The sequence below is a fragment of the Epinephelus fuscoguttatus genome, linkage group LG6, assembly GCF_011397635.1.
Source record: "Epinephelus fuscoguttatus linkage group LG6, E.fuscoguttatus.final_Chr_v1".
NCBI lineage: Eukaryota > Metazoa > Chordata > Actinopteri > Perciformes > Serranidae > Epinephelus > Epinephelus fuscoguttatus.
Genome location: NC_064757.1, coordinates 12,196,883 through 12,268,971, shown reverse-complemented (window position 1 = coordinate 12,268,971; position 72,089 = coordinate 12,196,883). Strand labels below are relative to the sequence as shown.

General features: G+C 41.6%; 3 protein-coding genes across 7 annotated transcripts in view; 1 reads left to right on the top strand and 2 right to left on the bottom strand.

The window, feature by feature from the left end:
- The first annotated feature begins 15,198 nt into the window (after window positions 1–15,198).
- On the top strand, window positions 15,199–25,690 carry tbx1 (T-box transcription factor 1). Of its 2 annotated transcripts, none has more exons than XM_049578199.1 (8): window positions 15,199–15,784; window positions 17,005–17,344; window positions 19,732–19,833; window positions 20,304–20,475; window positions 21,597–21,752; window positions 22,974–23,041; window positions 23,657–23,757; window positions 24,654–25,690. In XM_049578199.1, exons 1-8 carry the CDS (start codon window positions 15,601–15,603, stop codon window positions 25,034–25,036), a joined length of 1,506 nt encoding a protein of 501 aa, XP_049434156.1. In that variant the 5' UTR covers window positions 15,199–15,600; the 3' UTR covers window positions 25,037–25,690. The 2 variants fall into 2 exon arrangements, with proteins under 2 accessions (XP_049434156.1, XP_049434155.1); XM_049578198.1 differs by having other exon boundaries at window positions 16,954–17,344.
- A 5,610-nt stretch (window positions 25,691–31,300) lies between these two features.
- gnb1l (guanine nucleotide binding protein (G protein), beta polypeptide 1-like) lies at window positions 31,301–65,241 on the bottom strand. Of its 4 annotated transcripts, XM_049578202.1 has the most exons (8): window positions 59,928–59,972; window positions 59,402–59,462; window positions 52,862–53,033; window positions 52,358–52,483; window positions 51,993–52,155; window positions 47,512–47,604; window positions 39,178–39,393; window positions 31,301–32,612 (listed from the first exon to the last, which is right to left on the bottom strand). In XM_049578202.1, exons 3-8 carry the CDS (start codon window positions 52,969–52,971, stop codon window positions 32,334–32,336), a joined length of 987 nt encoding a protein of 328 aa, XP_049434159.1. In that variant the 5' UTR covers window positions 52,972–53,033; window positions 59,402–59,462; window positions 59,928–59,972; the 3' UTR covers window positions 31,301–32,333. The 4 variants fall into 4 exon arrangements, with proteins under 4 accessions (XP_049434159.1, XP_049434162.1, XP_049434160.1 ...); XM_049578205.1 differs by lacking the exons at window positions 59,402–59,462; window positions 59,928–59,972 and adding an exon at window positions 65,209–65,241; XM_049578203.1 differs by lacking the exon at window positions 59,402–59,462 and having other exon boundaries at window positions 59,928–59,998.
- A 6,336-nt stretch (window positions 65,242–71,577) lies between these two features.
- The window catches only part of txnrd2.2 (thioredoxin reductase 2, tandem duplicate 2), a 30,157-nt gene continuing 29,645 nt past the window's right edge, over window positions 71,578–72,089 (bottom strand). Inside the window, exon 17 of the mRNA XM_049578200.1 lies at window positions 71,578–72,089. This exon is cut by the window's right edge and continues 1,868 nt beyond it. The gene's annotated coding sequence lies outside the window, so the exon portion shown is untranslated.

The window sequence follows — 72,089 nt, the reverse complement described above, 5'->3', positions numbered from 1 at the left end:
GTAACAGTGAACATTCAGGAATGTCTGAGAGAGAGGAAGCACATTACATAGCCTGGGTGACCGCACACGCTTATGAGCACGTATACCTACGTATGTAGGTGTGTGTCTGTCTCACCCCCCTGTGCTCACAGGTGTCTTGGTGATAATCACAGAGCTGACAGGGATCAGACATAGATTTATAATAACTGTTGTGATGTGAGTTTAGGTCATTTATGGGAAATGGTGTAAAATTACACAGCTTGAAAAAAGAAACTGGCAGTGGAATCATAAATGAAGACACATCTGCTTGAGTTGCAAGTTTTTCAGCTAGATTTGTACTCACTTAAAAGCATAATCAATGTTTAAAAAAAAAAAAAGCAGGAGTAACATGGAGGGGATGTGAGAAAACATGAGATACAACTTGTTCCTGATAAGTTATATAATGTGTCTTGATGAAGTGCCACTTCTTTACTAGCCACAACAAATATGTGCACTGTCACGTAATAGATCTGCTTTTCATTTAATCTAAACATGTTTAGTGTGCACTCTGTCTGCATCTGTATGTCTGCAACTGTTTTTTTTAACTATTGTTCTTTTCTCTCTCTTTATCTAAAGACATGAAAAGCAGAACTGCTTCCATAAAACGTTGACAGATGTCATTATGGTCAACCTCTATTGATTGGATTTTCCTCTTGCAAACATGGCTGATTTACTGCCACTTAGAGGACAATTTTCTATCACTTCTTGTCACATAAAGCAAGATTTGTAATCTTCAAATCTTTCTTTTTTGTAAAATTTGTAATTATAATCTCCAAGGATTCACCATTATCATTTGTTAGCAGGTAGCATGTATGACCCTTCAGAAACACATCAACGAGAGTATTAAGTTATCAGCTAACCTCTTAACCTCGAGTAACTGCCCATGCTCAGGATTATCAAAATGTTACTGCGCCATTTTATTGTTTGCCAGCTGTCAGGAAACTATTTAAGATGAAAGAACGGGATCAGCTGTTAGTTTTAACTTTTAGTAGGGATAGCGAATTCTCAGAAAAGGATCTGAGTACGTGTGGACAGAGGACATTTTTTCGCATATGTGATTTGATTCGATGTGGGTTCAAAGGGGCAAACACAAGCCTAAGTCTCATATTCTCAAATGTGAGGGATGATTAAAGTGCATATCAAACACATTAAAAGATCCAGACAGCATGCTGGGAGTTTGATCCATGGATGTATTAAGAGTTTCATCGCATGCCAACATGCGATCTGACCCCTCATTATACGTGAAAACAAATGCGATCTGGTGCTACCAAGTAATGTACTCTCCTGTCACCCATGTGATATTTTTCCACATTTAAATTGGAATGAATGATATGGAAAAGCCTTCAGAGGTAACCCAAACCCTGTTTACTCAGCCAGCCCTAATGCAAACAATCCTATACACACACACACACACACACACACACACACACACACACACACACTGCACTAAGTGACTGACACCGCCGGCTGTCACAAGCCACTGGGGGGATGATAGGGGGTGGAAGTAGTAGATGGGGGGGAGCCAGATAATCCCTGTCCACAGTAATGACCTGCCTTCAAAGCAAAGTCTCCTCCACCCACACACACACTCATACGGATGCAGAAACCTCATCCTGGATCCATAACACACAGACGCCTCTGTACATCAGTAACTGTCCCAGAGTTTGACATCAGAAAATTCATCTATCACTCACAATATCCTGCGTGCAGCTGATTACACTTTGACAAAACTTTGGGAATGATGTGCTCCATTTCAGCTGCTTCAATACTACACCAACTGGCCTAAAGAGGGAGCTGCGATATTTGATTAAGTCACACACTGTTGCTTGTACGCCACTGATTGTGTATTCCCAAAATGTGATGGAGTGATGCATCTCATTACTCACTGGTCAAGGGGGGACTGCAAAGTTTGTTTTCTTGCTTTGGATATGTTGACATTTCAACAGATCATCAGTCATCATCTGCTTTTCTACACAACATAGCTGTGAGCACACACACACACACACACACACACACACACACACACACACACACAAACACACACACACATATTACAAAATGGTAGCCGAAAACAGAGTATGTTTCAATAAAACTCCTTTCAGTTTAAATAAAATGATTTTTCTGCACACAAGCAAACACACACACATATTTAACTTACAGCTGTGCGTTTTATTCACACACATGCACAGTGTATGTAGCTGTACATGGCACAGCAGTGTGTTTGGGTCAGTAAGTGGGAAAAGGTGGAGTGTGGCGTTCTCACCATTGAAAGCTGCGGCAGCAGAGATCCCAGCGGACTGACTTCTGTTTACTCTTCTGTTTGCTCGAGCAGACGGCTCTCTGTCACAGTATTACGCTGACTTTCTGTTTCCTGCCTGAAATTGAAAAACAATGTGGAATTGCTTTTTGGCAACCAATCAATAGGCATGCAGCTTATCCCACTGACCACTGACAGCAGCAGTTTGGTTTAAATGTACTACGATAAAAGTATTTGTCCTCCCTCGGTGACATGGCATTCCTTTTTAGATTGAATTAGAGGCATAAAAATAAATTATTCAAGACTGTAAATATACTTTCAATGATTTCTAACAGGGTCTCTACATTACATTGGGTCACCATAAAGCTATTACAACCATCCATTTTCATACTCATAATGTTAGTATACTGTAAGTTATGGAGTTAGATAAGATTAATGGTAGCAATTGATGACTTCTCTGGGGAAATATGGCCGCTTCAGCCACATAATGGTTTAGGATACAAAAGAATCTGTTTACATAAGACACAATAAATATAACTTTTAATGAGCTACCCTGTTTTCGGCTTGGTGACGATGCATTTTTTAGAACATCAAATGGGTTTTGAAACAGTTTATTTATCATAGTAGGCTGAATATTTCCTCAACCCAAAAAGGAACACTTAATACTTCCATTTATAATAATAAAACTTAAATTATCAAATTATGTTCCAGGCCAGGCAGTATGTTTAAAGTCCCTCTGAGGCCAGATGAAGGCCCTTCGACCAGGTGAGTCCAGCTGAAAGCATTCCTTCACTGGGGGTCAGAGGTAGAGAGGGGAATGAATGGAAGAAGATGAGTCAGGGAGCGCTGTTAGCAGGACCCACCACCCACGAAGCTGCCACGCTCTCTGCCCTTCTGAAGGTCCCCTACCTGCTAATTTGCATCGGTAAACAAGCAGCTGACATCTTCAAAGTGTCGACACCAATGAGGCCTGACACAGGAATGGACCTGTGTTTAAGCACATGTGCAGGTATATGTGCGTCTGTATTTATCAACCAGTGTGTGAATTGCTTTTGTTATCATGGGATTACCTTTCTGAGAATATCAGAATATTTAATCAGTACAACACTGGGTGTCTTGGAAACTCAGTCATTTTAGTTTATAGTGGTCAGTCATAGACTCACGTGATGACTTACATGCTACTTTAGAGGATTTCTAACACTTTCTTCAAAATGTTTTCTTTATTTCATATTTTTTGCACATATTTTGGTATGAAGTAAAAAATATTGGTATGAGTAGAATTCATATCAGTTTTCAAAATACAAATAAGTAAAAGCCTTGTGTGTATATCTGTATGGACAAAAAAAATCCATTGATGGGAAAGTGTGTTTACATGTTTCTTTAGATGGGCCACCACCCACAGAGACATGTCAAGTAAATATTTGTGAGGGTAAGGGGGGGTAGTGTCCAGCGTCCAGAGAGGACACATGCCATCAGAAGCTATCCATCCACTCCACGAAGGCATCTGATATGGATGGAGACACCTGATCCTGCATTAGGCTGCCTCTGAAGCTATGCAGTATCACGGCTCACCCCAAACATCAACTTGAACCAAAGGGCCTCTAGCCAAATAATTCTGTGTGTGTGTATATGAGCAAGTATGTTCACTTGCATATGCGTATTCCTGCTTGTGCATGTACGTCACGTTAGCTAAAAAAATCACAGAAACTTGAAAGACAGGGATACTGGAAAACAAGTTGCGTAATTGTTTTCAGCTCTAGTCATTCCTGTGTGGATGTGTATGTATGCAGACGTGTAAGTGTGTGTGTGTATGTGGGTGTGTGTGTGTGTGTAGGTGTGTGTGTTGGAAGAGTTGTTGTCACATGTCAAATGGAGAGACGGGTGATGACAGAGGCTTTGTTGTGTTTTCAACAATAAGAGTGCAGGCTGAGGGTTAAACACAGAGGGGGGGAATGCATCTTATATTTGCATGCTAACTAACTGCAGCAGATGAGATTCTAGAGATTACTCCTCCAGTTTTGTGAAAGCTTTTATCCAGGTACGTCACAGCAGAGTGCATTTTTTAATGTCAGCGCCTCACCACAGGAGTCAAAGTCCTACCTCGTGCTGTGCCGAGGGGAGCTGTGCAGGTTATGTCTTGGTACCCAAATGCCCACCTCTCCCCCTGTGGTGCCAGGTGCTCTTACACCAGCAAACCACACAGGGGAGCTACTGCTTTTTCCAAGGCCTGAAACAGAGACACACACACACAGATACACACACACTCACTCATACTGTCTCCCCAGCCAAACATTCTCCTCAGTCACCCTGCTGCACAGGAGTTCAGCACGGATCAGTGGCTGCGCTCGGAGTAAGAAAGGCAGGGATTTCTCCTTGCAGCCAGCAGAAGAACAATCTTTAATAAATCATCATGTAAGCATTGCATGTGATGATGTCTGTTTTTTTATGATGTCCTCTGATTTAAATAACTTAAGACAAAATAGACAGCTGTCGAAACATCAATGAACACTAATAAAACACTCTTGCTGCTACTGAAATATCAATAATTACTGAAATTATCCTGCTTATTTACATTATATCCTTTTCAGTATGTGAACGCAGGCCAAATGTATCATGTTAATCTTGGTGTGGCTAGATTTTTACCTAACCAATAATTTAATTTTGTTGTATTTTTACAATATTTAGAAGTCTGACTTTATGTTGTTTTTACAAGCAGGTCAGCAACAAAGAATTTACGGTTTAACAGGACTAAAAGGATTTATTTATTATCTCCAGTACAATGTGTAAAAGGTTAACTTGATTTTGAATTTTGATACTTTTTTGCTGTAGTTGTGCTTATGCACATAGCAATTTAATAAAAGTTTGAAATCATGTTGCTTTTATGGGCAGGTCTACAAAAATTAAGAAAAAGGTTTAATGTATTTATTTTTTTAAAGTTCTCTACCAAGGAAGAAAAAACAGAACGTGAGCAGTAGTGATGTTCATCCCTCTTCCTCTTAGTCATACGTAAACACACCTCGGTATCTAGGACAATGATGTCAGATACGGTAAGAAACCTACAGCAAGTGAGGACATGTTCTAATAAATATCATTACATTCAAGCTGGCTGAAAATATGGCAGCCTGCGAGACGCACTGTGTGACTGCAGTCAAGATAAATGAGCTGAGAAATCAGACCCAAACACAAGAGCTATTTTTTTCCACATCCAGGTCACTCCAGTGTTTAGGCCCTCTCAGTGGAAGCCACATGGAGGTTGCTTTAACACGCATGACAAGAAAGATTTCTGCTTGTCAGTGCTGCTTAGTTCATCTGCCAGAGGGTCCACCCACATTTTACAGCCCGGGAGAGGACGATAGGGGCTGTGGAATACCTGTATGAAAGCATGGGTGAGGCAGAGTTATATCAGTGTAAATAAAGGCACGTAAAACTGTAGCAGACACAACTCTGGTGACCGAGAGTGTACTTGGGTGTTTTATTGTGAAACAAGAAGTCTCTCTGGTTAGGGATCATTTATGACATCAGGATTTTGGATTATAAAACATTAGGATGTTGGTCGGTTCAGCATTTTCCATGGTTAATACTCTTTTTTTCTTTGTTTAAAAAAACATATTTATTGTTTGCCATTCAAATTTGTCTTTAGTGCTTACTGCAATTTCTTTTTGCAAATAATTAAAAAAATATATTATTGAGTGATATAGTTAAATGTCATGACTGTAAGGTATATCAGGCTGTCTAATGTATATGTATATGTGAGCCTACTATACATGTTACACACAAGTAATTTGTCACTCCAGTTTTATGTGTTCTAAATGGTTTGCTTTTGAAATAAATAATTATAGTATCCTGGACGATGTGTGATAATATAACTTTATTATGAACCACAAATTAATTCTTTCACATGTTAGGAAACAGTGTTTGTTTACTAATGTGAACTAATTTGTAATTATGTAAAAAAAAAAATGTTATAAAAAATGTTTTTATTTTTATGAGGATATATAATAAACAACTCTGAAAGTATTTTTCATTTTTTGACCATTTTGATCCAAATATATCTAGATTTGAAACAAACATTTGATAACCTTTTAAATTTTAATCATAAAGCCCTCACTAGAAGTTTATGAAAAGCTAAAGCTAAAAATGTAAAGTTGAATCTTACATAAAATTTCAAAATATATATATATTATTGCATCTATTAAATTTTTAAAAGTAGTGTGATTTAACATATTTCAAGAATTGTCATCAAATATAAGTGTGTAAACAGGGTATTTTAAATATAGCCAGAAATGTTAGAAAACAGTGTGTGGTGTCTTGATTGGATTTTATAAATAATAACAATATGATTTAATATTATTCTAATTTTCAGCAATGAAAAAATACTAGTTCATGCAAACAGAAAAGCTTATCAATATTTCCTTAAGTCAATTCTTTGACTGCTTCGGCACAATAGGCGAGGGAACTTTTTCATTATACAAGGGCCCTGTAATCTCTGGGCCCTTTGTTTTCCTTCTGCTCTCAAATGTTCCTCTCCACCTCCAGAGCTGGCTAATGGATGCAGATGGAGGAAGTGTTTGACATTATGGACACAGCACTGCTTGTTTTAGAGGAGCTGGTCATGTGGTCTGCCCTCGCAGGCCACACAGTACCCCTTAATGTGACCCAGACCCCCCAGCCAACTCCAGGGGGTTTGAGGAACTGTCCGCTCTGGGGGAACTGAGTGTCAGTTTAGCCCCCCTGTGAACACAAGTCAACATGCCTTAATCCCCCCATCACCTAAAGTTACACTTTTGGGTCTGCAATTAGCCAGCCGGCCAAATTTCCCCCACGCCCTTCTGAGCTTGCTCTTTCCGAGCCCCGACATGGAGCTCCGAGCTAGGGCTGTGGCCAGCACCCAAAGCCCTGTGCTGGGACCCAGAGGTGTTGCTTGCGCTGCCGGTTTCCATGGCACAGTGCCGGCTCAGCCACATGGTCCCTCATCTTTCACTGTCACCATGCTGGAGAGGAAGAGATCAAAACAAACATGTGGTGGCAGGGAGAGCCTGACATGATGAATCGCTGTAATCAGTATCAGACAGCCCAGTGCTCGCTCTGATTGGTGGAGGCTGTTTTTGACAGATCCTCTGAGTGACTGAGTGACAAGATGCACAGAGCGAGGTCTGTGACCTGAAGCACAGCCTACGACCTGAGATATGGCTGATCCAAACAAAACCACCGCCGAGCAAAGTCTGCAGGTCATTTTACAGCGAGCTACACTGAATGTAAACATTTTTTAAGGTGGGGAAATATTTCCAACATGGAAGCCGGGTGTTTGGTGGGCGCCGTGTCCATTATCGACTGGCCCGGAGCCATGCCAACAGGAATGATGGGGGTGTAAATTCCAGTCCTTGGTATCAGCTCCATTCTGCTCATTGTTTACCTCCTGTGTGACTTCCTACTTCTTCATCTTGGAAGAGGAGCACAGGAAGGCCCGATAGTCCCCCTCAACCCAATACTCCTGTACGCCCAAACAAAAAGCCACATTGTAGCTCATTTTCCTGTCTCCTCCGCCGCACATTTCCAGCCGGGGGTGTGGTATTGGCATTCCTCAAGGTCAAATCTCTGCACGCCTCTGATCCCCTAATTTCACTGTTTGGGGTTGGTGTGGGGGCTTCTCTAATGGACATGTTATCCACTTCCTGCTGTTGGTAAGAGGCCATCCTGATCCTGCTGTCACAGAGTGAATTGCCACGTTAAAACCCCACTAAACACCTTCAGCGTTTCAAATTGGAGGCATACTGGAGGACTCATCATCTTACCTACCCCTGAGGTTGGAGCCGCTCTTCCAGAGGGACGCAGCTGGCGGGAATGCAAAAATGAGGAGGAGGAAGAGTGGAAGAAAAAGGATCAGCTCCTGAAAGGTGCATTTACTGACCGGGGTGACTTGAAAGGAAATATTCACTCAGCTGAGTTTTGGGAAGAAAAGAAGCAGACTCCGGCCACCCCGCTGGCTTGCACATTACCTCCGCTAACACAGTTATTAATTTCAGCTAGAGGGAAAGAAGTTAATGGGATATGCACACATGCACTTAAACACACACACACTCATACGCATTCACAGTGGGCCTGTCTGTAATGGCCTTTGACTAGAGGTCTGTGGTTCAAGTTCACGAAAGCAGAGGCTGCTGAAGAGTGAACAAGCCAGGGTGGCTGAGGAGGGACAGATGGAGCGAGCACTGCAGGGACGGAGGGATGGAAGAAGTTGGGGGGGCTTGAGGGGCATGAGGTGGTGGGGAAGGGGTCTCAGCCTCAAGACCCCGCTGCCAGAAACAACAAGCAGGCCTTCTCATATTCAAATAAATACCAAGCCAGTGGGGAGCATGGAGGGGCGGCAGATAAGGAGGAGGCAAGGGGCGAGAGCCAGACTGGAGGATGGCTTCTCTGCTACACTGAAGCCTCTTTAGGATCACGGGCCGGGCCGAGAAGAGCAAAGCAGGCAGTGACAGATTTATAATGAGCGTAGACCCTGCCCTTCTATTTAATACCGGGCTTAAGATGTATTAGAGAGACAAAGGCCGGGGATCCTGCTCGGAGAGAAGAAAGGCCTTAATTAATTTGGGGAGATCACGGAGGCCCTGAGCCCACATCATCGGTTCTTTGTGGCAGGAATGCCAGCTATTTACCGGCGCTCCAATAGGGCTGCAGGGAGAGGCGAGGTGATGACGACTGGGGCCGCCGTGCAACAGATAGGGAAAGGATACTTTTCAAAAGCTAAAAGCTTCCCAGTTTTAAAACAAAGACAGGAGGGAAAGAGAAGAAGTGATTTTGAAAAGGGATCTGACTCCGAGCAACCCCCCTCCACCCTTCCTATGTCCTACACAGACATTCCAAACTGTTTTGCTCTCTCTCAGTTTCTACATGAGAAATTCTTCTTGATTAATGCCGATACCAACTCAGACAGGAATACTCAGTGGTATAACAGTACTACTCACGATCTAAATGCACACAAACACATGCATGCACTGCCATTGTCCTGTCCCAATTAAATGAAGACAAACACTTTTAGGCATTTTCCTATGCTTCCACAGGTGAGACTGTATCTTACAGTCATCTCCAGGCAGTCGGATGATAACTTAAGGATAACAGCCGTGTTGCTTCAGGTGTGATGGGGCTGAGGGGAGCAGAGTGTCGAGGCCGGCCTGCATCAGCCAGCCTGCATCAGCCAGCCTGCACAGAGCCTGTTGAAGGGCACAGTTGGCAGCTGTCAGCCCCGAGTTCGTTAACTCAGAGAAGACTCGTGGAGAGAGGACCTTCCTTTCCAAAATAAACAAATAGAGGTGGCACACATCTTCCCAGACAACGGCAAAGGGCAGAGGGAGAAAGTGAAAATTGTGCTTGTCTTTCTTTGTTTCTTTTTATTTCTGCATGGCGGCTTGGACAAATAGACCAGGTAGTGAAGTCGTCAAACCTCAGAATCCAAAAAGACCAAGGAAAAAGACTGGGTTGCAAGCACAAAACAGCTATATCACATTTTGGGCTATAATGTATACACCAACTGAAAGAATCAAAAAGTCATATCCAGAGGAACACTTTCAGACATTAGTTGTAATGTATTTTTAAAATGTAATATTCCATTGTGGTGCGGTAGTGTTTGTGCTCCCTCTGAGATTTAACTGAATAATATTAAAAGGTGAAGTCTGCAGCCTGTTTTCCCGTCTTTTAACAATGTGTGTGGGAATATATGTAGGAATTTGCCTGGGACAGACACCAGGGAATCATGATTTTCACCTTTGCTCAGCCATTGTGTTCATTTCCATTGTGTTTTTATGCACATGTCCTTTTTATGATAACCTCCAAAATACAAAGAGAGCAGGGCTGAACAGGAAAACGACATTTATATGCCAACAAGGAAATGTGTTTGGGCTCATTTTTTTCTTTTCTTTTTTTCCCCAGAAATACAGAAATTCCCTGCAATGCAAGATGTTGATGTGGACATACACAGAAATCTTATTATAAAAAAGAATTATAACCACAGTTCCCCTATAGGTCTGACCTATTTGTAAAAATGTACAGGAATAATATTCATGCACACTCCATTACATTAGATTTAAAGTGATTTTATAGTTATTTTATGGTGTCTAGTATCATGTTATATTATTTCTATGATATCCCTTTAAGAGATTGTAGCTTTTCTATTTGTATTATTGCTCTATCCATTGAAATTGACTGTAGGATTACTGTACAATGGTCGCCTCTAGGCGTGACTGACGATGTGGATCTGTAAACATTTGTAACACAATGTAAGCCCAAACTTTCCTCAGTTTGTGCGCACGCGCGTGCACAAATGAACTCAGTCTGCACTGCTATCACCTCTTTTCTATATCCACGTGCATTCTTACACATAATAACCAGCTCATACACCATTACAACGATCATTTTTAGAAATTATTCACGATGGCAACCAACCAGCGCCGAGGGAAAACTCTTCCAAATATCCACCACTCAACGACAGATGATAGAAATGAAATTACAAATGGGGAATAACAAACACTGATAGACATCGGACAAATATTCATCACTGTGGTAAAATGTTTGGACGTTTTTGCTGAGAAAAAAAATCCAATTAGTTTTCGCGATGATGTGGATATTTCATGTCGGGAAAGGAGGTGGAGATTTTTTTTTAACCGGAGGGGTGAATGAAGGCATTCACAAATTTAGCCTACCGACAAAATTAGACCACTGTTGGAGCTTTAAAACAGCACACATGCTTGCACCTGCACGAAAACGGAAAAATTAAATGTATATTTATATACTGAAAACTATTTTTGATATCCTCAACTAGTCATCAGAATAAAGGTAAATCAGAATAAATAGGGCCTATGAGCAAAAGTGCAAGTCCTGGTGCTAATCATGGCGATACTAGAATAATAGTAGTTATTCATAGTGTTATCTAAAAGGCCCATTGAGGCAGAAATAGAATGAGGATTTTTTTATTGACTGCGCTGATGTATAAATAAAAATATAATGGAAATATAAACAAATAACATCTAGATTTTCTTATTAAAAATCTCGATGAGTTTACTCAATTTTACTCATTAGGATCATTCATCAGGTGTAAAATCAGTATACTATATTTTAGGACGGTCCCTTTTTTTTACTTAAATTTTCTTTTGAATATAGAATAATTGTGCGACCACCGGCCGGAGGCCCTATAGATAGTCGAGGCACCTATTTTGAATACTTCCTCCTGCATACCTGCATCTCTCCGAGCATTTCCGAAAGCCCCGCGGAGAGAGGGGACACCCCGGGCCCTCTGCTGTCAGCGGTCAACTGCTCACTTCCTCTCCCTCTTATTCAGGGATTTAGACTAATATTTATCTAGGATAGGATTTTATACGTGGAGTGCGCCGCCTCGGTCCCCACTGCTGCAGTCACGCAACATGAATCTGAAAATCATTGTTTTTATGATGAGTAGACCAACCCGTGATTTATTATCTGTTAAATGATGTGAGCGTGTAATTAATAATTTTATCAGCACGATTGGGACACAGACAGGCTCATTAAATTAAAGAGTGGGGAGATACATATCTCCACAACACACACATAAAAACATCAAAGCAGATTTGATGCGGTTTTATTGTGTATCTGAGGGAAGGAGAGAGGGAGCAGGGAGAAGAAGAAGAGAGCGCGCGCCCACAGGTCCTTATAGATATACCCATGACCTAATCACATCTCTGTTTAATAATAACAGAAATAGCAGCCGCCGAGCCGTGACGTTTATGAGATCTGTGCCATTTAATGAGGCATGGGCGGGAGTTTAGTGGGGGGTTAGTGATTTGTCATGTTACCACAACAGGACACACAGGACCACACAGGCCTGTCCTGCAGAACATGAGCACCAGAAGCCTCCGAGTCTCATGTAAAAGGCAAAAGAGAGAAAACCAACAGCATGACGGATCTGTGTTCGTCACTGTATGATTAAAATGAGTCAAACACGCACAACTGCAACCAGACCGATGTTTTTTGTTTGTTTGTTATATATTTTTAAGCAGTCAAACATGTCTATGCGCTAATTTAAGTGCGTAAAAGCGCGCGCCAAATGGCACCGATGGCCCACAGGTCCATTATTTGTCGGCCTCTGTCATTTTTGTGCAGTAGCCTGTCAGTTAACTTACTGTCTGACTGAGCTGTCCGAGGACAAGGGCACTGGTTCGGGGATACATAGTAATGGAAAGCTAAAATAACACGCGATAAGAGTGCATACTATTTTCTTCTGTGGGATAAAAGTATCCAGTAACATTTTACTCCTAAAAATAATTAAGAGCTATAAAGTTCAGAGTGTACTTTCTGTTTTGCAGTTTTAATTTAGATATTAAGAGGGAAATAATGCCTGAAGCAAACTCCAAAAGCTGCAGTGAAGGCTTTGAACCCGGGAGTGCAAACTCATTTCGCGGAAGCACTAATTAACTACAGGGAAATAACATGTCGCAACTGATAATACTCACACCAGTATGGCCAGCAGGCGCACAGGCACTTCAAGTACGTGTTGCCATTTTCATTAAGAGAGTTCTACTGAAAATGAATTGCCAATTACATTAACTTTGAAAAGTTCAGCGGTAACTTAAGATAAACTTTTTCCTATTCACTAAATCCAAGGCGGTTCCTCTCTATATGAACTAAATGATGGTCTAAAAATTCCAAATAATCTAAACATTTTATTACAGTAATCATGAGCCTCTACGATACGAATAATTATTTTCTAAAAACAAAGAAATATACAGTGATCTGATTTTAAAGTGACAAAGCGCAGCAGCCACAAAGAGAGACGTGACTGTACAGTGTGTTGACGCTGCTTTGCATCCATCAGGCAGTGAATGGAGAAAGGGTGAAGCCGGTGATCAGGCCTGTATCCTTTAATCAGTGAGGGCTGCTCACACACTTTGCTCACTTTGTCTAGTTGTTGTCAGGTCTGGGTCGTACGTGCGGAACTCCTCGAGGTACAGTCTGCAGCACATGGAGTCAGGATATTTCAAATAAAGTCAAAGACGTGCGTAAAAACCACAAATAAAACTATTTTACTAGATTAAAATGCTTTTCCTGTAGCAGCTGCTTGAATGCTATAACGAAAACCACTTTAATACTGTGGTAGAAAAAAGTTATTTATGCGGCTATGTAATTTTCTTGTTGTACTTGATATGTAAATTTATATTTTTCTTACACTTTATGGAAACTTTTGCCTCCTGTGGCACACTAGCAGACTGTAGCTGCAGAGAATTTGTTTCTTTGCGTGATTCATCACGTACTCTCTCACATTTCTATGTGCTGAAATCGCCTGTATTCTTGTGCTTTTGAAGTTTTACAGTGTGTATTTTTCCACAGTGGATCAATTCATATTTTCATTTATTGTGAACTTTCCATTTGCATTCTGCCCTGGCACTTCCTCTACTTCCACAGCACTTGGATTAAATCTGCTGAGATATTTTTCGCGGGGTGAAATGAATCTTAATTGTTGTTAAACAAGTTTATTTTTTCCCGTTTACTATATCACCCAAAACTTAGTCTCTGTGTTCAGATGTGCAGTGTTGAATTCCTGTGCTGAGCTTTGGCCGCTGCTGAGGCCTGCGAGCGAATTCCAACACAGTCTCTTCCCATTTTGATCTGCTCCTGTATTTTGTCTGTTATCACCTGCGTATTTACAAAGGAGGCTTCCGACTTGGCAATGATGAAGTGAGTCGGTATCGATGGCATCATATCTGATAAAAAAAAAAAAGGCCGGCATACACTGGGAGGAATACATCACGTGGGCGACGGCTTACATTGGTTTGACTGCGCCACGCGTGATTTCTTTTATAGAGTAATCAGTGTGCAGAGGCCACATGGGATTCTAAATTTTATCTATCTATCTATCTATCTATCTATCTATCTATTTCCCAAACAACATATGCCAGTGGTTTATTTGTGCTCGCTGCCTCCCATGGAGAAACATCCAAAACAAATAGACTTAATCCTCTAACTGCTTTATCCCATTAGAACCCCGCTGCAGCCTTCACGCTTAATTCAATGACTGCAGTGTAAATTAGAATATCCGGTCGCTATCGCAGCAGCTCCAGCAAAACACATCTTTGGTGGCTGCACATTAAAGCTGAACCTCGATAAGCTGAGAAGCAACGAGGCGATATTGGAGGCGCAAGGCGGAGAGGTCAAGTCCAGCTCCGGCCTGAAGTGCCACGTGTGTTTATTCTTTGTGTTTACTGATGGCACAGAAGGTGCTCTGCCTGGAGAAATTTGTCTTTCTGTGTGTAGTAACGTATAGAAGAAGTAAGGAGCTGCGTAAATCTACAATAAAATGGCGTGAAACTGCGCAATGTGGTAAACTGTTGTTAGGAAAGTACACAATTAAATAAGAGTGCAGGTAGATGGGAGGTGTAAATGAGAAAAACAACTTGTGTTGTGTGGCTGGTGTCACCCAAATGAATTATTCCATACATAAAGTGAAACATCTGCGACTTTTCACTTAAATCCATCTCTTTGATCCATATATATGTTTTGCTTGAATTAAAAGCAATATTCTCATTTCTTTGTTTTACTTGATTTAGAGAACACACACAGATCTGAAACTGCTCTGTGTGAATGTGAATTAACTTCTATTCATGTATGTTTTCCAACATGTTTAAAGCAAACTGTATTTTCGGAGTGAACCCTCGCGTAAAAGCCTCGCACTGCAGCCCCTGGTGTTCCAGGCAGACTCCGGGCAGGAGCAGCTCTATCTGGGCTTGGACAGCTAAAATATGCAAACGCATATATAGGCCCATAATTTACTGGAAAAGTGGCGCACTTTGAAGCCGGACATTGCAATGACGTTGGAGTTGAATTCAAATGACTGACACTCTTATTGAAATAAAACATCCAGTGCAGAGCGCAGACACTTTTTTCCTAGTGGTGCTGGGGAGGCGTGGATCTCGCTCACTTTTGACATTCTCGTAGCAGTAGTCGCTTCTCCTCAAGGCAGAACTCAGATGACACCACCCCGCCACCGACCGGAGGAGAAACGAGGGAAGCTCTCTCTCTTTATTCTCCGCGGATGAACGATGTTTTGACACCAGGACTTGTTTAGGGGTTCATCTACTGAATCTGTGCACCGGGGAGCTTTTCGCGTCTTCGCAGCAGCCGTGGGAATACTTTAAGAACAGTCTACCACAGACTCTTGCACCCACGGAGCGCCGGTGGCGGAATGTGAAAACCCCATTTTGGCGCATGTTCCTCTCTATTGTGCGCAGCCTTCTCCTGCTTTCTGCACGGTTGGAAAGCGGAGGAGGAGGAGGGACGGCTTTCCGCGACTCGTTCCCTTGCCTATGGACGACGGCGGTCCCCTCTCTCCAAAGGCTAATGCTTTCAGTATTGCCTCTCTGATTTCGGCTGCAGAGCAAGCAGGAAACGCCGCGTTTGACAAACAGAGCACCGGCCTGAACAAGCCAGACCTGCACAACCACAGTTCCTTTAAAATGCACTACAGCACTGTCACCCGGGAAATGGAAGGTAAATCAGTTTGTTGATGCCCATAGAGCTGCTGTAGCATGTCCGAATTTACACAACACATTGACATTTTCAAAACGCACAATTGAAAACAAAGCGCAAAACCACATATGGGTGCGTTGTTTTGAATGCATGAATGAAATAACTTTTAAAAGTAATTCTGACACAGTTGGCCCTGTATGGAAAAAATAATGCAAAATCAGCCCTGGTGATCACCATCAGGGGAGACGAGTCTGAATACAAAGCAGTCAGAGTGGAAAAAAAGTTTCCCTTCCAAATCCCCAAAGCGCAGTACAAAGAGTCAGTTTTAATTCGTGGACAGGATCACATACATTGAAAATGAAGCCAAGAGGAGGAGGGTTTACACGGGCACCCTGTGCGTAATGGTAAAAACAGACCATAATAAGCATATCCACTTCGGAGGGAGGGTTATCCATTCCGCAGATCTATTTGTCCAATAACAAACAAGCAACAGTCACCTGCTGCTTGTTTGTTTGTTCATGCAAATCAATGTGTGTTTACCTTGTAAACCGTTTACACTCCACTCTGCCGGCCAGATCCTCTATTGTTTGCTAACGGGGGTGATGTGGGCGATACCCTTATCCAAAAGTTAAATGGGTGCCGGAAAGACCATTAAAAAGGGGCGCACTTCTCTGTCAATCAGTCTCGTCCCAAGGCGAGGAAAAGGCACATTACCTGCAGTTCCTTATCTAAATAGAAATAAGAACCGGTTTTATCGCAAAGGGGAGGCCCTCTGCGTCAGATAAGAGAGGAGACTGGGTTGCAGTGTAACACACTGCAGCAGCGCACAACAGAGGCCGCTCAGAGCGCAATCGATCCGCAGCAAAAACTCAATCACACGCACCCGAAGCTCGTTTTTGGTGAAAAGTTCAGAGATTTTACGCGAGCACCGCCGTTTTTGGAAACATTTCGTCACCATTCGGACGTTCGCTATTTTAGATCAGGCAGACTGTAGCATGCTGGCAGTGGATGCAACCTCAGGGATTACTGAGCAGCCGAGACGGAAACTTTTAAACCAAAAGGGGTGTATTTGTGCGTGACATCTTCATCTGGAGATCACCGAATCCTGCTTCTGTTTTTACTGTCTGTGTTCTAATCGACTTACAGTGCACGGCATATTTAGTAAATCCAGTTTTTTGGGATGATTTCAGCCATATCCAGTCCGTGGCTGACGCAGCTGTCCCATTTTTGCGATGTTGCAGCCTTCACGACGAGCAGCTTGAGCAGCCTCAACACGCCGGGGGGCTACCACCTCTCTCCGTCCCCCGGGGACCCCTACAGCCAACATGAGTCCCACTTCGAGCCCTGCCCGGCCGCCCAGCACAACTACAACTACCCGGGGACTAACCCGGGCCAGGCCCCGCCGAGTGACAGCGGGACTCCCAACTGCTCTTCATCGTCCGCCAACTCCACACCGAACGGCAAAACTATAGTGAAGAAGAACCCCAAAGTGGCCAACATTAACGTCCAGCTGGAGATGAAAGCTTTATGGGACGAATTTAATCAGCTGGGGACGGAGATGATCGTCACCAAGGCTGGCAGGTGAGCACGAATGGGCCAGAGGCTGCAGAGTTTCTGTCCTCCTTACGCACATTTGTGTAGACCGGACAAATAATACACAGTAGATATGCCTTATCCTAACAAATAATTTTATTTAATATCCTGCCTTAAAGGAAGAACCGTGTCATCAAAAGACGTTTTTGTAAAATATAAATATTTTTAACATTTATGCTGAGGACGCAAATAAAATATGTAGGATAGATATTTATATTTATTTTTATTTGACAGCAGATTCCAATGCAAATAGCAACCACCAAATGGGATTTCATGGAAAAAAAAATACAGTATTTATTGTTTTCTTCTGGAGTTCATAATGAACCAGTTTTTGTTGTTTTTTAACTTTTAGTTTTTCAGTTGTATTTTGTTTTCCTTCGACTTTAAATGACACATTTTTGGGTCCAGACTGGTACAAGCGTAAAGCATTGCAACAGTTATCATTAAGCATAATGCATGTTGCATATAAAGCCCTCAAATGTTTATCTATTTGATAAATTAAAGTATGCGCACACAAGACTGTTTAGCTTTATAAAATATATTTCATTAAAAGCTGTGTAGGTGAGCAGGGGTGGAGATGTTTTAAAGACGAGGTCAAACACATGGAGGCTTGTAGGTGGATGTGCGTGTTGTGTTTTGTGTGTGTGTGTATGTGTCAGCTGTAAACACCACGTTGATGGGATCCTGCTGTGTTTTATAGATCCAATAAGGATAACCGTGGCTCTCGGCTGCTTTCCTTCACCGCCAGACTCAATTTTACGCACCGCCGTTTTACGGAACATTATGGTCTTTAATCTATGGGAGTCTTTAAGTGCAGGTGAAGGAAGATCAGCTCCTATGTAGCTGATTATAGTGTTGCAGTCTTGTTTTTGTTCGGGCCTCAACACGTGTTTATTACTTTTCTTATTTCCTCATTACAGAAGTGTCTGTCTGCGTCCCTCCCTTTCCTGTAGTCTCACAAAAATCTGTTGTGGTTACATAAACTGCATGAAGACAAAAATCTGCTTTAGATTTGGCTATTAATTAAAAAAAAAAACAGAATATGTCAAGAAATCTGATTGATCGATTTTGCCCTTTTAATTTGCAGATTTTAAACAAATTTAAAGTGGCCATTTTTTATTCAGAATTTAGACTTTATCCTGTCATCTGCGTGGATCTGTAGACAGGACAATATTCTCACCAGCGCTGACCTCTGACCCCTTTGGAGAGCCAGTAAAACATTACACTAATATTCAGTATGCTATTATTTTCAACTAGTAATTATGGCGCGTAAAAGCGTCTCCAAATGCCGTCCTGGTGTTTTCTGTATTATAGGCCTAATATAAAGAGGCATGATATAATTGATTTAATCCTGAAAGTGAGGCTGGAGTCCCCCCGCTCCGCGCTGTCTGACAGGAGAAAGGAGATCTGCAGCAGAGCACTTTAGAAGCTCCTTCAGCCTCACCTAGCCACAACACTGACGTTAATTGAGCGTTGATTTTAGGATCCCTTTCACTGACTCGGCGGATTACTCAACTTTCAACCCTTTTTCTTGAGGGATATGGATCTGCCCTGCAAAGTAACCTATGAGGTGGAGGAAAAAATAAATGTTTGTGGTCATGGGTGCAGACTCAGCCGCTGCATCTATAGAACCAAAACTAACAGCAAAACTTCCACAAGCGATTCAATCTTGAATTCTGAGGCTCAGAGTAAAAAAGTGTTTGTTAATAAATGAATCCAGGTCACCATTATCTCAGCGTGCACAGACCAGTGCATCTTGTTTCTTTTTTTCCACACAAGTAGGCTGCAGCTTTGGATATTTTTTCCTCCTAGTCCTATTGGTACAAACTTACAAACTAAATTTAAAAGTGAGCTCGATAAGTGCCACACCTCGCCTACCCAAATAACGTCTGCGCGTGTGTAAGTATTTCCACTACACGTGTGTAGGCCTTCGTGTGTCTGGAACTCATCAAAACAGTAGAAGAGAAGTTAAAGCGTCCTGCCAGAAGTTACAAACCCGGAGCTAAAAGGCAACAAACCCAAAGCTCAAATCAGAGGAGGGAGAGTTTTATCTGGTTACGCACGGCCTCAATCACGTCAATTCCAATAGCTCGAAGCTTCTGTCTTCTTGTTGCCTCAAGCACGGGCCAAATTAAGCTCTGTAGGTCTGGAGATGAATATCTCTGCAAACATGCTGGCTTTGTGAAAAATACTTTGGCAATATCATGTGTTGGCTCCTCTAATGAATTCCATATTATTCAAACACTTGATCACCACCGTTCACACCCACAGAGAGCATACACTTTTAGAAAATAGGACTTCAAAACTCACTGTGCAGCAATAGCAACATTTAAAAACCTAGTTTAAACAGTTGCCTCGTGTTTCTTCTTTCACAGGAGAATGTTTCCAACTTTCCAAGTGAAAATATTTGGGATGGATCCCATGGCAGACTACATGCTCCTGATGGACTTCCTGCCTGTAGACGACAAACGTTACAGGTAACTTTTTTGGATGTCTTCAGACAACTGCAATACATATCTGTCACTACAGGGCTGTAAAACATTGTAATAGTCCGCAGGCCTTAACTGAGCTGCACGACACACACTTTGCCGTGTTAAAGCAAAAGAAAAAAACACTAGTGTACATAAATATATGTAAGAATTGTCTTTGTATATATTTATTCTAATCTTTCCACTATTAACTGATTATTCTCGTATTATTTTATTTTATTTTATTCTATTTCAAATTTATTTTATTTTATCTGCGAAATATGTTGTGGTCTACAAGTTGGCATTACAGAGATATAGGCTACTCAGTATCATATTTAATTATTGTAATTTTTAATAACTGCAGTTTGTGTCTTCATGTTAACATGTGCATAAAAAGTTTGCGCGCAGCAGACTTTTATTCAAATTAATAATGTTGGGGGGAGCGTTGTGTCTAATGAACTTTTTTTTCTATGTCTCAGGTATGCTTTCCACAGCTCCTCGTGGCTGGTTGCCGGTAAAGCTGACCCCGCCACACCGGGCAGGGTCCACTACCACCCGGACTCTCCGGCCAAAGGCGCCCAGTGGATGAAGCAGATTGTTTCCTTTGATAAACTCAAACTCACCAACAACCTGCTGGATGACAACGGCCATGTGAGTGCACGGCTGGAAATAAATGCATGCATGCGAAAAAAAAAACAAAAACAAAAAAAACACCAACAGAAACTTAAGTAGGTTACCAAAGTCGTCCCGTACCAACAGCTTCAAAAAAATAAATAAATAAATAAAAAATCACGATGCAAATAATTATAAAATATACAGCAATTTACTTGGGTGTAAGGATAGTACTGATGGGCATTATTTAGCACCAGAGTGTGAGATTAACCGACACATTAAGGGGTCACAGACATCATAAACTGGTGACTACATGAACTGTAAATTCACCATTTAGTCCCAGCAGAGAGGTTCCTACCATGAAGGAGAGATTGAGCAATTTTATTCGCCCTCACACTGATTGATACAAGTGATTTAAGAGTAATAAACCTTGATATTCTGACTAATAGTCAGATGATGCCAAATGCCTATTTTCAATCCACAGAAATGGCATTGCACATCAGGCTTTACTCCAAAAATGACGGCAAGGAAGTGGAATATTTCACCACTGGAAATTATTTCAGCCTTTCCCACATGATCTTCCACTGTGTCTGAGTGTTTCCGTGCATCGAGTTGTGAAATCAGAGAGAAAAAGGGAGATTTTCGATTTCCTGGGGGTGTATTTTAGCAAATAGTGAAAAGAGTGAAGCATGCAGGACTGCTGAATGGGACTGGGGATATTTTTGAAACGATTATTTAACGACTAATGCTCCGTGGCCTTTATTTATTTAGATAAATGTAACAGTTTCACATGACTGTAATCACACGCCTGCACATATATTGCGAGCGTCAGGTTATTTATGCATTTAATGACATTTACCAAACCAGTATATCCACAAATGTGTAACCTGGAAATGTTGGACAAGATTTTAATATTTATTCATTTGATTTTTTATATATACATATTGTATGATTAAATAGGTTTAAGTAACGGAATACTTCGTTTGGTCTTTGAGATATTTTATTGTATATTATTTTATTTTATCCAACCATTATTTATTTATACAGCTTCATAATATGATCGAAAATAGTCTGACGTGTGGAGTTATGCCTTCAATCTTTCAGTGTAATGTTGCATCATAATTCTATATGAGTGCTGATGAATGCTCTGGTTCTTACAGATCATCCTGAACTCCATGCACCGCTACCAGCCCAGGTTTCATGTGGTTTATGTGGACCCCCGCAAGGACAGCGAGAAATATGCCGAGGAGAATTACAAAACCTTTGTTTTTGAGGAAACCCGCTTCACGGCGGTCACAGCCTACCAGAACCACCGGGTAAGAAGCATTCATCACCTTGTGTGTAACCTACATGGTACGATGTGCAGAAACTAACAGCAGCTATGCGGAATGTGACCTGATTGTAAAGGTATAAAAATAGGCTGTAACATAAGATGGACATTATGTTCAGACATTATGCGTGCAGCCGTGATACTTACTAACATATGGTGGGCCTATGGTAAAGCCACGTTCGACTGAAATATTAATCAATTAATGGAGATTATGAACTCGTTTTTATGACTGCTACACTGTGCAAATGCATCAACTAAGTAATCAGTTGTGATCAGTTGTGTATAAGCCTACCACAGTCTCTTGCATTGCGCGCTTTTTGTGCGTAAATGTTGCCTCTGCTCTGCGCCACAACTGTGCTTCTTTTTTTCTGCGTCGCCCCTGCTCTGTTTTCCATCAGGATCGGCGTCTGTTCAGATTTACACATCTGTGCATTCAGTGCTTATTCAGAGCGACTCGTAACAAGTGAAACATTAGAATAAAATTCAGTTCCTATCAGTAATTTAGAAGTGAGTGAGAAGAGTGTGGGAGTCGGTGCATTATTGTTACTGTAATACTACCGTGGCCAAACGGTGATCAGACGGTGGATGAAATCATTTTGTCCTAGTTGATGCTAAATGTGACAGATTTTCTAAAGTTTTAAGTACTTTTACATTTAAGCCCTCATAGCATCACCTATTTGCAGTGGGTAATTTGTGACCTTTATAATGTGACTCATGAAATTGGGACACAATGACCCAAAATAACAATTGAATTTAAAACGTTGTAAAATGATGATAATGATGGTTAGAAACGCTTACAGGTTATGATTATGGATATATTTTTATAAGTGCTGCTGTGCCTGAATGGGAATTTACAAATGAGACCATATGCAGCTGTAAATGTTAGAAGAAAGCTCAAATAAATGTAGTCTACAACAATAAAAGCTCTGTATTAACCTGGCAGTTGTATGAATTTGCTGGCCATAGTCCTGCACAATATGCAACTGTTTACTCATATATTTTATTAAAAACAGCAGTGTTGTTCAAATGGATTTTTTCAAAGACGGGGGATTTTCCATCTAAAATAGCCAGTCCATCATGCTCGTCTATCACTGCTGTGCTTTCTAATAAAAATCAAATGTGATGACTTATAAAAATGGAAATGACACTGTGTATGACTACTTTATGCAGCACTGAGGTTTATTTGATGTTGTGCTCTGGATTTCAGATCACACAGCTGAAGATAGCCAGCAATCCCTTTGCGAAGGGCTTCAGGGATTGTGACCCCGAGGACTGGTGAGTGTTTACACTCAAACAATACAGTCTCATTGGCATGACTCCACATGGTGTAAAATGTGCAACAGAGCCGGCCGGGCCAGAGAGCATTTGCAAAATAGTTTTGTTGTTTGTTTTATGTCACAGGTGCCAGATGGGTGGAGTCTGCCTCATAAAAACACACCTAAGTGAAGTTTAGAAACCACTGGATATTGTTTGAAAGTCAATCTGCTGTGTTTTTGTCACTGACAAATTACCAGACGTTCTCGTAATTATAACAATAAAGTAAACCCCACCCATCTAATATACTCCGGCTCAATGCATATCCCAAATGCTGCTCATCCAGCTCTGCAAATGACTTTCTCCCTTCTCTTAAGAGCATTAACTGAAACATTAACGCTGATGTTTATAGGATATTTGATTATGTTATAGAACAGGACAATCTGAGTCACGTAATGGGTGGCTTCACGTTTCATTCACTGTAAAATTGGGGGCCTGTCAATGTATAAATGCTCATTACATGCAACAGTGTAAACTCTTAAAATGTGCATTCATCATTTTAATATATAATAAAGAAATTGTGCCCTTGACATTCATTAAATGAGTATGTAACTGAATCCATTCTCCCTGCTCCAGGCCCAGGAATCACAGGCCAGGCTCTCTGCCAATAATGAGTGCCTTTGCCAGAACAAGAAACCCAATGTCATCTCCCCCTCAGCAGAACGGCACAGAGAAAGGTCTGCGGCTCGCTCTTTGTTTCATTTCAGAACTCACGCCTGCTATCAAACATGAAACACTGTCACACTAAGTTATCTAGCCTTTAGAAAAAATGTTTTTCTTTCAACTGTTGGCATATTTCACCTTAATTTGGCTTAATTTTGTATCTTTAATTTAAGCACAGTGGTGCATTCACAGCGTCGGGCCAATACTGGCTTTTAATTAAACATCAAATATCAGCCACTCAGTGTCACCCAGTTCCGACATGAAAGAGGTTCTTATGCTGTAACTGAGCCCAGTTTCCTCACACAGTAAAATCTGCAATGAAAACTAGACTTTCTTGACAAGATTATTTTATCCATGAGCTCCATAATAATAATTTCAGTTTCATCTTGGCTTAAAAAAGCTCCTTATATAGCTGAAGAAATTTTTTTAACAATATTTTCTTTTGGGAAGCCCACGTTAAAATGTATTTTCCAACATTTTGAAATGCATAATTATATATGTATGAATATTTTTTAACAGTACCTTATGCTAATATTTACAGTTTTCAGAATTTCAATGCAGACTTTTAGTATCTAGTGATCTTAACACTGCTGTCATGTTGCAAATATTTTAATAAATATGCATATTTTGGGGGTATTACAAATGTGAAATGAGATTTATTATATATCAGTGTACAGTGCAAAATGTTACTGGATCTAACCCAGAAGTACGGGTATTATTATGATTATGCCCATTTACAAACCTGTACTTGTCATAACCTATAGTTTGGACTGCAGAACACACACACACACACACCCACACACACACACCCACACACACACACTTTAGGAAAATATACATAACCTGCTGGTACAAAGTATGCACAACACACTGGCTAGCTCTGACTGTTCTCATGTCTCATCCTGCACAGAGGACAGTAGGCGGGAGTACGAGCGAGACCCTAGCGGCACGCCCATACACGCCGACCCGGCTCACCAACTGATGTCCCGCGTCCTCAGCCCTGCCTTGCCTGTCCCGGGAGGCCTCCACGCCGTCCCACTCACCAGTGGCCGACCCAGCCCTCCCCACGACCTTCGGGCAGACCCCCACGGTCTACCCCCGGACACCCTGCACCACCACCCTTATAAGTACCCCACCACCTATGAACACTACCTGGGAGCTAAGACCAGGCCATCGCCCTATCCTTTACCCAGTATCAGAGGACACACGTACCACCACCACATGAACCCAGCCACAGCTAACATGTACTCAGCCACAAGTGGCCCCTCTAACTATGACTACGGGCCCAGATAATGACTGCTGTTCTCCCAGGCCAACGGCGCTGAGCACTGTGGGAATGGAAACAGGCAGGAAAGGCAACACAGTCCTGTCTATTGATGGCTTACGCAACCTGTGGGGTGCGTTCACGGGCTGAAACTCTGCTGGATAAACCCTGCCGTATTTATTTAAAGGAAATGCATCTCTGCGTTAAGCAGAGGCACCTGCTTGGAGTCCTTGAAGAGGTCAGCTTTGACCTTTGAACCTAAATGGCAATAGCTCCACACCAGGGCACCTCCTACCTGAGCGGTGCAGACATTGAGCCAGCAAACAGAGGAGACAGGTGGGACCTCTCCTTAACATGGACAATACCTTTGATCACAGACTGGAATTGAATTCTTTTTTTGTGTTGGATGCACTTTTTGATTTGCCTTGTTTTTATTGCTTTCAAAAAAGCCATATGTTATATAGTCCATCAACCTCCTAGGTAGACGAGATGTTTGCATGTTGAGCTCATCAGAGAGGGTGTCGAAACACATCCAAATGTTTTTGTTTGAGGAAAAAAAAAGAAATACGAGATTTGATTTTGAAACGTTCTGAACATCTTGAGCCGCTCTGAGAAGCTTGTACCATGGCACTGACTTGCAGCAATTCAAAGTAAATAAATGAAGCAGAAAAACTGTTCTGTATCTGTAAAATAAACATTAAATTCTTGTAATTCATAAAAAAATCCTGTCTTTGAGCAGATCTTCCATTCAAAGCTCTGTCGGCTGGTGTCGGCTGAAGGGGGAGGGTTAAAAAAAGCTTACCTCACTGATAGCATTGTTCTGGTTTCTCCAACCGGATTTGCCCTGTTGAATTGGGTTGGTACGTCCTGCAGTCATTGGAAGTCAGGATTTGGAGGCTGTCTAAACATTAGACCGCACTATAGGTCAAATGTTGAAATCTGCACCTGGGTTCTATGAAAAAGAGCACATACGTACACACACATAAATACACTCATTATTAGGTGTAGATTTCAGGGTGTGGGGCACGTGGGAGACATGTGCCCCTCAATACTTAGAACAAGTGCAAAAAAACATTTAAGTAGTACAGGATTTTATTATTGACAGAATAAACACATTTACACCATACATTAATGCAGAAAAGAAACAAACTAGTGCCCAAAAATTCACCAGAATGCAGGAAATATAGTTTTTCATGCTCAAAATTTTGAGGCGGTGGACCCCAAAACCCTGCATTTCATTTGTGTCCCTGCAGTGTTGAAAATGAGACCTACTCCCTTACACTTTTTGACCATAATTCCTACTTCTACCCACACTTCCCTCTTAGTTTCGATGAACCAATTTAAGTAGCTGTGGTCACACTATAGACTGCAATTTTGTGTTAACATGTGTAGCAACAGGCCGTTGAAATCTCTATTGCTGCGGTTAAAGACTTAAAAGATTTTTTATCAGAAAAAAAACAGTGAGTGCTTAAAACTATTTGGGGATCTTAATAACTGTATGTAATTGAAATATGAGTTATTGGACATTTAACAGGCATTTATTATCATACATTTGTGATAAAAAAAAAAATGTATTTAATACAGTGTTTTCAAAAACTTCCTGCCAAAAAAATAGGAACCCATGTCATCATGTCACACAAACTAAAGAGGCAACAATTACATTTCCCCTCTCCCCACAAGGATATCATTGCTCACATTTAATGGGACAGTTGGCTGATATTTTAAGAATGTCACTGTCTCCTATCTGTGCAGCCATTTCCACCTCCTATTTGAAGTCCTATGAGGAATGCTTTGTTGTCAAGGTTAATCTCGTTGGGAAAAAAAAAGTCTGCTGTGGGATTTGTGCCTGTCACGATACAAAGGGAAACGCATCCTAATGATTCATTTCAATAATGTATTTTTTCTCCTTGAACTGTGCTGCCACTGAGAGGAGAGCAGGAGGAAGAGGATGCCCGAGGGCTCCTGACCTCTGACTGTTTAATGGCGTGTAAAGGTGTCAAAGGTTAAATAATGTTTCCACTCATTTAAACGCGACTAATTGGTTGTGGAATTGTTTTGTTTGTTTGGGTGGCGACTAAAGCTTTTACTTTATATCGGAAACATTAAGTGCGTAGTTACTATTTTACATTTTGTATTTCATTGGCTGGTTCTCTATCTCCAACAGGCTGTCAGGTAACTTAATAAAATGGTGTTTCTCACGTCGAGTCATAATTAGGCCAAATAACGAATAATACAAATATAATTCTATTTCCTTTTTAATGCGGTACTCGCCTACTCAGTGTGTTCGGTGTTTCGTGTTCCGGTGTACTCTGGTCAGCAAGCCGTCTGGTGTGCACCGTCGCCGGCCTGCAGGTGCAGATGAGCAGCCAGCCGGAAGTCCGGAAGCACCGCGAGACCAAAATTCGGGTTAACTCGTGCACCGCCGGGGCTCGTGGGGGTTGGGAAAGGGTGACACTCGAGGAAAGATGGGTTAAAAGTCGATATGTGGACTAAAGTTAGGTTTCACAACCCAGAGGAAACATCAGTGAGACTGCCAATGCACATTGTAGGCCTATTTAGGAGGCTACAAGATAACTGTCAACCGCAATTAGGAAACAACCGACAGCTATTTCAGTAACAAAGTCATTTAATTAAATTCATAGTGATTAATACTAGTACAAATTATTATGGACATGATTTCCACCAATATGGGTAGGTCAAAAAGTAGGACTATCATACTTAAACTGTGACACGGGTTTAAATTATTATTACACCCAGTTCTGTGGCTACTAGTGAGAATTCAATATATTCAAAACAATTATCCACTGAGTTGCAGTGGCTGACTGCTAAAGCATTATACAAGTTATTAAACAGCACAGTGCGGTTACAATGAAGCAGTTGTGAAGGAAGTATTCAGGTCCTGTAATTGGGTAAAAAAAAAAAAAAAAAAAATAGTAATATTGTAACATAAAAAAGTTCCACTGTAGCTCTGCAATGAAAATGAAATTTGAGTGAAGGTATTATTAACAAAATATTTTTAATGTATCAAAAGTACTTAGAAAAATGCCCCCTGAGAGACTTATTCTATCATATTGAATTATTATAACTGAGTCAAAGTGGACCTAGTTTTAACTACAGCTTGGGTACTTTAATTAAATTTAAATGTTATAACAATGTATTGTTTACATGTTAGTCTTGCATGTTCAATCTCATCTGTAAACAAACTAATAGTTGCCTCTGAAGTGAGGTTAAAAAGTTCAGAGAAGTGCAAAGCAGAATTGAATTCAAGTACTTAAATAAAGTAGGTTAGAAGTATCTTATATTTGTATACATAAAGAAACAGTCTTCTCTTTTCTTCACACCGCCTGCGCTGAGTTGTACAATTTTGAATGAAACCATATCCAGCGATGAAAATGTTCCTCACATGTTGCACTCTTTAATAAATAGTGTCCCTGGTGTCATATGCATCTGCCTGGGGAGACTTGACATTGAAGCCTGAGGCCGCCCTCATTTTGTAACCCTGCTCTGCAGCCTGAAGAAGCCTGTAGGAGCCTATTCAAGTAAGCACACAGGAGATTCTTTGCCTCTGGCACATTAATGAAGCTCAGATCTACTGAATTTAAATGAAAAAAGATACTTAATAGGCTGAGATTACAGATGTGACAAATCCTTGCAAACTTTCAAAGTGGCAATCAGAGAAATTGCGCCTACTAGAGGACATATAATGAACTGCACCTCAATACCAACTAGTATTGTCAGTGTGGTGCCTGTATTGGAAAATATTTTCCACCTTACATTTCTGCACATGCACCTTAATAGGCTCTGGCATGTTTTCAACAGGCCTAGGCCATTTTCAAGCACAATACTTTCATGTACCCTTCATTTCACACAGAGGAAAAGAGCAAGCTGCTTAAGCCCAGTTACATTCATGTACCCAGATGTCTCAGGCTCCAGGAGCAACGGTGGACTTGCCAGTGAGGTATGAAGAGGCAGAGGATGGATGATAATGCAACCTATTTGACACTCACCTGCATCTGGAACATCTGTTATGACGGCCCGTGCTGAACCTTGCCTCCCTGCCCACCGTATCTGGGGACAGTTATTAAAAAGAAGCCAGGTAAACCAATCAGAGTCCTCCACATAAACAACAGAACACGTGGTTCACATGTCATCCCCTGTGGCCTCTCAGCTAATACAAAAGGTATTACGGTTTATGGTGTGCATGAGGCTGCTGATGGACATTTTATGCAGAACATCAAAATACATCACTGCAGCTGGGCAAGAGCCGTGATACATTTGTATTAGGTCACATTTGAAAAAATAAATAAAACCAACTTGCCCGTGAGGCGGAACATTAGTTTTGGCTTTTACAGAAGGAATTATTTTCTTCAAATCATTCCTTTTTCTATATTTATGTTTTCTAGAGAATCAGGCTCATTTTGACGTCTTCTATGTCCATAAACACACCTAAAGGCTCAGGCAGTGACAGCATCAACCACAGACACACTCACATACCAACACACAACCCACCGGATTATGTGCTATCCCAAAGCCAGGTTGACCTCTGACCTTCAAGGCCAAGGAAGACACACGTTAGGTGATAAGTGAAGCACTGGGCCTATTGTGCAGACGGTCTCCCTGTCCATTTATTGACTTCCTAAATGATCCATTATGAAGTGATTTACGAGGTCCACCACCACCCCACCAGGCACTTCTAAGGCCGGTGGGTTGCCGTCTGCTCCATTCAGCAAACATCTGCACCAATGGACCCAGCATTTGATTTATCAGAGAATGGACGGAAGCTGCCCCATGCCACTGCTGGTGTTTGTTCAAAGCCAACAGGAGAGTTAGGAAGCTGTTATGAATGCAAGATGTCACCAGTGGGGTCAGACACAAAAGGTATAGATGGAGCTCCGCAGGGAACAAGGAAAACATGCCATTAAAACCAGGCACTCGGAAAAAGAAGCAAAATAAAGATTTTATGCCACGTTTTTTTAAAATGACATCAAAGGGTTTTCAGCAAGCACAAACACAACTCATCAAGAACTTTACTTTGAAAACAAGCAAAAAACCCACCAAAATAGCAGCTCCATACTTTTTTCAATGACAGTAGCGTCACGGTAAGGCAGCCTGTCTTGCAAATGACCTCGTCTTTCCTCCGTTCACTAATGATTCGTGGCCATAATGCTCGCCTGGCTCTTTGATTTCTCAGGCCTTTCCTGTACAGCACGATGAGCTTCTCAACTTGGGGTCATCCCAGGAGACAAAGCCTTTATGAAGCAGAACGTCAAGCGTTTGAAGCCCTGGCCCCCGGCCTCTCTGCACAGTGTTGTAACACATGAGCTCCCATGCTGCTCATTGACTCACAGAGATATTATTAGAGACAGTAGACAGAAAAACAATACCTCTCTATTTTCTCTGGGACTTTCACAACAGGACCCTTGGCCTTGTTCATGACAAATGTCCATTTGTAAAAAAAGACATCTGTATTTAGAATTGCATGTAAAGAAAATGCAGAAGTTATCAATTGTTTTATTTTAAAATGCAAATGCTGCCGATTCCTCTTAGAGACAACATTAAAGTTTTTTTTTTAATTGTTTGAAATTCTTGAACATGATGGTTACATTGATGTAGATTTCCACTGTTTTTCTTCATCCATTTTATTTTTCAAAGTGGTAATACTTATAAAGAAAATCAGCTTATAAACAGATAATGCTGACCAAGGAGAACATCTGCAGATCAGTGGCTTCACTAAACCATCAGCCGTCCCTTCTTTATGTGCCTGCTGTGATTAACCTTGTTTGACAAATACAGCTCAGGTCAGGCTGGAGGGCTTGTGTGTTAAGCTAAGACCTGCTAGAATAACAACACAAGATTACATAGCTGCTCAGGTGCGACCTATGCATCAAATTCAGGTCCACTGGAGCAAATCTCCAATCAGGTAAGTCAATACAATCACATAGCCGCACAGAGCATCACACAAAGAGCTTCAGCAAACAGTGGGCCAAAAATGACAGCTAATTCCTAAGTAACTATTTGAAATATATCAGATATTTAAACTGGCCCTACATTTTAAGTTAGACTGGGCTGGCCCAAGAAGGTCTGACAGAAACATACAGGTGTATATATTTGTATACACAATAGAAGTCTAGTCTTATCATAGAAAATGTGCACTATGCCAGACACATGCAGTGTAAAAAATACATGAATAGAAGAACCAAACCCAGAGTTATCAAGGCTTTGCAGTTACTATAATTATTATTATATATTATAAATACTGAGTCATATATTTCAGACATTAAATGTAGACACTGTTTGAAAAATTATATTTGGATTTATTACAGGAAAACAGTATGATAAGTTGGTAGTTACCAATACAGTTTCAGTTCATATGAGGACAAAATAAAATCCGTTCTAGGGTCCAATGTGTAGGATTTATAGAGATGTATTAGCCAAAATGGTATATAACGTTCATAACTATGCTTTCATCAGTTACCATCAGTTTCATCACCTGAAAATAAGAATTGTGTTTTCGTTACCTTAGAACAAGCCGTATAAATCAACATATGAAACAGGGCCTCTTTTGCGGAGTCCGCCATGTTGTTTCTACAGAAGCCCAGAGTAGACAAACAAAATATAGCACTAGATAGGGCCATTTGTGTTTTCACGCCGGCCACCATATTTCTACTAAATGCGTGGCATACAGGGGAAGTTTCAGTTGGTTGCAAACCTATGACCTCACCACTAGATCTCACTAAATCCAACACACTAGACCTTTAGGGTGAATGCTGAGCAGCATGTTTGGTCAGTGTCTTCTTCATGAACCCTTTAGCAGGATGCAGCATTAACTGTATTAAGTCAAATTAGGTTATTAAGAAACTGACAGGGCTCATTGTGTGGGATGAACATGTCAAACTCAGTCTCTGGAAATGCAAATGCTACTGTTTTTAAAAATATAAACAACTGACCCTGACAGTGTAGGTGGCATATCACTGTATGTCCCGTGTTTTAATACTGTATCTTTCTTGCTCTTAAGAGCAAAGGGGGAGACAGTTGGTCTGAAGATTGAAAGCGGCCCCATGTAATGACATGATTCATGCCAAAGCAATTAACTAGCTGTAGTTATTTATGGGCGCTGCTTCCACTTGCAAAATTGCTTGACACTAGATGGCAAAGACAATGCAGGAACTCGATATCAAGAGACAATATCTATATGAACATAATACACAGTCTATTTGTCCAGTTATCAAAACATGGCACTGGAATATTACTGAATTACTGGCTACAGACACCACCTGGGGTCACACCAACATCAGTAGTAAAGTCCATATTTCCTCCCAGAGACGGTCAGCCAGTGTCAGCTCCCTCGTTGTACACTGACCACAGGCTGATCCGCTGGTCCTTGGATCCAGCAGCCAGCAGTCTTTGTCTGGGGTCCTGGTGGTCAGAGAAGGCCACGCTTAGCACCATGTCAGTGTGGTACTGAAGTACTGCCAGTGGTCGCAGCTTCTTCCACCCAAATACCCGTACCCGATGGTCCCAGCCGGCCGAGGCCAGAAGCTTCCCGTCGCCCCTGATACACAGCTGGGAAACCCCAGGGTTGACCAGCGTCACACAGTCCTGGAGCTGTTAAACCACAAAGGAAGAAAGGGATCTTAGCATTTCTTTGCAGTTAGAACAATGTACCAATCACACATGCTGAAACAACTTTACATGTATTGTTAACACTTTGCAAAGATCGAGGGTGCTGGGTAGCTGTTTCTTTATGATAATTTTTAGAGAAACCAAAAACCATATACTATGGTTTATGCAAATAAGGAGAAAAAAAAATCAGACAAACTAATTAGGTCAGTAAGTCGATTAATCACTGCCGTCTAGGAAAGCGAGGCCAAGACAAACACCAACAGGGAGAGACTATCAGCTGATCTGATGACTGAGGTCCAAGTGTGAGGCTGGATGTCTGTCGAACCTGGCTGGAGACTCCTGGGACTCTATCATCGGCCATAAAACATTACGGCACGAGGGCCGTGAGCAGATCTCTCTGCGTCCCAGTATTTGGTTTGGAGTTAGGGGAGGCCTATTCTGGAAGCGGGGCTTGAGTTACCTTTGTCGCAGTTTGCAAGAAAGAGAGAGACCATCTTGCTGAAATGCTTGTTTGCAGAGGCCTTGTTGCTTTAAGCGCCGCTGATTAATTACATTCGCACTGAAAGGTCTGGTCAGCGGCAGAAGAGACACGATAAATATACTGTTGTAACGTCTGCCTGCTAAAGATTAGCCACAGCTCCCTTCCCCTGTGATCTACAGTGTCCAAGGACTGTATCAATCTCTCTAAAGGGGCAACATTCTGACATATTATAATGAATGGCGGCTAAGATCACTATCTAAAGGGCCTGCTGTGGTGGGCATTCCTCAGGAGCGAACGTGCTCTTCCTGCGGACCAGGGATCTCTCCTGGACCTGTAGATGGGATGCAAACATCTGGAAATGGGAGCTGAAATCAAACTGGACAGCGTATAATTGACTTCATAAGCTGTGTCTAAGGAGACTAATGGCCTTGGATGGGAGGAGATGGTGGAGAATTTATCTGCATGCTCCTGTTCCGGGCAGGAACCATCCACAAGCTGCATGTGGAAGATATAAGCCAGGTACTCATAGCCCAAGTGGATAAAGTGGAATGCAAGGCAGAGAGTGAGCGGGGAGGAATGTCATTGATCAAAAAGGCGAAAGAAAGCTAAGTTCAGAACAAGCAGTGATGTGATTTCTTTTTTTTTGTTTGCTTGTTTAGCGAACCGTCACTGCTGGTACCACGAATGCAAGAGAGAGTGTGACTGGTTAGACCAAACAAGCCAGATACACTGATACAAAGAAACCTGGGGGGTGAAAGATTGTTTGGAGCTTTGTTATTACCTCAAGAAGTTGGTATGCCCCTACCGCTCTCCATCTGGTCTGCATTAGAGGCCTGATAATGATGGGTTAAAGTGTCTGTTTTTGTTTGTTTTGCTTCCCATAGTTTGTGTCGAGAAAAGGCATTTGTTTCATTAAAGGGTCAACTGTAAGCAGTAAATGGCTAATGATGTAGTAATGGTCATTCAGCAGGGCTGGTGAATTGTTTTTACTTTCTACAGTCTGAGAAAGTAGAGAGAAAAGTGATGAGGAAAAAAAAGGTTGTCCTGAGCGATAATCTCAAATTAATGGTGCTCATGTGCAGCCATGACGGTTCCTGAGCTGCCACTGATCAGTGTTTATTCTGTGACTTCATGTGGAAGTGGCACTTGACAATATTAGTACTGAAATGACTGGTTGATTAATTCATTAGTTGATCAACAGCAAAGTAATTACCAACAATTTAGAAATGCAATTAATTGTTTCACTCAATTTATCAAATTAAAAACTACAAATACGTTGGTCCTGCTGCTGTGTTCTGTTTTATATAAATGAAAACTGAAATCTTTAAGATTGTTAGTTGGATGAAAAAAATACATTTGAATTTATCATCTAGAAAACTGTAATCTTGTTGCTATTAACTCTTTATGGACGAATCCATCAATTAATCACAAAAATAATGACCAGATTAATCATTACATCATAAAAATAAATTTTAGTTGCTGTCCAAGTAGCATCAGTTATAGTCATATATCTTATGTGCCCATGTTTTAATTAGCATTGTAGCAGAAGACATACATTGGATATATTATATTGGATATGGTATAATGATAAAAATATCAATTAGTTGATTAACAGCAAACAGCTATTTATTAACCCATTAATCATTTGTCATTGTTTCTAAAGTAATAGTTTGAGAGTTTGGACATAGCCAGGCTAAAAACAAGCAAAGAATTCATATTTTGGACTTTCCATGAGAGAAAACTAGCAATCTCAAGTTGCACGTTCATGGAGGGATTATTGAACTTTCATATCAGGCACAAGCCTAGGGGCCAAAAGTGTCAGAGGCCCTCCTGGCCTTTACTTGCAAAATGTCACTGAAATGGACATGTACCAGGGAAAGACTCAAACTGACCACAAAACGATGCAAAGAAACTGCAAAGAGACATAAAACGACCAAAAGAGACACAAAATTACCCCAAAGAGATACAAAATAAAACCATTAGAAGATGCATAACGACTACTAAGGGAGGCAAAATAACAACAACAAAGAGGAAAAACAACCACAAACTCTGTGCGTCTTGCTCCTATGTGAGAGAGGAGGTGGGGCCCATTGTCTCATAATCTGCTCAAGGTCACATTGGACTCTGGGAAAAAAAAAGACGATAATTTTTATGGACTAAAAGACAAATCAAGTCACTGAGAAAACAATCAGCAGATTAATGGGTAATAAAAATGACAATTATTTGCAGCGCATGAATGTTATTTCTCTGTGTTCGGATAACTCTTATTTATTTTTAAAACGGAAATTGTTTAACCTGCGCTGTCATTTTAATTCCATGTTCTCCAGCAGCAGCATTGTTGATCTTGCTGTCAGGCTACACCACGGCTGAATGAACACCTAGAAATCACAGCTGACTTAAGCACTGCCATTTACCAGGTCTAAATCTGTAATGAAATCCATTGGCTCTAACCGGGGAGTTTTGGCTCATTTTATCTGACACCCCATTTTTCTTTCCCTTGCCTTACTATCTCATCAGAGACAGAATCCATCTTTGGGCCTCATCATTTTTTTTTGTTTGAACACTCCTTCCTGGCCTGTGTTACAGCATGCAGACACACACAGAGCAGGCTCGCTGTCTAAACGCCAGCTTTTTCAGCTGTCAGGAGGCTACCAGCTCTGCTCAGCAGCTGGGCCCACTAGACTCTATGTGGCCTACAACAGATCCAACACAAACTCACACTTCGGGATCCTCTTTTGTAGTATCTCATCGACAGAGGAGACGTTCAAAAGGAGCGTCCACTTGGCAGGTCTCACTCAAGCCTCACTCCACTTTTTTTCCCGTCTTTCCCCCTCAGTCTTGGCACGGATTTTGGCGTTCACGCTCGTCTACTGAAACGTCCCATCATCGCTCACTCACTCGAGCCTAGCGGCTGGGAGGCTTTTCGCAGGTATTTCTGACACACCCTGTCCCTGAATCACACTCAGCAGCGGGGAGATTACAGCCTTTTGTCACCTTGCCTGTCAGAGCCTGGCTCCGGCTGACAGGAGATGGATGTGTCAAACAGCTGAGCAGTCCCATTCAGAAAAATAGAGGGGAGGGAGGCTCAGTAAAGAGTGCCATAATTTTTATGACAGCAGCTCATACATATATCAGTCCAATAGCAGACTGAAGTTGGGCCTGAGATGACCTGAATCATAAGTCAGGTCACATCAGGGTTGGCTGCAAGAAATCACAGAAGACTGAAGTTACTAAAGGGGGGTGCAAAGGAGAGAGTGGGGATATTTTTACACTGTGGTGAAGATGAGGGTCAGGAGTTCCACCTGTAGACAACTGTCATCAGTCTCAGAAATAGCTTGCTGTCAGCTACGCTTGATTTACACTGCTAATCTCCCTCCGTCTATGCCTGCTCTCTCTTTCTCCAGTCCATGACCTCTGTCTTTTTCTTTCTCCTGGAAGAACACGTCACTGTACTTGTCAATACATTTGAGTGGCCGCCTAAATATATGTCCATCTGGCTTAACAGCTTGTAAACCCTAACGCTCACACCCTCATACTCCTCACCCTGACACATTCCCAAAAATGTATGCTGGAAAGAAAGGAGAAAAAAAGGTTGATGATGCCTCATTACTATGAAAAGATATCAGGCTGGCCAGGTCAAACAGCAGATAAAGGCCTCTGGGAGCCATGTGTAATACATTAACCTCCATTCCTAAGGCTATCTGTCTTTATCCGGCCTTGATAAGCTCACTTCACAGCCTTTCAGCCTCACTAAATCATAACTGCACTGCGTTGTGTCACATTCAGTTTCCCCTCCATTTCACAAAAAGCATCCATCTTCCTTGCCAGCCAGTTGCACCACACTCTTATGATATTGCAGGGGTAATTTGTGGGAAGTGGGATGCTGTGGCACTTATAGCCTCCTCAGCCTTTATTGCAGCCTCCCACTGTGAACTACTGTTCCCTTTACTGCAGATGTGTTTTTTGTTTGGTTAAGGGGCCTCCGAGGTTTTGATATTTTTATTACCTCTCACGGGTCGTCCGTCAGGACCCGGGGCCCAGGTCCGCCACCCGGCAGGTCCTCCCGCCCCCTTACTGCTGCCACACAAAAATACTTTTGTGGGAAGAACTGAGGATAGCTGTCTGGACGTCACACTGAGCTGCACTTCAGGATAATTTAAAAGCCCCTGTTGGATCTTTTCCTTCTCCTTGTGCTTTTTTCCTGTCATCCTCATCCTGGGTTACATGCTGAATCAATATTTTGTTGCTTGAGCAAAATAAACCAAATAACCACTCTCCTCCTGTTTTTGGGATATTGAATCAAATCCTTTGTAATGTTTTTCTAGACGCATTTTCGGGGTGAAAAAAAATCAGGCTTTGCAAATATTTCTAATTCAAGCATTCATTTGTAAAAAGCCTTGGAAAGAATAATACCCCTTCACTGTGCTGGAGTGTACTATATCAGCCTCAGGTTCCTTTCTGCTCTGATTCATGGGGGTTGGCTGCAAAATAGGAGCATTCCCTTTTGCTCATGAAATCAAGAGAAAATATAGCTTCAAATGAGGCGTGAAGTCTCTGAAGCGTTGGCTGTTACGTAAAATGAATTATGGTACAAATTTGACGTGTCTCTTTTGGTGTGGCAGAAGATGCTCTGGCATGGGTTGTAGTGTAAAGTTTATCATGTGTGCAAGAACCTACATGTACTGTATTTAACAGTATCCCAGACAAGAGGAATGTTGTTGAATTCAAACTGCTAAATTAGGTCCATAAACATGAATTTTCCTGTTTTGTTGATGCATTTTTTTTTTTTAAATCAAGAACTATATATTATCCAGGCCTAATGTGTGACTATGTGTTATTGTGTGTGTGGGTGGTTTCAGTCCGGAGTGACAGCTTCAGCCCGGCCCATGGCCCCTGGCCCTGCCAACGCTGTGTAACCAGCAGCTGATTTATGGCCCCTGGAGCCCTACTGAGTCTCTTCCTCTCTGGCCCCTGATGTTTTCTAAGAGAGCCTGGAGAGAGGCAACTCTTTTCTCCTCCCATCTCCACCAATACCTTATAATAAGTCAAGGCATTTAGCTGGCTCACTTGTGTAACAGTTGGTTTGCAGGTTGGTAGGTTCAGGACAATAACCAGGGACACTTCAGTAGGCCACATGGACATAATAATGGTTACTCTACCACGGTAACTTGTACCCCAGAGGGTACCTCTGCAGTTGCCAAGGCATACTTAGAAAGATAGTAGAATAACCTCTATGTCTAATTTGAAAAAAACAGCAGTAACTTGATGAAAATAAATAAATAAATACTTATGCATCCACACATGTAGTCAGCTGTAATACCTGAGCGCTTCATATTGCGATCAACAATACATGTAAAGTAGTTAGGAAGTGAGGAGAGAAGTCTGAACAGTAAGCTAAATGTAACAGATAAACTGTTACTAAAGTTAGCATAAGGCAATAAATAAAAGGTTAAATGCTTAGCTTAAACTAACAGATAAATGGTTGAAATTGTTAGCCCAAAGTAACGGACAATTGGTTAAAAAAAAAAAAAAAGCCCATTTAAAGTAACGAATAAACAGTTAAAAGGTTGGCTTAACGTAACTGATAAATAGTTAAAATAGTTGCTTAATAATGATAGAAAAAATGCTTAAAAAGTTAGCTTAAGGTCATGGAGAAACAGTTAAAAGGTTAGCTAAAAGGTTAGCTTAAAGTAACTGATAAATAGTTAAAATAGTTACCTCATAATAATGATGTATAAAAAGGTTAAAAAGTTCCCTTAACATAATGGCTACCTAAAAGTAGCCTAATACATAATTGGTTTAAATTTCTAGCTTTGCCCACTTCTCAGTAATCGTACTAATGCAGACTTAACCAAACCTACCTAAATAGTGATATTTCAATTGTATGCAAAAATGATTGTACAGTGTATTGACAGCTGTGATAATTAATAGTGTTAGGTGATGTCAACAAAGGTGATATTAGTTCATCTGACAGAGCTGTGAGGATTCATCAGACAAAAAGGTTTGGAAACCACTGGACTAGACTCGACAACACTACTATCCCCTCTAAGCCTGTCCTCTGCTGACCTGTAGGTTGTTCTGACTGTCCAGCATCCAGGAGGAGAGTTTCTTCTCAGAAGAGCCCGATATGCCCCTCAGACGCTTGGTGTCAAAGGTCAGGCACATGACGGGCTCAGGGTGGGCTTTAACTTGGCTCAGCTTGGATCTCTGGGTTACGTCCCACAGCAACAGGGAACCGTCCTCGTATCCAGCCAACAGGAGAGGGCCGGGACCCGAGTCTGGCTGGGAGTGAGGAGGACAATAAGAGAGAGGAGGAGGGACAGCGAGGTGGGAATAGAGAACACAAAGAGGAGTGTGAGGTAAGATGTGAGATGAGAGCTGTGTAGTTAAAAAAAAAAAAAAAAAAAACCCACAGGAACTGCTGCGTGGTGCTGGAAGCTGAGCGGAGCAGAGGTTATCATTCTGGAAGCTCCTGCTGACACTCAGAAAGACGCTGTGGGCTCCATTCGTCAGCCTGCTGCTCTCTCTTTCCAGCACTCCATTACACCACTCCTCACTTTGCTCCTCATCTATATTACTGAGCCACAGGCCTCACTGCAGGCAGCCATATGTATAGTGAAGTAACAGACTGCAGTCTAGTTTTTATTATCTAAGTGTTGTTGCTGTTTTTTTTAATTTGTTTTTGTTTATACCTTTTAAGTGCACTGTTTTGGCATATATCTGTAGCTATACCTTTTTTTATCTTTCATCTTTACATTTTTTAAAATTAAGTATGCTCTACTTTTTTTGTTATGCATAACAATGATGTAGTACCTTTTACACTATAATGCTTAAATTTGCCATTTTGTTACATTTGCAGCGCATTTTTTCAAACTATTTCCGAACTACCACTGCTGCAAATTCATACTTTTAAGATAGGGATTATTTTCATTGTCTATTTTTAACATATAAAACCTAAATAAATAAATACTGCTAGATTAATGTAGTTTTTTTTTTTAATTATAAGATCAAATGTCTGAAAAATGACAATCACATTTTCCTCTTGTATCTTACCAGTCTAAAAAAAATAATAAATAAAATTAGAATAAGAAAACAGCAAATCCTTAAACTAAAGAAGCTGAAACTACAGATTATTTTCATTTTATCATAACAAATTACTGAATTAATCAGTAACATTCATTTTCTGTTAATGCATGAACCATTAATTAACTAATTCTTTTGGCTCTCCGCAGCAGATGCATGCTCACATAATGAAACAAACTCAAGTAAAAAAAAATCCCCAAAAACATACTTTAGTCTTGCTTCATCCCTGTTTCACCCCGGGACATTACAGATCCAGCCGCAATGTTTACAACTGGTGAAACCATCAGAGTAAATCTTTCACATCTGATGAAATGAAATGAGACCAGGTGCACAAACAGGCATCAGATGCAGCCAAACCCAAATCACACTGCTGCTGTTATATACAGATATGGAGCAACATGTACCAAGCAAAAATGTAGCTATATGTGTATTAAAAGACACAGGTAAGCAGTATAACATTTAAAAAGGTGCCCTCCCACTGTTGGAAGTCACAGATTGTAAATCATTTGTGGAAACAGAGAAGGGAAGAAGGAGGAATGGATAAAGATAAGGAGGGGTGGACAACAGGTGAGATCTAACCACCATCCCACAATCCTTCTGTGCACGTATATGTAGGCAGCAGTGGAAGAAACAAGAAAACACCCCTCCACATCCACATATGCCTGGAGTGTTAGCTAAACAATGACCTGAACTTTGCCAAGCTCATAAGACTTCACGCTGGCCTGTGGAACAACACATTTCAGAAGACCTTTAAATACACAGCACAGATATACACTTTGTCCAGACTCGTACCTTTTCTTTAAAATACCATCAGGCCCCCAGCAAAAGCGCTGCGCCCTGCAGGAGCAAAGAGGGAAAGAAATGTTTTCCATATGTGCGAGGGGGCCATGTCTGCCATTTTTTCATCCATCTTCAAGTCCTCTTCTCACTTAACGCTCTATATTTCTCTCCTTCCAGCTTTAAACAAATTATAGACAGAGTCGTGTATTCCTTCCAAACACATCAGCGAGGACGAACACTAAGGGATTATGAAAACAAATAAAAACAAGTGAAAATCAGTGGCCCCTGCTTGCCGGCAGGGCCCGGGCTAAGCGTTCCAGGCTTGGGGCCCACCGTTTCACTTAAGTGTAGGACCTCCTTGATTGATGATGTCATGGGTCGGAGGTCAGGGAACCCTGGGTAGACACCTAATTCATTATATCCTCCACAGGCCTTTCTACAAGAGGGCTCTCTGCTGGAGTGGGGCTGGGGCTCAGGGAGCAGATTCATCACCACAGAACAGCTGGAAAGACAGATGGATGGAAGCTGGTTGAAGAGGCACTAAAGCAATGAAGCTGGGTCGTCTCGAGAATGGCAACTAGCTGGGCCTCAGCTTGTTAATATTCATGTGATCCTATGCCATTTTTTTACAACAGTACTTATGCAATATGTTTACATATAGCCTAATCTATTTGTGTTCATAATGTGCGTTAACCATAGACTGTGACATCACCCAATGATTTGTGAATTCCTGTTTTAAGCATCGAGTTCAGCACTCCGAACCACAGCCATCTTGGTTTTTGGGAGCCAGAAGTGACCATATTGGAGTAAGAGGCCGGCGCTGGTGGAGCAAGGGGAGGACCTGACTAAGAAGCCGAGGTCACTATCGGCAGATAGTCTGTAACTCAAAGTGGCCCGCCCTCAATTACATGGAACTTGAAGCCTTAATAAAATGTAAATGGGTGAGCCACAAAAAATTCACTTCCAGCACAGTTGTCATGAAAGGTGAAATTAGCAATAGAGACTAAAACCGCTTTTTGTACCAGGCTGTAAACCTAAAGTTGCCAGTTCCAGATCACAGATCTGTGTCCAGTAGGGATGGGACTGCAATAAGACACACTCACAATAAGTTGATCGTGGTGAATTTCCATTATAGGGAAAATCATGAATATCATATCCAGCAGCACCCAGAGAGACTGTTGGGCAACCAACAATCAAAAAGACTGCAGAAACAGGCTGCATACGCACCAACCTCAACAAACACAGAAGATCTTAATCAAGCATTTACAGATTTCGTATCGTAAGATATGACATTTCAAATTGTTAAAAAACCTGACTTTTTTAGATTGTTTGTTGTTGTTTTTACTTAAAGGGATGTTACTAGATAAAGATGTGTGTCCTATCTGTGATGCAATAAAAACATTTGCTTCTTAACAAAATGTAAAGTGATTCCAGTATATTTTGGAGTCAAAAGTTTTAAGCATATTTTGATGATTATCAGGATAATATTGTGAATAGCGCTCATTCTGACGAGGATTATTATGATATGAAGTTTTTATATTGTCCCATTGTGTCCACTCAGTTTGACCACCATGGTCCAGTTAGGTCACCAACTTTGCTTCTAGAAGAGTCAAGACTCCAGTGGCTTTTACACATTAAATTTTAGTTAACTTCCTTCCTTCTCTCTTCTTCTTCTACAACAATCACATTAGGTCAAGAGGTTTAACCCCCCCCCTTTTTTATCTAGCAAGGAATTGGTTGACTAATCATTTCAGCTTTATTTCCTTATTTATACAAAACCATTTTCACCCTGCTTCCTTACTTCATTCTGTGCCAATCAGTTTCATATAGACTTTCTATATACCCTATAAGCCTCTTCTCTCCTCATTCACTGAGAGCCCTTGAAATGAGCTGAACTGAATTTTACTTTTAACATGTTCATAGATGTTATATGACCAGACATCTAGGGTAAACAGAGAAAGCATTTGTGCCAGTATTGCGAAAGACGACAGACTTTGTCCCAGAAATTAAACGCAAATTAAAATTTAATATCTTGGTACACACTGACCCTCAGAAGACGTTACTATTTTTCTGATTACCTGAACACTGAAAATTGAAAGTAAAGGAAGAAAGAAGGAAGAAAAAGAAGACTAATGAAAAAAGGGACTGTCAATTTACAATTTGTGCACTGTTTAAATCCCTCATTCACCTATCATGTTTTGCATGCCAATATTTTTTTATTCGAATCAAGTCATCAACCTCTAATATAATACTGTTAGAGTAGCCCTGGGTTCATTCAGAGCACCATTTTGAAAATTAACTTGTAATTATCTTCTGTTCATATACAGCCTCTTATGTGTTGGCACAAATAACAAATAATAACTCAACTCAACTTTATTTACAGAGCACTTTAAAAACAGCCGGAACAAAGTGCTGTACATAAACATAAAAAACACAAGACATAAAACAATTAAAAACACTAAAACAAGAGTAGATGGATAGTGAGGGGGCTTGTCTGATGCACAAAGGTAGATCGTTCCAAAGTTTAGGAGCAGCAACAGAAAAAGCTCTATCCCCTCTGAGCTTCCGCTTGGACCTCGGTACCTCCAGGAGCAGCTGATCAGCTGACCTGAGGCACCAAGCAGGAGCGTAGGGATGGAGCAGCTCAGAGAGGTAAGGTGGGGCCAGACCATTTAAAGATTTAAAAACAAATAGAAGAATCTTAAAATGAACTCTAAAGTGCACATGCAACCAGTGGAGGGAGGCCAGAATGGGAGTTCTGTGCTCCCTCTTACCTGCTCCAGTTAAGAGACGAGCAGCAGCATTTTGTACCAACTGGAGACGTGCGAGGGAGGACTGGCTGACTCTAAAATAAAGTGCGTTACCGTAATCCAGCCGAGATGTGATGAAGGCATGGATTACTGTTTCAAAGTGCTGTTGTGCAAGAAAGTGCTTAACCTTTGCCATCTACATAAGATGAAAAAAGCTGGACCTAACCACTGCATCAATTTGCCGATCCAATTTAAAAATCACTGTCCATCTCAAAACCCAAGTTTGAAACTGTTGGCTTCACATAATATGCCATGGGGCCCAAGTGAACAGGGGGCATAACAACATAAAGGCCTCAACAAATACATGCTGGTCGAATCCAAGTCTCCAAACTAGCTAGCTAGTTAACTGCCATGTTGCACTGTGGTATTATTAATTAGTGGTTGTGTGCTGTGCTATTTTGTATATAATCATTACAGTGTGTGTATTCATTTTTAAAGGATGTGTCACTTTCTTCCATCTCTACAGTGCCTTGTTAACATCTGGCCAGGAACAACAGTTGGATATCAGGCTTTTAGACTAATTCTGGCTCATTTAAAACCATAAGTAAATACAATCTAAATGTAATTAGAGAGAAATATGCGTGCGATATCCGGAATTTATTGTATATTCCACAAACACTTCTTTGTAATTTCCTTATGTGGTAAGTCAAGAATAACCCAGACACCAACAGCTTGTTTGCTGATGTGGCCGCCACAGGCCTCAGGCAGGCACTGCTTCAACATCAGGAACCAATCGTTTCCTCCGGTTTTTGTCCCGGTCCACTATGATGTCATGGCCACGAGGCAGCAAGGTGATGAGCTGAGAGTGATGGATATCTGTATAGGAACATTTCCTCTTCCCCGCCAGCCTCTGTTCACATTAAAAGCCTTGCACATCATACATCAATACTGTCCCCTGGCCAAAGCTCCGCACACTCCAAACCCACATGTGGAGGCACTTTCTTCCTCCACATCCGCCGTATTGTTCACCGCTTCACATTCAATCAGATTCGAGAAATCAGATACGAGCTCTGTCACCTTTTAGACGTAGACCAACATATGAACTAAAGGCTGGGTGGGATTTCGCTGAAGGAAAACTGAACTGAGGAGAAAGTGGCGTTTAACACTGCATTTAATCTTTTCCATAAACTCCAGCAGAGAGGGCTTAAAGGCCGACAATAAATCTGTTGGTGAGTCTGTCTTGGAAATAAAGGAGGATAATCGCTTTTCGTCTCAACGGTGGGAAGAAAAGAGGGAGGGATGGTGAGAGAGGGAAGACAGAGAGAGGAGATAATTGTTAGTGGCTTCTTCCTGGTGTGCGTGTGATGGAGAGAGACAGGGTGGAGAGAGAGGACGACGGTGTCAGCTGTAGCCTCCTGCTGCGTGAGGTTGAGGAAACAGTGGGTAGCAGATGAGCATCTGATGTGAAAGACAAGATGAGCAGTTTTTTTCTTATGACTGACAGAAAGTGTGTGTGTGTTGAGTTTCCAACCTGTGTGTGAGAGACACACACTCATAAACGCACACTCAGACTGAGTCTCTTCCCAGTGCTTGGACCTCTCAAATGGCTCAGTCAGTGTAACAGATGAACATGCCTCGGCCTTGAAAGGAATCAGCCCGAGATAATTTAGAATCACCTGGGCCCTTCGGCTTTGAAGCTCGACAGCTGTCTGTGCTCTATTACAATGATATTATATAATTTATAATGATATAATTGATCATTATGTTTCCTGGCACTCAACGCTGAACCAGCATTGGTTCATAAATCAGATGATGAAAGGTGGGTGTAACAGTGAAATCAAAGCGAAAAGGAATAACAGTGTCAGCATGCACTGAGAGACTCTGACTTCTCTACATGTCTCTATAATAATTTTACAAACACAATGATTACATTACGCGCACAAATTATGCAGTTTTTTGCCCTTATTCTGAAAACGACATTATTCCTACTAAGCTGTTTATATTGCTGATGAAAATTAGTATTCCACTGTTTACATACAGCCATGCAAACTCCAAATAAAGTGCCCGAACATGTTAATCACTTCAAATATGAAACTGTGACACAGCTGGAGGCACTTGTGCCACTTTGCTTCTGTGCATCAAATGTTTTCCACCTCCGACTGTGCAATCGCAGCCTCTCCCTTTCATTCCTTCTGCCACTTACTTGAAAAGGTCAGCACTGCGATATTTGTGCATATCCAAATACCTGTTGATATCCAAGTCTTTCATAATGTTTAAAAGTGGGTGCGTTCCTCCTTCTTACCAGAAATGTGACCTTTTCTTTTGAGCATGCTTCTCTGCCCCAGCTAGTTGGTTTGTGAACAATGTACTCATGACAACACACAGCTGGTTGCAAACAGGCAACATGCCAGGTGCATGTTTACAGCAGAAAAAACTCAAACCAAGATGCATATTCCAAATGCGCTGAATATGTGACCAGAGAATGCTCCTAAAACCCAACAAACAAAAAAAAGTCCTACTTTGGAATATCCCAAAGAAACATGCAGTTTACATGACTTGTATCAAATTCAGAATACTGTCATATTCTAAATAATAGTGGAATATTAGTGTGCATGTAGACAACATCACCCTTTATGGCTTTTGTCACTGATTTATTACTAACTCTAATTTGTATTACAGTAACACAAGGCTGAATGCGCCCAGGCCAGTGACTCGCCTCACTCTGGCATTAAAATGATAAGCTGTGTTTTGATTTCTGTTGCCTGTAAACTGTACGGCCCATAAAGAGGATTCAAACCATCCACACTCTTGCGTAAGTCTAAAACCCCACTCTGTCCCCCAAAGCCCCAAAACCGAAGAGTTAATAATTAACCATGAAAATAATTACAGGGTCTCCTTAATGGCTGGGGAAATAAAACTTTCGACAGCATTTACAAAACAGAAAGCAGCGTTTTTGCTCGGATCAGATTGGATGTACAGCTGCAGGCTGATATATGGCTGTGAACCCACGGCCCTTCCAAACGCTCTAATTACAGTGTTGGGACTCGCTGCCAGCTGAGAAGAAACGCTTGGAAAAATGGCCCCGGACGAGTTGTTGGGCTGTAAATCATGTGCCACGTCTCTCATGTGCATTTCTGTTGACTTTTCTATTATTGTGTCTTGTTTATGGGTTACTAGCCAATCAGGATAAAGCAGGTGAGTATATAAAAAGTAACTTCTATTTAAAGGATGTGGCTATCCAACTCTTTTAGTCTCAATCTGATACCTAAGCTTTGGGTACTGGCTGATTACAAGTACCAATCTGATACCAGTGTTTTATTAATAAGATGTATGCCTTACTGTGTGAAGTGACTGGGATCATTTTATGTGTACAGCAACATCAGGCTTGACTTCAAAAGTCTTTTCCTGACTTTGTAAAGCAAAATACATCGATAAAAATTTGAAATACCTCCAAACATCTGACATGTTTGTTTTTAGCTCTCTCAGCTATGTCATCTACCGGTGCTTCACTAGATCAGCCCCACTGTCACGGATACCCAATCCAGCAATCTGAGTCAGTATCAGCCCCATATCTGATATCAGTATTGGATCTGTGCATCCCTGTTCTCTTAACTCCTTGTTTTAAACGGCAGAGAATCTTCTGCTTTTCGTAACGGCTGGCAGGGTGAACTTGTTGAACTTCAGATGTAGTTATAGAGGGACAGATTGCTACTCTTTAGAGGTTAAGGTAAAAACACTGCGACCATTTCTGTTAAAATGATACTAAAGAGTACTGCCTGGTGCTTACCTGCCACAGGTTGACACACATGACCATCCCCAGCTTAGCGTTTGGTACCAGGGTGCAGACCAGGGTCTTACTGGGTAGCTCAATAATCTTGATCTGCGAAGAACACGCGACAATTACAACTTTAAACTCATCAAAAACAGCTGATTTTATTTTCAAGGCAACATCATACATCCATGCGAACAGCTCTGTGAGGCTAGACAGGAGGAGTGCTTTGAGCTGAATGGTAACATCAGCATGCTAACATGCTCACAATGACCAAGTTAACATGCTGGAGACATTACAGGAGATTACAACAATTATACACATCAAAGTCTGTTTTCAAATCTTGGGGAGAAAAAACAATGACACCATTATTAATAATAAAATAGCATTTTATTTCTAAAGTGCTTTTTTGGACCTGAAGCACTGGAGTACGACTGCATATGTGGGGGAAAAAACAGTGTTTAAAGCTTGTTGTGGCTGCAGAGAGAGCTGTGTGAAGTCTGAGAATGCCTCAAGAATGCCTTCAGTGACATCACTTGAGGCAGCTGGAAACAACAAGTCTGGAAATCAGGATTTAGGAACTTATCCAATATGTCCTAATGTACTTTTCTTCTAATTCATCTGTTTTCATTATTTTTGTTCTAATGTTGTTTTCATTATTGAGGCCCAATTATACACAAATTGCAGTTGTACGTATAAATATCGACGAGCTGTCTGCCAAGTCATGATTTGTATTTCTTCTGCATTCAAATAAAGCAGCAATCTGAATCTGTCATTGTGGTTCAGGACTTGGGCAGATCAGAGTTCCTACACGCAGCAGTAGAGTAACATCCATCAGTGCGGAGCAGCCACCCCACTGTCTATAATAAATCCTGCTAAAGCCCGACCCCATGACATGAACGGTGTTTTCCTGCACACATTGGCACTGATTCTGATAAAATACACAGCCTAATGATGTGTACCCACATCACTACCAAAACTCATTCCTTTCCACTTCCTCTGTGCTGATGATCCGCATATTCATCCTCATTAGGCCTCAGATTAAACAGCCCTCTAAGGGAGCGATCTGTATTTTAGCACGAGGCCACATCTGTCCTGCATGTTTACCTCTGCGTGCCTGACAAAGAGGGCCTTTAAGGACTTCCCTGTGCCTCAGGTGATCACTGTTCTTGTGTGGCATCACGCTGCCCATAAATAAAACACCCGCACTATTAATTAATGTTTCTGCCGTGGTGGCAGTCTGCTGGCAGGAATCTCACTGTGAGCTGTAAACAGTAAAACCACCTGAATAGGAACTCTTATTCTGTTTTCTTGGTTACGTATCTAAATATTGACCTACCTGCATGTGGCACTAAATCATGCCATTGTGCATGTTTTGTGGCAAGTGCATTAGTATTGTTTCTTGAGGGTATTCATTTATGTGGGCGTTTTATTTGTGGATACGTGATAAGCATCTGTTGTGGTCAGTTATGTCTGTGGAATGGGGTGTGGAGACAGAATGACAAAATCGGCTGTGGCCTGTTTTGGTCTAACTTGTATGGGTGTGTGTGTGTGTTTCTGTCTGTCTGTGTCTGTTGGGACAATGGCATTATTGAGGTGCTGGGAGTCACAGGCGCCCTGATGCCTGGCCTGCCGGACTGGGGTTAGCAGAGGCACATTTAGCTGGATCAGGTGACCGCTCTGTCCCTTTCAAGTGTGGCTCCTCCACAGCGGAGCAAGTAACATGAATCTGGAGGCAATAAAAGATGGCTGAATCACTGGCTGCCCTCTCCCCATCCTGCCTCACTCCACACAAAACCCTTCAGGCTTGTGGGTGTTGAACATCGACTACAAGACATATTGTGCAGACAGAACTGTGATTTCATTCCAGCGCACAATCTTTTCAGGCCTGGGAATTCTCTTTGTAATCCAGCAGTCACAGATTAAAAACACTTTGAGTATTCCATCAGCCGAGAAGCAGTTACCTCCTGAGAAAGCACAATTAACTTGTATTCTTAGGCAGTAACACAGCTATTCGGTGTCTGAGACAAACAAATTTACTGAATGGCATGCTTCAAGCCACAGCCAAAATTAACCAACATTTAACTGGTGGCTGGTTTTAAGTTCCTATCTTTACAATGTGCATGCTGATCCATGATATGATGGCTGGTTTATTAATGGAGCTGTTTAGATTGCTGCAAACTGCATGCTCATGTCACACTGACTATCCACACATTCATTGATGATTGGCTAAAAATATTATGTTGGCCAACTTATTGAGCTCAGGCCATTTTATATTTATGGATCAGAAAACTTGCAGATGATCACAGTGTTGCAATAGGAAAAAATGACGGGGTTTGATGTAACAGAACATCTCTTGCTGTGGGACTTTCAATTCTCCACTAACGCACTAAACACTACTAAAAGCCACAAATATGTGTGAATTCAATCCAGCAAACTGGCAACAGCAAGTCTGGTCAGGTTCATACAGGTTGGCATTTTTTTATACCCGTCAGACTGTTGGACTGATGGTGAACCAATTAACCATCCCACCTCCCACCTGCCAATAAATTCAAGGCTGTTTCCTCCTGCTGAACATAGAACCACCTGAGTATCACAGGTGTGCCTGGATGTGCCCGGGCCATCTAAATCTCAAGCTGGCACACCCAGTATGATCATAAAATATGTGAAGGTTAGCTGCAAATGAAGAAAAATGTTAATATCATTTCTTACACTATTGAAATCAATTGGAAAAAATAGACTCTAATTGACTGAGACGTCCCATGACGCCCGTCCCACCTGTGGATATACAAGATCAACCATTTATGCCATGTTACACCCTCTCAGCCACCACTGGGGTGGGCCAGACCAGGCTGTTATTCCCAGTAATTTGAACTCCTTGCCAAGGTGCCCGCTTTTGAGTTGCTGACGGCAGCAGTCATTCTTATCCCTCACTACTCAAGGTTCTTGACTTCTATCCCAAAGCCATGTTTTCAAATATGCTCTGTTTACTTCGGGCACTCTTCATATAACAAGCTGCACAGTTGAGTGCTTCTTTTCCACTGGTAACCAGACGTAGACTCACAGGCACTGAACAGTTTATCTGTTATTTCATTTGAAAAAAAGAAGCCAACAGACACTTTAGATTATAATGAAATTATTTCATTGTTTAAGAACTGTGATGCTTATGTAGCTTACATTGCCTCTATAGTTTGGTGACACATGTAAGTCATACTGTTTTGTTATTGTATAAATTGTGCTCTTTGATCATAGCAGTTATTTTCTAAATGGGACCTGCTGCTATTGATTTCTTGGCCATGGGATTGTGAATGTAATGACAGCTTATAAACAAAGCTGAACTTTGCTAATCTCACACTTTGCTGTATTGATGGATACATGATGCTTACTTAATTTATGTAAGTGGCATGTTGTCAGTTTGTTCTGCCACGTGGTGGCCATGTACTCATGGTTGTATGGTTACCCTCACTATTAGAATATCTGATGTGATGTAATTGTGTGTAATGTTGCACATGCTCAGTGAGTACATGGGTGTAGTCGCCACAACTCCAGGTTTGACACTACTTTTATGCAACAGTTGTGCTGTTATGTTACTGGGGAAATCATTGCAGTATTAAATGAATAAATAATGCTACAGCTTGCCTTTGCCATCTTATTTCTTGAAACTATCACACGTTGCTAAGCAACAGTAAACAAAACCAGATCTTTTTCTATCGATATAATGTATAGTAGGTAAAAACTCTGCATAATGTTTAATGAGATGTTATAATAGGAGTCAAACAAGTGTTATGGTTGATCTATAGAACACTTTGGTTCTTGCTCACAATATATCCAGCAGGCCAAGGACAAAGGACAAAGTGTGACAGTGGACACTTTGAACTGGAGGGTCCCTGGTAATTAACCAGGGACCCTTTAATTAAATTGAAAAACTTCCTTTAATACTTAAAGATTAACAACCCTTAAAGGTGTGGTATATAATTATATAGAAAGATAGTTGATTGTTGAGTCTCATTCCCCAGTCATCAAATACCGATGCTTTGAGTCTGTGGTTCAGTCTGACTACCAACCCTAGGTCATTATAATCATGACCTGAGAATGAGACTCAACAATCAAGTCTCTAACCTGAATTTAAAACTGCAACATTTTGGCTGAAGTACGTATATGAACTGTTTAATAAAATGTAACAAAAAAGCAAGACTATGTATTGTCATTCTATTTTTATAGTATCACAAGCCATTAGTCTCCACACTGAAGAGTAAACGTCCTCAGGACACACTAAATCTTACAGCTTTGGTGAAAGTTTTGTTTAAAAAGCGACATTCCCTGCAACTTTTTTTTCCAATTGCACTTATTCTTTTTTAATGTTGCAGGAGGCGAGAGCCCATCCCAGCATGCACTAGGTGAGAAGCAATGTATAACACAGATAATTAATAAGCGTACAGACAAATTCACACACATCCACACCTATGGACAATTTAGAGTTTCCATTCCTGCTGTCTAACCTCTTCTGTCTGTTGTCCAGCAAAGGCCAGCAAATGTGTCCCAGGGCTCGTCTCCAGCAAGGAGCACTGACAGAATCCAACACTGCCCGTCCACACAGAGTCCGTCACCTCACTATGACCTTCGCTCAGATCCCACAGACAGACCTGCATGTCTCGTCCCTGACTGCAACACAAAAACAGATACAACAACAGTTACTTGCATATTTCAAAACTTTAAAGGTAGTCAAAAAAAAAGCGATACATGAAGTTACAACACCAAAAGTAAAAATAATATTTTACATGCCCAAATGCTTCAAGAGACAGTACAAGATGGATAAGTAAGACATCTTATCATAAAGTTAAGAGACAAAGAGAACTGTCCTCACCTGATGAGGGTGTCTGTCCCCTGCAGTGTGCTGACCCAGGTGACCGAGCTACCAGAATGACCTTCTACAATCCTCTCAGCCCTCCTGGTGTTCAGGTTCCACATATGGATGGCACCCTTCCCTGACCTGCAACATCCAACAGCATGCTTTAAGGGGGCTATTTATATTAGTAATACAGTATATCATTCTGCTCTCACCTACACATATAGAAAGAAAGTACCAGAAACTATTTTCTCTTGCCCAAACCTAACACATACTGAATCAAAATTTAAACACTGGATGTGTGGTGCTTTAATAGTAAATCCTGACTGGCTGGCTTGAAATCTATATTACTTATCACATGCAATAAAACAAACCTGCCTATGTGTCTCTTATGATAGACTTAATGTACTACTAAAATAACAAAATCTTCTAACAAAAAGAGGAAGAGATACACATAAACATCTTAAGTACTTGGGAAAATGGTAATGAGTCAAAATATGAATATTGAGATAAATGACTCACCCAGAAAATAGGAGAGGAGTGTTTCCTCCATGGCAGCTAAAGTGGAGGGTGTTGAGGGGCCCGCCAGCCCCCCTCAGGGTGTAGATTGGGGACGGAGCGGGACGAGACATCCCTGGGTCATGCAATCAGTGCATAGATGCAAGGAGGCCGCAAACCCATGTCATGACACCCACTGAAACAGACAACAAGACGAGTGAGCTGAGAGATAAGTTACTTCTGAGAGTGATCTGAAGAAATGGAAAACAGTTTGAGCTCCTTCTAAAAAAAAAAAAAACAACTTTTCAGCAGTAATGATAAATGTTCCATGAAAATGAGATTCATTTGACTCTTTCACGGGGTACGATAAGATGAAAGTTAGGTGGAGGCCTAAAATCCGAAACCATCGGAAACCTACTCATCTCTTTTTGTTTTTGCACAAACACTGAGCAAAGACTGACAGAAAGTAGCTCCATTTTGCCTGGAAGCCGTTCCCTTCCGCACAGCAGACAGTTGTGTTTAATGCACTGTCTGTATTTTCTCTATTGTTAGTAGCTACAAACCCTGTGGCCTTCTCTCCATCTTCCTCCTTCCAGTCTACCTGATAACACCTCTCTTACTCAATACGTCATAAATCACAGCCCCTGACAGCTTAATTACAGTAAACAGACGGAGATTCAGGCTTCTCACTCCTCTTGTGATCAACAGCCGTTGTCCCAGAGGCAGAAGTAACAGCTCAGGCTTTTATGTCGTCTGTAGGCTGGGCTCCTGAGGAAACCCAACCGACCGCAGGTATGCTGCAAGGAAATGATGCGTCAATGTTAAATTGCCGTGCAATCACACGTGAGTGATTCTTGGTACCTGGCATCAGATAGCTAATATCAATCTATCCATCCATTCTCTAAACTCCTTATCAAGTTTAGAATTACAGGTATCCAGAACCTGTTCATGCTAATACTCAGCGAATTTTAAATAGATCATTTTTACCAAAAACAGACTTCTTAAATTCAGGAAGACACGCCCCACCCTCTCAGTTTTATGCTAAACAATATACAGACAATGACTTTGAGAACAACCACCCACACAAATACAGATGGACAATTAACCTACCAATAAAAATAAGCAGGTTTTACAAGCTGCCACCCCTGAAGCTGCTAAGTAAATTCCTCCCTCACCACACTGAAATATTTTTTCTACCTCGTTATCTGCAATTACATGTTCACCAACTACGCAAGAAAACAAATCCTAAATGTGACTTTTCCAAAAAGACCAAATTCATCTTAACCACACCACTACAACTAATAGAACTCAAGTAGCGCACAAGAACACACTCAAGCTGGCTGTTCCTTATGGGAATACTTTGGTTTTCAATAATGTATCATGACTGTGGTATTGTGATAACATTGTATCATAGAGCCTCTAGTGAGTCCCACCCTTACCAGCGACCAGAGCTGTTTTTTCTGCAGCCGCACCTATCTGGAGAGAGCTAAAAGGAATAAAAAGGTGAGGATTTTGTCCCTAAAGGACAATATTTTATTTTGGAAATATTATTCATTATTAATAATAATATTACTGACAAAAGCTGCAGCACACATCCAACAGTTGCCCTCCTGCCTTATGTAACGTTATAGGCTACTCAAATAGAAATATAAAGAAATGTAATGGGGGGGGGGGGTTGGGGGTATCTGTGAAGCATAAAAAAATGTGCCTGCCTACATGTAAATAACTACTTTTTCCCAAAATACTGCTGGCTCTGTGGTATTGGAATTCATTTATCGATACAAAAATAATCTGTACAAAAACTGAAGTGTAAAAACAATAACTTGGGTCTGTGATGTTGCCAGGCAACTGGCAGAGACTCCCGGACATCACAGCTTCATGCCAGCAGAGAGCTGTTTTCAGTCTTTATGTCAGGCTATGGTGTCTCCTGACTCAAGCTTCATACTTAACACACAGATATTAGAGTGATATCTTCTCATCTAACTCTAGCATTAAAGCCAGTGAGTGTATTTCCCAAAAACTATTTACAGTACATGTAACTATGTCTTTTAGGTCATCTGAGTTAATGAGCACAACCTCACCACCACCACCACCCCAACACACACATCAACCCCCCCCCCTCCACTTTTACTTATCATAACCCTTGCTCCCTGCAATCAGTAGACGCTGAAACTGGAGCCTGAGGCATTCAGAGGCAACTCATTTCAGGAGGTTAGTGGTTAAATTGTCCATGTGAACCTGTGAAGCGGAGAGACAGAGACCCCTGACCAGCCTGCCTAATTAAGGACACAACGCTGCAGTCTAACAGATTCACAGAGACATAGTCTCATAGTTTAACACACTGCATGCGGGCAAAGTGGATCATTTTCTCCATATCCACTATGGAAAAGATGGCACTAACATCCAACTAATTATGTAAAATGCAAAAAAAAAAGGTTTATATTTGAAATGGTTAAGCATATGTATGAGACTTTAACCACTCATATCTCTGAACCAGCCGGAAACCCTTCGACCAACAACTGTACAAACTTGTTTCTGTGTGGTATGAAAAAAATGGCAAAAACCTTCAACAGTGTTTTTGTGAGGGTCTATCAGTTAAGCCCTGAATGGATGGGTAAGACTGCATTCCTACGCCAGAGTCCAGTGCCTGTGTGAGTGTGTGACAGGGTGAGGCTCATCCTGATAACAGGTGGATTAAGTGCCCCTTATTGTCCTCTTGCAGCAGACCCGCATGGAGCTAGCTGTGAGTCATGTACACAGTGGACTGAAAATGTTTTCATTGTCTCAAGACCAGTGGCTGTGGGACTTTCCAATGGCAATCACAGCTCACTGTCAATCACAGGCAACAGTTGGGGACAGTGATGCAGGCGTAACTCGGGGACTATATAACCAAAAATATCGAAAAGACGTGAATAACTGCCACTTTTCCCTGCCACTACTTCCTCAGTGCACTGCTCCTTCTGTTTTCCAGGCGTCAGCATTTTCAGTGTCTGAATTGCCCACAACAATGGGTCTGTTGTGGTGGCTGCAAGCGAGTCACCCACAAACCCAAATACAAACATGCAGGCAGCTCAGGAAGGGGGAGACAGATACTGTAAACAAACAAGAAGGTGGCAGGATGTCACTCTAATCTATTCGCAAGGACCTTTAAATTATTCCTTGCTAACAGAGAGAGGCGACCGGGCAAACAATCAAGCCGATCACTTGTCTAGCTCGTATGTTTGATATCAAAAAACATCTTCAGTGAATATAAAGAGACCATGCTGGAGTAGCAGTAGTAAGTAGCTGGGGTAGATATGATCATCAAGGACAAGAAACTTGCTCTATTTCAATCTCCAAAATGAAATGAAACTAAGAAGCTTTCATAAAGTGACTGAGCGATAGATAACAAATACCCAACAGGCCAGTGAACTGTCTTATTAAACATGTCCACAGGAAAAATCTCAGTAACTACCTAGGCCTAATTAAACTTGTGTGTCTCGGGCAGAGCATAATAAATCAGACTGACTGATTAATATACCTGAGCTGGATATGGGAGCCAGTGGGAAGAGGCAGGAGAGGAGGACTGAGGCTCCTGCTGGCCTTGTAACAGATAAGACAGCTCTGGAGTAATCTGACTCTAAGTCCATGGATAAAGGCAGTTTGTCTCTTCTTGGGCCGTCTGTCCACACCTACTGGGTAATTAGGCCTAATTATGAGAGAAAGGTCCGCTTCCCCTTCATGTTATTAAATAAGAGCCAGCCTCGTCCGCCAAGGATCTCTCAACACCAGCAAGGGGCTGGCGACCTTCAGATCAAACGCAGCCACTATCTATGCACCCCCCCACCTCGACTGCAGCACCCGTTCCCCTGCCTCGACATTACTGCACATATGAGGGCTTGAGGAGGGAGGGACAGGGAGGGTATTCGTTATGATATGGGGCATCAAAGTTTTTTTTTGACTAGAGGTTAGCGAGGGAGTCCTGTCCACATTCCTTGCTTGGCTCTTTAGTGCTGGTATCATGTGATCGGCAGCTACCCACCTGAGCTGCCCCCTTGTCAAATTCTGCCATTCATAAATAAGAGCAGGGAGGGAGGGATATACTGATCACAGGGGTTTATTATAGAAGCTTTATAATGCCCCAGCTTCACAGGAGCCATTATGGAGGCATGGGATCCCGAGATCCCCTGCTGATATCAGCCTCATCAAATATGAGATCTGACCTGCATGATGAAAACTCAAAGTAGATTACACATAACTCAAAAGCTGCATTCTAGATAGGCCTGCCAATGAACAGCCAATGTTATAACCATTCAAACCAACTGTGTTTCTTTTCTGTGACATCTCTGCAAACAAGCTTAAAAAAAATAAAAAAAGGACCTCAAATCCGCCCACTGCTGCTACATACCTCAACTATCGGTCATTCTGATGTTTAGCCTATTACAGGCAATGGGCTTATCTGCTGTTTCCCTGCTTTTCACCGTCTCGCCAAGGGGGTACTTCCACCTCGCTGGCTGGTCACTGGGTGGTGAGCTGGCTCTATGACCATTAGTCAGCCTTTCTGCCCTAACCCTCCCCCAACTAATACAGATCCTTCTGAAGAGGAAACTAACGTGCTAAATAGAGAGAGAGGTCCATTATAAAAGTCCAGTTAGACAAACAACACGGGAAGTGGCGAGGAAGACACACACCCTTTATTGTGTCTTGGTGGGGTTATCTGGGCTGGATAAACAGCCCAGCGTCAGCTAGAGGCTGAAGTCAGACACAAGTACACCAACACCCACTGTCAGTCACAGATCCAATGAGTGGGAAGAGGTGGCATTGTTCGCGTGAATGGCGTGAATGCTAAGCAGGGGCCATTGCAGATAAGAGCTCAATGCCTTGTGGGTGTCATTGAGGCAGGCACTGATGGAGCACTGTGTCAGAGGGTCCCGTTTTAGGAGGTCCTGACTGTGGTCAACAGGTACCAGGAGTCTTATCTGTTTGCATTATCATCCATTTCCTCCATGAGGTCATTTACCTGGACACAAGAGGATAAAGGGACACAAGAGAGTCGACAGCTCAAGTGTCATCGTACATCTCCACACGTTAGGGGTGTGATAGGCTGCGGATCTATAGGGATTTTGCTGTCCATACAGCAAAGATATGACAACAAATAACTGCTTGTTGTGCCATAATCTCAATAAGACATGATGCAACAGGGACAAAGAACACAGAAAACAACACTTTGTCAAACAGCACATCCCCTGTGTTAAAACTGTCAGTCATCTTCAGGGGTGTGATGAGTGATTGTATGAGGACCAAGTAATGGACGGTGAAAAGTTTGACAGAGTGCTGACTATTTGTACAAGGCAAACAGCTTCCGGAGTTCAACCAGATCTATTCAACCAAATTTAAAAAGCTCCTTTAAATGGAAAAGCTTCACATAATGAATACAACTCTAAGCTGAGCATTTGCACATTATCATGGGAGATTCTGTGAGCTGGATATAGGAGCTCCATGATCAATTTCCCAACTAAAAAGCACTCAATCCATTTAACTGGTTTTTCAAATAAGATAATACAAATTAATATATATATAATGATAGAACATGTTTTAAACACAGGTGTCAAACACAGAGCCCACTTGCCAGAACCAGCCTGTTAAAGGGTCCAATACGGCCCACTGAATGACTCTGCATACCCAATATTGATACACTAGTGAAGGCTAAGAGGTGCCACATTACAGAAGCAACATTGAGTAGCCTACTTCATGTAAAATGGTGCTTCAGAGGCTTTTCCACCCTGAGTACAACTCTCTGAAATAACAATGAATAGGCCTACTTACTGTGGTTATATTTAAAGATATTGAACATTATGCAGAATAATGCCAATTATCAGCTTCAGTTCAAAATAATCTACTGCTGAGGAGGCACAACCAAAACTTTTGATATGTAAATGGATTATAAGGCAGGGAATAAACCTGCTTTCTCGTTAGCTACTACATTAGTTTGGTGTGGTGATGCCAGCACTACTACACAGGAGTGGAAATGTATGGATAATGCCCATGTAATGACAGTGAGTATTGGACTGACTGAATGCTGTATGCAGATTGTTAGAATGTACTTATTTACACTACAGGAAAGGGAAAATTTTAAAGGAGTTATTTAAAGGTTATTATGCAATGGTTTTACTGGTATGGGCCACTTTGGATCAAATTGGGCTGTACTGGCGAATGAACTAAAATGAGTTTGAGACCCTCGCTTTAGACATTTTAAATCTGCATCTAAACTTGGATCTGCTTAAAAATACACTGGACAGACAGACAGACAATCACAGCATGTGTGTCAGCTGTCTTTATGAGCAGTGAGTTCAGAACAGAAGGTCAATCGCAAACACATAAAACGTATTCATATGCCCCATCTTGCTTTTCATTTTTGTATCTGCTCTAAGTTTTCCCACACAACCCTTTATTCCAAAAAATAATTTGGGTTATAACAAGTAGTATAACTTGACATTTCATGAGCTTACCTATGAACAGTCACAAAAAACTTCATTAAAAAATGAAGCAGTTTTTGATGCATTAGAAAATGGCACATGCATTTACCTCACTGACTTTAGTAATGATGGAAGCCATAGTATTTGATTTGATCCACAAGCAGCATAGTCTAATGGAAGATGATTAAAGGGTTGACAAGAGAGTTAGTTACAATTCAAGCATTGTATATAAACGTGATATTGTACATGTATTGATTCACAGCTCGTTTTTTGCCAGCTTTACTATTAATTGTCTGTAAATAAGACAGTACTGGTGTCTCCATGTGACTCTACTAGACGTTATCAGGGCTGCGTTGTACACGCAGTTGAGCTAATTATGCTATAGCATAAATTAAAATGCTGGGCTGAAACCTGAACAGGTAAGGCAACAATTCATATCTAGAGGCACGAACACTGTCAGTCTCATGTTGTCTACAAGGTTAGCAACAAGCTAGCAATTACCCACAACAACTGCTATAAACAATACATATACCTTGTTATTACATAGTAGGCGTTATCGCCGGGTAAAGTAGGGTCACTGTAGTAGAAAAAGAAGCTTTAACAAAGCTTCAAATAATATCAATTCAGTCACACACCGGTGTTTTGGCAGTTGTCAGAGAGAAGCAGGCAGCTCTGCGAGAGGATACAAAACATGCGCCGGGAGCTGAAGGACCCCTAGTTAGAGCAGGGGAGCTGCCCATGAAAGTGCCTGTACAGAAAACTCAGCACTCTCTCTCTCTTCAGACTGTCTGCCTGTGTGTGTGTGTGTGTGTGTGTGTGTGTGTGTGTGTCCATTATTTTCATAAATAAGTATATGTGTGGGGATATTTCAATTATTAGGTGTCTTTCAAATACAAAAAAACATACTATGATAATAACAACAGCAAAGCAGCAATCTGATATATAATTAAAAATCAGATTATGTTGACTGTTAGATTGTCACTTAAAATGCCTTTTTTCTTTTGAAGCCAAGAATTGAGCTTTAAGTCTTACTAACTCATCTAAGTTACTACTATTTCTATAATGTGATTCAAAACACTACCTCAAAAAAAAAAAAAAAAAAAAATCTGAACTGAGCAATAGAACTTGCAAAGCCTCACAATACTGCAAGAACAGGGGAGTCTTTATTTTTCTCCCATCCTTTTCAGTCTAATGGAGAAAGAGAGACAGAGAAAACACAGGGCCCTAATCCACAGAGCACACAGACCCCTTTCATGGGAGTGCTGGGAGAGACCTTTATTTGTCCATTCCTATCATGGAGAAAGCGGGTTTCAAGCTCGGCTAGGTCTGAGCTGGAAGATTAGCTGAAACCAGAGTGTTTTAAACCTCTTCTGTGGCTGTGGATTAGAGTCAGACAGTCCCCCTGAACTCTGAAATGAACAATAAGGAGTACAGGTGGCTCAATGGGAGAAGGTGCATAGCATGCGGAGCACACTGAGTTGGAAACCTCCAAGCAACAACGACAAAAATGCCCAAAAGATTAGGGATAGCCGTCAGGGAAAGGAGGGAAAATACCTCACATACACCTAAACATAGTGTTTGGACAAGCGAATGTTGGCATCTGGGACACGCCCCAGTCATAGCATGGTGTATTACTGGGGAGAAGCCAGCACAACAGTTTTAATGTATGTGAACCTGCTTGAATTACATTGTCACCTCCTAGACATACCATGCTCAAATTATACTCAATAAGACATACAATATTTGGGATTTAGAGAGAAGGATTATCAGTGTATCTAATTTACTAATGAGCTAGATGAAATACATAAGCACCTAATGACATACATGAAAGGGTGAGTCTCAGTTATAGAGCAGCAGTGAGTTTAAACCAATTAGTGCAAATGGAGGTGGCAGGACGGTAACCCCTCAGCAGGAGGTGGGAGAAAGTGTCCACTGCCCTGCCTGGACAGATACCATGGCCTACATAATCATCAATTATTCCTGGCATCTCAGTTTACCCAGGGGCAGGGAGGGTGTACGGGACAATGCCAGGGTGCACTTGAGAGCTACAGCCATGGCCTCCCTGTGGGTCCGAGGAGGAGGAGGTGCAGGAGGAGGAGAAGGTGGGGTGACAGTGTTGGGGTGTGTATGCAGTATCATCCATCCAACCCAAGAGACTGCGTGGTAAGGAAATCCCTGGAATCCCACTCTCGCTCCAGCCACCCGGCCATGGGGGCAGGCAGGTCACTTTACAGCTCATCACCAAATTAGAAAGGCTGCGGGTCAGCCTGAGCAGCAGCCAGACCGCAGAGAGATAGAAATAGACGGGAGTGCTACGATGCAGTCTGCTGGTGCTCATTCACCAGGCTCCTCTCTCATCATGAGGAGGCAGAGGACTGCACTGTACACCGTGGAGGGCAAAACTCCAGGGAGGAACACTAGACAGTGCATTTCAGTCCTCTGAGACAGACCAAAAAGTAATGAATACATAGTGTGGACACAGAGAGCTACTGTACCAGGAGACTGACGAGCATGAGGAATTTTCTTGACTAACATACAGGGCAATAAATCAACATAAGATATGTAAACTAAGATACAATTATGATATATATAGGGACAGTGCCCAAGTTAGAAAACAGCTATGTTATGTTACTGTATATGTGGTATTCTATACCACGCTTATTTGTATGCTAAATATGATGATCCTGACAGTTAGCTTAGCTTATCATTTAGACTGAAAAATGGGGATATAGCTAGATTTGGTTGGTCCAATTGTCATTTATAGGGGAGAGTGGGGTCAGTTGGGACATTTCTGCATTGACTTGAAATAACTTTTCATTACTCACAGGCTACTCAGACAGAAATTAAAATAATTTAATCCCTGAACAGATACAGGTGTCTGCTAACAGTTTATCAAGTTTTCTAGATCCCAACCCAAATGTGAAAGGCAACATTTTGTAAAATCTACAGGGAGTGCATTTTGGCCTCCTCAGAATGGTTGGGGAAGTGGGTAGGGTCACTAGCACCAACTAGCACAACTTAAGGATTGGCTGTGGCTCGGAGGGTACAGTGGGTCACTCACTAATCAGAAGATCAGCAACTTCTTTAAGTATCATAAGGCAAGATGCCGAACCCTAAACTGCTCCCGATAGCTGTTCCATCGGTGTGGGAGTGTGTATAAGCTAAGTAGCAGGTGGCACCTTGCCTCAACCACTATTGTGTTAATATGTGTGTGACTGGGTGAATGTAGTGTTAAAGTGCTTTGGGTGGTCGGAAGACTGGAAGTGCAGGTCCGTTTACCATGTGGTATAACCAATGCCTAACTAACTAATTAACTAACTAACTAACTAGCTAACTAATGCATAGCTAAAACTGGTATAGCAGAAGAAAATGATAGATAGATAGATAGATAGATAATGATTTTAAGCTTTAACATGTAGGAATAATTGGGGCGTCGGTGGCGTAGTGGTAGAGCAGGCGCCCCATGTACAAGGCTGTTGCTGCAGCGGCCCGGGTTCAAATCCAGCCTGTGGCCCTTTGCTGCATGTCATCTCCTCTTCTCTCTCTCCCCCTTTCACACTTACCTGTCCTGTCCATTAAAGGCAAAATGCCTAAAAAAATAAAATGTAGGAACAATCAGAAGATCTCCACTTTGAGGTTGAATGTGAAGAGGGATAATGACATATTGGCTAGTTGCTTTCTAACTTGCTAAAAAGCCACTGTCCCAACCAACCATGCTCTACTCCAGGGTCTTTTTGTACAGATAAAAAAAGAGGGATATTGTGGTAATTAGCAAGCTTTATAGTAAGCTTCAGTAAGCTTTATAGCGTTTTTGTGCTAAGCTAAGCTAACCTCCTGACTCCTGCTTCATATTTCTTGCTTCATATCTTGTCATTTAACTCTCAGCTAGAAAGTGAGTAAGTGTTATCTCTAAATATGTCTTTTCCTTTAAGGAACAATGATGAAGTCTCTCTTAAGATTCAATTACGTTTTCTAAATGATAGGTGGATACATATTGACTTTACTCATGAACCTATGCAGTTAATATAAGGCCACTGTCAAATAATATCATAAAAAGAAGAATGTTTGCTCCATCAGAAGGACCTGATCCCTATGTGTTCATGTTGCCTTAATCTATTGCATCAATAAAAATGAATGTTGTCTTATTTCAGTTTAGCTGATTCTGTTTCAGGGAACTGATATTATACATGCTGGCTCACAGTCACACACAACTTACGCTATCTTATACCTAGCTTTAACTTGAATATAACAGTGCCATAGTTAATATTATTAGTAACACCTGAGCTTTTCCTGCTATGTTAAAATCTCTGCCATCAAAAAGGCCTTTCAAGTTTTTTGTTGCGCATGCTGCTCCTCAGCCTGATTCTTGCTGCATTCACATGTTCCTCTGATGGCCCATTTCCATATTTGGGAAGTCATTCTTCCAACTTTGTTGTTTTTATGAGCTTTTAGTTTGGAAACAACATGGATGCATACATGTAACTTTATGTTTCCCTGAGTTTTCTACGTGTCAGTGGACGAGTACGCATTAAGTTATCAGAAGAGGAGGAGAAGATACTGCATGTGGGAGTATGTGTTGAATGTGCAGGTATCATTCAATGTGAAGGCGAGGCCTCCCCTACTAATATTTTCCTTGGGCATCTTTGCAGGTGTGAATGGAGAGATCTCAGGGAGGGCGAGGAGTGACTGGTCTGCCTGTCACTTTGAGGCAAAGAACAAAACACATCATGAATAAATGAGTGTGTAGCGGGAAGGAAACACAGGCACTATCAGCACCACTGAACCATCCTCCCTTGGAACAGTGAAGAAGAGGAGGCACCCAATGTCCAAAGTTAATATCTTTATCAGTTCTTTTTGAAACTCCTCTGTAATGATGAAGCTGTTTCTCATGGTCTCTCTTTTTTCTTCATTTATTTATTTGACAGGGACAGTGAATATTAGTAACATTTCTGACAATATGCCAGCATTAGCCAGAAAGGCTTATTTCTATCTGTGGTCCCCAGGCAGGCAATAATTAAAAGCACAAATGTTAGGAATAAAAGCCAAAAATACAATTAAGGATAAAAGCAGTGAAAATATGCAGTAACGTACAGAGCACAAAAAAAATGGCAAATAAGACAACAAATAAATACCTCACTGTTCACAAGTTTGATTCCTAATAAAACAGGCTTTTAATGTGGTGGAGAAACCGTGGGTTCAAACCAGGAACCCTCTTGCTGTGAGGTGACAGCGCTAACCACTCCACCACCATGCTGCCATGCATACTGACTATTTTATCTCTGATGTTTACATACAGTCTCTTTAAAAATAAACACATGACGTTGGTACAACACCACAAATTGACTTTTTTCCCTTCAACAACAAACACACACAGTTGGATTTAGGAAAAAAGAATAGGGTTTGGCTTTAGAATCTTACGGGATGCGAAACGGGTGAAAGTCAGTGTTTGTTGGACCCATCTACCACCACCCCTGCCCACCCCACTTGGACTTTTGCCACCTAGCTTTCGTCCTTGTCCTGCCATATTTCCCCCTGACACTGCTGAGGGCTGTTAAACTATCATGGCAACCGGTCGCGTATCATGCCAACGTTAATGAACGCCTTTTTTCATCAAGTCACTGCCCAAGTGCCAGATTTCAACAACTTCGGAGTGAGACCGGGCTTGTTTTGGTGTGTGTAGGGCTGTGACTGCATGCATTTTGTGCCATACTATTTTATCTCAGGCAGTAACAAAATTATGTAAATCTTTAAGGACATACAGATAACAGTAATACAACCTGCTTTCTAAAAATCCACCTCCATAAAAACAGTGTTTAATTTCAACATACTCAGACTACAGTATGAAATGAGAGCATTTTCCACATAAAATGATTAATTTGTGCCTCTGGTAGTATTTCATGGATATTTCTGACTCACCTGAGATCCCTGTGATCTCCTGAGGTCCGCTCTGGCTTTAGGCTGTGACTCTTTGGGGAGTCAAATCTGCTCAGCAGGAGCATTGCTGGAGAGCTTCCACTGTGGGCCTCTGTCCAGGGAAAAAGGGGCCAAGTGGTTCATCCAGCACAGCAGATCAGTCTCTAGTGGAGCCAGGAGCCGTTCCTCCTGTCTGAAGATGACTTGCTCTGGGCTGACAGGACTGGCATATTTTCTTGGTTCAGCCATAGGCTTTTCCACAGACATATGAACAGGCCACAGCCCCGATGGGTCCTGACCAAGCAACAACCTCTGGGGCTGAAAAATGAAGCCAATGCTTATGTGCCAAACTGCAGTAACTCAATTGGCCACTTGAGGCTGGCTCCATAAGCGAGTCAGTCCCCATAGACCCCCATGTTAATATGCCCAACTTTACAGAAGAAACATGTTGATGTTTCCAGCCTATTATAAAAAAGGAGTTTTGGTCTCTACAGCTATTTTTCCCATTCACGACAACTGTACAGAGGTTAATTGTTATATAACCCACCTGTTTCAGGAGCAGTTTTCACACTTTGGTGGACATGGTGAGTATTCTTTGTTGCGGAAACACTTTTACTTCACAAATATTCCATATCATAGCAACCAGAGGCAATCAAAGCTTCTCAGCTGAAAAAATGCTGCGCCTCCTAAATGCTTTCAAGCACCCCTTGCTGGGCGTTTCCTGAGTAGCACCTGATGTTATCAGCTAAGAAAAACAACATTTTGGTGGGCATGGTGTCTAACTGTTATTAAGGCTTAAAGTAAGGCATAATTAAGGACGCAGCTGCTTTGAGTGACAAGTGCTTGCCATCCATTGACAAGTCACTATCATGGCAGCAACGTAGGTTAGGTAACTATGGTGTGACTCCAGTTTCAGTAGCTGTAGCTGTAGCTGTCACTATTTCAGAGTGGATTCAGTTCATGAGATCTATTTGTAAAAAGTCTTGTTCAGGGTTTGATTGTACTAGAAGACACTCTAAGGGTTTAGATGTTCAGTTTTTCTGGTAATAGGCTACATTTTGTTTTTATGATTTTAAGCATGTTTTTCGCTATTAGCATGAGCATTAGCATGAGCATTAGCACGAACATTAGGATTATCATAGATAACCATAGCCGTAAATGCACTGTGCTGACCAAGCCAGCAGATAGCATCCAAATATGGTCACTTCTGGCTCCAACAATTTAAGATGGTAACAACCAACATCCCAAACATGAGCCTTAAATGCTGGCGTCCACAAACCAAGACGTGAGAATGGTATCAATCTAAAGCAAGCACATGGCAACAAATAGATCTTTAAATCAGTTAAGCATCAAAAAGGTTCTGCTATTGCTGCAATGCCACTGCCCGGCAGTTTGCACATTATCATCTGAAGGCTCAGGCCGTTTTTGTACCATCGGCACGCACAAAGAGCCAAAGATAAAGATGGTTTAAAAATGTCATTGGGTGAAAAGAACCCAGATTAGTGAGTCGAGGCGCATGCCGTGTCTCCTCTTGCAGTAGATGCGGAGACATTCAGTAATGAACACTCTCGCTGCTGCTACTTCATTTGTCATACGGGATGACATTAAGGCCAAAGGTTACTCTGTGAAGGCTAATTACTGAGCTGGTTATATATACACTGGTCTGTGTGTGTGTGTGTGTGTGTGTGTGTACCATAGTTTGGCTGTGACAGTGACACTCCTGTTATACAACCATCTGAAAATTTGTTTTGGAAAGACAGAGCAGAGGTATAGCTCTCCACAGCTTTATTTTTAGGGGACATTCATGTGCACTGAACGCAGGCTCACAGTATACCCACACCATGCCATTCAAACATGCAGCATGTGTGGATATCCAAATACAGGCCATACACAAGAGAGCTCACGTTGCCGACACACCCACGCATCCACATTCCCACCTGCCCCCATACACACACCATCTCTTACACACACATACACATGCACACACACACAAAAAACATACCACACAAGCCATCTCTCATCAGATCCGTGATCAACAAATAAACACTGGCAGGCATAACTGTGACTTCCAGGAGCGAAGCTAGCAGATACACACTGCATGCAGACTGTGTGTGTGTTGGTGTGTGTTTGTGATTCATTCACAGGCTGCTCATCCCACCACACACAGCTTTTAATGGCTAAACAGGAAAGACAGAATCAATCAGAGAGGCATCGACAGCAGCCGGAGGGCGAGCTCTGCATGCAGTCCATCTGCAGCACATAACAACACCATCTCTGCAGCTCAGCCTGTGTGTGTGTATTCTTACTACGTGCATGTTTACGGACAGGACGATAGGCAGGAATTGCAATCTGTGCCAGTAATACACTCAGCTCAGGTCCAGGCAGTTCTTCACATCTCCAGCCAGATGTTTTTGGCTTGGAACCATTGTGACACTGGGAGCTACTTTGATTTATGTGATGTGACTCAGACTGATAACACCAGAGCCCCAGAGCAGATACATTCAGGAGGAAACGTTAAGTTGTCAGTTTCGTGTTGATGCTTTCCTCTGCTCTGCTAGTGTTTGAAAACACCTTCAGGAAGTGTGATAAGGTAGCTCGTTATATTTTGTGAGGCTTGTTTAACTGATTATCTCCATCAATAGATGATTATCTCCAGCCAGGTTTGAGCAACATGAGCTTTTAATGTTAATGCTATCAATCATAAATCAGTATGTAATTGAACACACTGCATCATGTCTTTAGATCATAATGGAAGATTACCAAATAAGCCAGGCTTACTGCAGGGAATTCTGTTTCATAAAGCAGGTTTGAAGAATTCTTACTTATTGGAAACATATACGACTACATTATCCAGTTGATAGACTTAACCAGTTATTTTATTCATCGCATCAGCCTACTGGCGCTTATTTCAGAGGCTTATTGTCATCAGATAGAAGCCGATGAGTTCTGAGATTGGCGTTCATCCTCTGGGGATAATGAATGTCTGTAAAACATTTTATGGCAATAATACATCCAATAGTTTGAGCCAAACTGGTGGACCAGTCAACAGACCAAGCAACCAACTGACATTCCCATCGAGCAATAATTTTTTTGCTAAAAAATATTATTGCATGTCTGAGGCATAATGAGTCACTTATTAAGCCTAGCTTGACTTAACCTAATCACAGTATCATTAGGGTTGTCTTTATTGAGCAGCTAAACACTGGCTCAGTTTGTTAGGCTCTTTTATTGTGTTGTAATTCTACTGTATACAACTACAAAGCAATGCAGTAATGAGCTACTATGGAATTAATTGAGCAATAATTCTACATGTCAACTATTTTGACGCTGCTGATCAAACAGACAATGATTACGAAGTTGTTAGAGGAGCAATAACATAATCATAATTCACTCGAGACCAACTGTTGAGTGCCAGACACAGCTTGTTTAGATCCAAACATCAGGGTGAGCTGTGTTGCTTTTGCATGCAGGCTTCTATTGTCCCAATTGGCGTGGTTTGGCATGACTATATACACAAACACAGCCCCTTTGTTGTATGCCGTCATCAGACATCAGCTCAATAAATCTCTGTGCAGCTTCCAGAGGTAATAAGACAGCTTTCTGTGTGGCAAAAACCTGACTAAATGATTTAGGAGTTGAGGTTTCTGATCGTAATTGCTTTCTTAGTTACATCTGAGGACTGGAACCACAAACTATGACATTGCAGCACATCCTTTTCACTGTTGGCCACAGGCACTGGTATTCTACGTAAGGCTGTGGTCGACTGGACCGTCCGAGATAGGCCAAACTTAACCACAGTGATACATCTATCTCCTTTTCAAACACCCACTTCTCCTCAGATAAAGACTGCCGTAGCAGCCATGTGTATTGAATTTAGACCATTCCTGAGGGTATCCTGCTCTTATCAGGGGTCAGATAAGCTCATTTCACAGGGCCTCACCTCTACTGGGCTACCAACAGGACCGCACTCTGACAAGAGCTGACCTCCTCTACCTCTTCTTAACGTCTGAAAGAGAAGTCAAGAAGGGCGGAGAGTCGATGACTGAATCTTTCTAGGAGCTACATTTGTGGCAAAATCAAATATGTCTCTGAAACAAACAAAGCAACCTTGACATTCCTGATAGGGAGTATTCAGACTGCAGACTCAGTCACAATCCAGGGTCAAGATTAGACTGGGGAGTCCCCACAGAAGAAAGTGGTGGCTGCAAACTATGTAATTTTGTACGCAAATGAAAGGAAAGCATACAACCTTATCTCAACACCCTTGTTCCCATGGTTGTCTTTGTGAGCCTAGCATTAGGCTCAGTACCTGGCTTCAGCCAGTTCTTTGAGCTAACTGTCTTGAACTTGGGAGGCCAGATGAAGGAGAAAGCACCAAAATCCAGTCAGGAGACTCACTTTGGCTTACCAGTCTAAGGGCCCCTTTTTTTAAATCAAGCCTCCTGAGGTGCCCCTCCACAACAACCGCACCCCATCCAGGCCCTACAGGCATCTAAGGCTGACAGCTCTTGAGCCAGATACTGGCAGTACAACAGAGCAGTCATAATTGGCCCCTATTCATTTCTCAGGGATAATCCTCGCCTAGGTTGAGCCTTTTCTGTTCCGAGCGTCATTTTTTCGCTAATGTTTACACAAGGTATGTATCGGTTTCTCCTCCTCCTGAGGATTTCACTCCGGCTGCAGGGCTGTATACCAAGCATGTGTGTTTTAACGTGTGTCTGAGGCTTCTGCTCCTCCAGCGTGGCTGCTAGGGCTCAAGACCTGAAGTGACAAAGACCTCGTGAATGTCTGACTCAGAGACAACTGTCAGTGTTCAATGGGCTGGATTAAGGCAGAGCATAGAACCGAGCGCACCCTGACATGTTGACATGTTCTACTAAGTGCATTTCAAGGTGGATTTAACCTGTTTGCTCCATTGTGGAGGGACAGAAGAGACACAATTGCTTAATGGGACTGGCTATTCTTGAGACAGTGGGTGAAGTTTGCTCCTGCTGTCTGGGTTAGGACTGACACCGGCTTCATTCTCAGGGTGAGTGAGGCTGCTGTGGATCCTGAGGAGGTTCAGGGGTTTCAGAGAGCTCTGTCCTTAACCAAACAAACACAGTGGAATTTCTGCCATTGTTGGTGCAGAGGGTTGAGTGACAGGGCTGCATAGCAGAGCTGCCTGTCAGCAGAGACGACTCTGGGTCAAAGTGTGACCACCCCTTGTGACACTGCTTAATATAAGACTAAGCCTAAACCTACGCAGATTGATATTTACATTGATACTGTCAGTGATTCTCCGGATTTACTTTGTCGATGCCATTGCAGCCCACCCTTACAATTACAATTTAGAAATTTCTATAAAGGAATATATTTTCCAACTAAAAGATGCGGGGAAAGATTTCTACTGATCATCTTCTCCAATTCTAGGAAAGAAAAGAAATATGCCTATTTCCCAAAATGTTGAGTTTTTCCTTTAAAGGCCCACTGTGTAGGATTTGGAGGGATTTATTAGCAGAAATGGAATATAATATAGTATGTATGTTTTCTCTAGTGTATAATCAACTGAAAATCAGTATCATTGTGTTTTCGTTACCTTAGAATGAGCCATTTATATGTACATAGGGAGCTGACCTTCGTCCACGGAGTCCACCATGTTGCTACAGTTGCCCAGAATGGACAAACCACACACTAACTCAAGACAGGGCTATTTGCATTTTGCATTGGCCACTAAGAAGTCCCTCTGTGAAGAGAGCATTGCAAAAACATAGCTTTTTTAAATGTAAGACTGCTTAATGTCTGGATCTTATGTTATCAGAGAACAAAGGTGAGCACACATTAGCAGGTGCTAGGCTAACAGCCCATCTCCCGACATGTCAAACAGCATCAGAGAAATACTGATTTGTGACATGAAACTGCTTTATTCAGTGTTTTTAGTGTTTTCAATCTCCAGATCTGTTCATTTTGGAGTGGATGAGGTATATGGCTCACTGTAAAAACCTTATGAATAATGAACACTGAAGGAACTCTGACCATGAGAAGTTTCAGCTGGTTGCAATCTGCAATCCTCACCACTAGATGCCACTAAATCCTCCTAAATCTTACACACTGTTCCTTTAAGTATTACATATATACTTTCTATTCATATTTGCTTTTTTTTTGCTCCATTTTGCTTTTATTTCCTTTCTGTAACACAGCTATCCGTTTCATCTTCTCTCAGTAAGTATATACATTTTGTTTTTGTATAATGAGCACAGCCCAGTATAAAGGAACTATTTAAATACATGCTGTATGCTTGTGTACGTGTACACAATCATGCACATGAATACGCAATGCAGATGCAACTGAATATGCAGTCATTTATGTAGAACACAGAACACTCAATCAGTGAACATCATTACTTTAATAGTGACACTGTGCATTCCAGTGTGTTATTACTTTACATATAAATTATGTATAACAAAAGCTTTAATGGAAAATTACACTTCTCTATTTACAACTACTACAGTTGGCAGCCAGGTGACATCAGGCCTGCACTCCCCTGTTTTGGGTTTTAGTGCAGGTCATCATTAGCTGGCTGACCTGAAAGTTGAACCCTGACCTCCCTGTGGGGCACAGCTGAGGCAAGCTGGTCAAATCTTGGGCCTGGAGTGACGGATCAGCAACAACGAAAAGATATTCATATTAGACAGACACATCATAAAAAATAAATAATGATGATTTCATTTTGTGCGTGTGAGCAGCAATACTGTGTAAAAGATATAGAGCAGATGAAAAAAACACAGTGGAAGTGGAGAGTGAAAAGCAAACAGACATTACAGTTACACTGATGGCCTCAATAACTTCCTTCACATTGCCTTAGGCCCACCCCGAGGTCTCTGAAGTGGCTTGTTAAGCACAGG

Excerpts from the sequence above, each read along its gene's own strand:
- gnb1l (XM_049578205.1), bottom strand. The coding sequence starts at position 52,971 with ATGTCTCGTCCCGCTCCGTCCCCAATCTACACCCTGAGGGGGGCTGGC. Across the intron at positions 52,156-52,357 it reads GGGACAGACACCCTCATCAG|TCAGGGACGAGACATGCAGG; the intron begins GTGAGGACAGTT and ends TTTGTGTTGCAG. Across the intron at positions 39,394-47,511 it reads TGTGTGTCAACCTGTGGCAG|CCAGACTCGGGTCCCGGCCC; the intron begins GTAAGCACCAGG and ends CCTCACTCCCAG.
- tbx1 (XM_049578198.1), top strand. The coding sequence starts at position 15,601 with ATGGACGACGGCGGTCCCCTCTCTCCAAAGGCTAATGCTTTCAGTATT. Across the intron at positions 20,476-21,596 it reads TGCTGGATGACAACGGCCAT|ATCATCCTGAACTCCATGCA; the intron begins GTGAGTGCACGG and ends TGGTTCTTACAG. Across the intron at positions 21,753-22,973 it reads CAGCCTACCAGAACCACCGG|ATCACACAGCTGAAGATAGC; the intron begins GTAAGAAGCATT and ends TCTGGATTTCAG.